The sequence below is a fragment of the Thamnophis elegans genome, chromosome 5, assembly GCF_009769535.1.
Source record: "Thamnophis elegans isolate rThaEle1 chromosome 5, rThaEle1.pri, whole genome shotgun sequence".
NCBI lineage: Eukaryota > Metazoa > Chordata > Lepidosauria > Squamata > Colubridae > Thamnophis > Thamnophis elegans.
The window spans coordinates 64454981-64508858 of record NC_045545.1 but is presented as its reverse complement, the minus strand read 5'-3'; the positions used below and the strand labels follow the sequence as shown (position 1 = coordinate 64508858).

At 37.9% G+C, this 53878-nt stretch overlaps 2 protein-coding genes across 2 annotated transcripts; one reads left to right on the top strand and one right to left on the bottom strand.

The window, feature by feature from the left end:
• Window positions 1-7589: 7589 nt before the first annotated feature.
• On the bottom strand, window positions 7590-34763 carry LMOD1 (leiomodin 1). Its single transcript, XM_032218968.1, has 3 exons — window positions 34347-34763; window positions 10243-11769; window positions 7590-9167 (listed from the first exon to the last, which is right to left on the bottom strand). Exons 1-3 carry the CDS (start codon window positions 34605-34607, stop codon window positions 9141-9143), a joined length of 1815 nt encoding a protein of 604 aa, XP_032074859.1. The 5' UTR covers window positions 34608-34763; the 3' UTR covers window positions 7590-9140.
• Window positions 34764-42512: 7749 nt separating this feature from the next.
• TIMM17A (translocase of inner mitochondrial membrane 17A) lies at window positions 42513-53008 on the top strand. Its single transcript, XM_032217323.1, has 6 exons — window positions 42513-42639; window positions 44358-44457; window positions 46784-46847; window positions 47907-48035; window positions 50605-50715; window positions 51135-53008. The coding sequence occupies exons 1-6, from the start codon at window positions 42614-42616 to the stop codon at window positions 51203-51205; spliced, it is 501 nt and encodes a 166-aa protein (XP_032073214.1). The 5' UTR covers window positions 42513-42613; the 3' UTR covers window positions 51206-53008.
• The last annotated feature ends 870 nt before the right edge of the window (window positions 53009-53878 follow it).

Here is a 53878-nt window from a genome sequence, read left to right as displayed (position 1 = left end):
TTAGTTAATTTATATGCCAGATCATCCCATCTAGTATGTCTTGAATACTGAACAATAATATGGTTGCCATAGAAACATGGGTTTACGTTTGGATCAAGAGTTTTGGTGTTCAGAAAAGGTTTCAGCCCAGTCCAAGGTTTTAATAGTTGTTCATAATAGTTGTTCACTTGGAGAATTTCCAAATATGATTTTCTCTTTCACTTTGGAACAACCTTCCTAAACCTGGCTCCCTCCAAATACATTAGATTTCAACCCCCATAATGTGTATCTGACACTGTAACTACAGAGATGATGAGCTTTAACTAGACTGTTTTTTTTTAAACAAAGCCATCTTTCTTGATGTAGCCTATAGAGCAGTGGTGGGATTCAAATAATTTAACAACCGGTTCTCTGCCCTGATGACCAACTGGGTAGGCAGGGCTTGGTGGTCATGTGATTGGGTGGGTGTGGCCAACTCAACGTCACTCAGGTTGATGGGTGCTTTGCCTTAGCTGTGACAATGTAATAAGGGTTAACCGAAGAGGCAGTTTCTGTAAGTAGCGCAATAAAGATTAGGCTAGAAACACCACCAGAATGTTCCTTCCTTCCTGCCTTCCTTACAGGATTAGCCCTGTAAAGTGGGGTGGGGGAGGAGATTTCTTCCAACAACCGGTTCTCCGAACTGCTGAGAAAGTTAACAACCGGTTCTCCCAAATAGGTGCAGGCCGGCTGAATCCCATCACTGCTATAGAGTGACCAATGCATAGTAGGCAGGAATGTTTGACATATGCAAAGAAACCAATGAAACACTAGATCACCTAGTTAGCAGACTGACTGCAAACAACAGTATGATAAAGAACAAACAATAGTGCACTGAACCTCTGCAACAAATACTGTGTGCCTGAAAGCAAGAACTGGTGGGACCACAAAAGAGACAAAGTAAGAGAAAACGAAGAAGCTAAAAGTCCTCCAGGTCTTTAGAATTCAAGCTGATAGGCACCTGCCACATCAGACTTCTGTTTGTTAGAGGGGCGCAAAAGGGGATCACAGGATACGGCAACCGTCATAAATTTGAGTCAGTTGCCAAGCGTCTGAACGTGGAGACGCTGCAACAATGTCATTGTGAAAAACTGTCATAAGTCACTTTTTTTCAGTGCGGTTGTAACTTTGAACCGTCACTAAATGAACTAGTGCATGCCAGGACTGGGGTCTTCACAAAACAGCGGCCAGGAAAGAGGCAAGGCCGTCACTGCCCCATAGCAATCCAAGGTTCAGTCTTGGTGAGAAATACCGACCCTGAGGAGCTGCCTCAACTTCCAATGGGGCCCCACGGTCACGTGTCCAGGGAGCACGCGACATAGAAGTGCCCTTCGGCTGCCCTCGGGAGCGAGGGGCGGCCTCGGGCCCGGCCAGCGGTTCTTCTCCTCGCCGCTGTCTCGCTCGTTGCCTCCAAATCCGCCACCAGATGTTCTCCTCCATGGTCTTCCTGCTGGCGACGCCGCGCCAAAGGGCAGCTCTTCGTCCCGACCTCCTTGCAGGATGAAGTCCGACTCGCGCTCCCGACTCCGCATCGTCCCTTCAGGGCGCTTTTGCCGCCAACCGGTTGGCTCTGGTCCGCCTCCTCTCTCTCTCTTCCTCCGCACCCGATCCTGCGGGAGCTCCCGCCAGCAAAGCGTGGCACAGCGGCGCAGAGGTCCGAATGCAATGGGGTCGTCGTAGGAACAGACGCCGGGCCCTCCCCGCTGTTTCGGCCGCCGCTCTTTGTCCCCCTGGCGGAGGCGACTTTCGCGGAAACAGAGGCGAGTACTGTTAACAACTCCTTAAGCAACGCGTGGTTAGGAGCGGTGCGGGGGCTCGCGAATGTCATGGTAACGTTAGAGAAAGGGCCTGCTGTTGCATTCTTCTAAGGCAGGGGTGTCCAAACTTGGGAACGTTTAAGACTTGTGGACTGCAACTCCCAGAATTCCCCAGCCAGCCTGGGGAATTCTGGGAGTTGCAGTCCACAAGTCTTAAAGTTTCCAAGTTTGGACACCCCTGTTCTAAGAGGTTTTGCAGCCTTCCACTCCAGTCTGCAAGTGGACTAATTGGCAGTTTCCTATCCAAGTAAGAACAAGGCATAACTCTGCTGTCAGTTCTGAATCAGATAAAATTGGGCTACTACCTGCCCCCATCTTAGCTTTAGCTGAATTTGATGGGCAGTTTTCAGATTCTCAGTCTGAGTCTCCTCTCCTGTCTTATTGGGGAAGAGTTCTGATTTTCGTGATGGAGACAAAGAATTATTATTTTAGTGCTTGGTTAAAACTTGCAGTAATGTTATTCCCTTGAGTGGACATATTCTGATTCTTATAATTTTAGATACTGAGCCATACTTTGGATGGGGCCCTTCTCTATGTGTGGGATGTTGGGACTGCAGCAGTTTGTAAATCAGATAAATACATTTGCTTGCTTGCAATCTGCTTCCTTTCTGCCCACCAGAATGCAACCAGAGCTGACCTTACCATTTTTCAATAGCTTGGAAGGGCCCTCCTGACTATTGAACAAGACACTTCTACTGCCATCAACTCTGGTGACCCAATCTGAGTCTGTTTGGGAATTTTGTTACTCTTGACTAATTGCAGCAGGCAGCAGTGGAATCCAGCCATGTCCTGGAAAATCCAGACCTATACTTACTCTGCCACCGCAAAAGAATCTTTAAAGCAGCTTTTAAAATGCAGGTATTAAAAAAATATTCAGATCCAGAAAATGGCACATACAAGAATCAACCATTCCCACCCTCAGATCTACTCCAGAATGATAAAAAAAGTTCAGTGGAACTTATTTCCAGTTGTGTGTATAGCATTGCTTTCTTGAAACAACTAAGAATATTCTAAAGACATTACAGACCTTAATAATGGCTGGACTATTTAAGTACTTTAAAGCTATTAAATGAATTTATCATCTCTGCATAATCATGAGTTTGTGTGTTCTTTCTGAAGATATATATTACTGCAATTAAATTTACTGCGGTGACTGCTTGCACAGATGAATTTTATCATACAATTGCTCTACTCCACAGATTTTATGAGGTCTTGTGGTCAGAATTTTTCCTTGCTACAAAATGTATTTTTATTAGTTATGCCCCATCAGATACTTTTCAACTGTTAGTGATAGCATAGAATTTCTCCATGACAATCTGTTCCCAACTTGGTCTTCAGGTCTCCCAATGGTACACTCATTGCTCCATTGTCTATCTGCTTTCCTCCTTCCTTTCCCACTATTGGAGCCAGGTCTTTGCATCATTTGTCCAAAGTAGGATAATTTGAGCCTGGTCATTTGTGCCTCCAATGAGTTGGTTTGATTTATTTGATAATCCATTGGGGTTTTTTTTGGCTGTCCATGATACTCCTAGGAGTCTTCTCCAACATTACATGCTACAAAATATGGGATCATATGTGCAGTGTCAGAATACTTTACCCCCTGTATATTATTTTACTTCCAAAGTGTGTTTGGAGGAAAAGATGGAATGCTTGCAAAAGTATTGCAGGTAGTATCACTAGGATCTATCCACTTGAAAGCAACATTTGTCTCTTAATAATATGAGATAAAAATCTTGCCACATGAGGGCATTCTTAAACCAATGTCCCAAATTCTTTTTCATTCATTCTAGTGCTGAGTTATTACCAAAGTTGAAAAACCAGCTAATAGGAAGCAGAGAGCGCTTCAGGTTTAAGGCGTTAGCAATTTCAGTGTTCTGTCTACATGGTCCACTTAAAAACCATTCCTTCACTCTTTCCACATAGGTTTTTTTTAATCATAATTGCAAGACCCATTGCTTTAACCCTCTTTAATTCTGTTTCTAATGCTTAGAAAATAAAGTACCCCAAAACTTTGCCTATTGTCCAATTTCTGCTCTCATCTCAACTAAGAAAAACCTATTTTTACATAAATGTTTGGACCTCAATAAATTGTTTCTTAGAACACCTGTTTGGAATGAAGGCCTGGCATGGGCTTTGTGTCAATTTTGCATTTTTGTTTCATACTTTCAGGAAAAACTACATTGAACACACACAAAAAACCTTACATTGAACAACCCAGCTTCTCGCTATTACTTCTCGGTACATTCTTGGATTGTTCTTTCAGGGAGAAAGGGAATGGGGGTCGATGAAACAGTATCTACTTACTCTGATGTAGAAGTGGTACAATATGAGACTATAAAAAACAGAAGCCTGTTTTTCAGTCAAGAGTATCACGAATCATTATTTCAAGCTAATATGGATAATTTTTCTATCGTTGTTGTTTCAGCCCTGCCTAAACTACTCAGGATTAATGGGCACTGTGCATGTAAATTAAGTTATAGCATTCTCTCCAATTGTACTGAAGAAGCCTAAAGTGTTTTTTGGTTCCAGACATGTCAGCTTTACTCAAGGTACTTGAATGTAAGGAACTGTAAATGTCACGTGACAAAATGCATTGCAATAACAGACATTCCAGAAGATTTTTCTTCTGATGTAAATTATGTTGGAATTCCACCTGTTTTTTTTAGAGGAAGCCTTGCTGTGAAGAAAGCAGGAAACTCCTCTCCCTGCAGATACAGAGGCAAAGAAGAAGCCACAAAGACCACTTTTCCTTCTTTTTCCAGGATTACCAGACCGAGCATCAGTGAACATGATCAGGCTATCATAAACCACCCCTTTTTCCATGCTTATACTGTGGGTCTCACAGACACGAAAAGGGGGTGAGGCTTCAATAACCTGAGCCCTTTCAGCATAGTTGTTGACTTCTCCCTGCTCAATTGACAACCCCAGTATCCATGGTAAGCAACATGACACATTGCAGAAAGTGAGTAAGAAACAATAAGCCAGACTGCAGCCTGTTATAACCATAAACCAAAAATACTTTCTAAGTTGTGGGGAAATGAAACTTCAGAAGATATGATATTGTTTTCACACCATCTGTCATTTGTGTATCACGAAAACATTAGCCTCTCCTGATTATACATGATAATTATCTGTAGAACATTTGCCAAATGTGGTGCAAACTTACAAAATCAGGGACATCTGTGACAAAAGCAAGTCCATAGACATTTCAATAACAAATGTGTATTGGTTGACAATAAACACACATGCACATGCAGTGACAATGGCAGGGGAACCACAAGAATGGAAACCAATAAAGAAAAGATGGGGCTGTGAATGGATAAGGGAGAGCTGTGTCAAATGAGGCGTTGTTTTTCTTCTCCTCTGGGCTGTTCTGGGAAGCTGGAAGGCTTCCCACTCTTGTGGAGTGCAAAGGAATGAAGTTTTGCTTGGGCTACTCCATGCAAAATGCCCAAATATAGACATTTCTCTGGGCTTCAGAGAAATAACTCAGCTGCCTTGGACTCAGTCGGGTCTTCAGTTTTTGCAGTGTTGGCCAGGAACCCAGTGATCTGGCAGTGAGGGAGAAGCTACTTCCCTCTGGCACAATGCCCCGCACACTCTAGACCACACGGAGGATTCATGTTTGTATGCAAACAGGAATGTTCCACTCCAGTGGCTTTTCTTAAAATTCTATGCACAGAACAACTTATAACCATCAGTGCTCATCTTCTGAGGAGGTGCACCAAAATTCCTCTATCCTAATCAGTTTGCCTTTGTGATTTGCTCATGTACTGCAATTTCTGCAGGGATGTAAGGAATTCTCCTACTTCATCTTTTCTGTAACAATATCCTCTACAAATACTTATTATACTGTACATACATAAAGTTTCTACTTTTTAATTCTAATGCTAGCATTAACAGTATTGTGGCTAAATTTTGAACAGCTTTAACATTAAGTTAAAAGGCATCATCAAATCCTGAGTTCCAGATTATTATACTTTTTGCATCTTCTTTTTTTAAAAGACCTAAATAATTTATCACAATAAAAACACATACATATAAAATTCTATACTCTGGTTAGTAGTTAAAGCAACCTTTTCCCCTAAGGTTTTAGAGCCAAAATGACCCAGGAATGGAAACTATAAAATAAGAAATCTGGCTTCAGTGACCAGAACAATCATAACCATATTACCCATTCTGAAATAGCTATAATTGTAAACAGTTGGGAGACAGGTTGGAAAATGATTCCATTGAAGGGTTTTAAGCACACTATGTGGGTATGTGGGGGTGGGGGTGTCCAGCTCACACATCAATCAAGATTGCACTTTCTATACAAACTAACACATCTGAAGGATTTCACAGTCTCTGGGCCCAGAATGTTTCATTACTCACAGTCGAGGACATTTTGTGAGCTTTATTAATGAAAGTGCAGGTAATTCTATACATAATGCAAAATTCAAGAGAAACAGAGTTGAAAATGACAACAATGTCTGCATTTTGACATCACATGCTCAGATGGTTTTTCTCTTGGTTTTCTTTTTCCCTCTTTTATTTTTCAAATGTGATGAAAATATAGACCTTTCTCTTCAGCAAGCATACCTTTCTCCCATCCTCTGCCTTTTAAAAGATAATTGAAGGGTACATAACATTTCTTCAGATTTTTCACAAATGTGAATAAGAACTGCTTGTCTCTGTTCATTTGGTCAGAACAAGAAGGTCTTTGTTAAATTGCCATGATCTCCATAAGTTAGCCTGGTCATTCGGCTTGGAAATGATGGGAAATAGGAACCAAGATATCTGGATATGTAAACCACTTGTTTTTGAAAATACAAAGACATGCAATCTGGGAGAGGGAACTGTATTTTTGTTAATAGCTATGAATTCTTACTGCTTTTTATCAGGCTGCTGAGATTTCTTCTTATTTGGAAAGAAGATGAAAACATGTAATTGCATACACTTGCACACAACCCTGCATTATCTTAATTCAGATACACTTTGGCATTTTGTGTGAGTCATGAAACATGGCTCCAAGAGAGTTAGATTTATCTGTTCATTTATATATTAATCTCTTAAAGTAACTTAAATGCAAAAATATGTTTTAATTTACAGCCCAAGCCAGAAATTAATTTAATTCAATACTTGAATTTAGATACAGGAAATTATTGAGTCTACCAGGAAGCTAAATGGTTTGCTCTTTCATGGGGCATTTTTTGTTTTAAAATAGTCCCTTTAATATTGTTTTCTATTACATTCTTCTTCAGGTCAAGTATTTGGTTCTCCCTGTCCAGTTCATGCTGTGTATGGTATCTACTTCATTCAAAGCTGACCCCACAAGCCTGACATCTTCTAGAAGTGTTGGGCTACACCATCATATTTAGCATGACCAATGAATGGGGATGTGTAGCCAGTACATACAGAAGAGCCAGACAGGGGGAAGACAATGAAGAAAAAGCATACTACTTCTTGAGACTGAAAACAGATTCAACAATCTTCTGAAAGCATTGCTGTCATTCCTCTACTATAACAGAAATGGAAGGAACCTTAGAGGTTTCCTAGTCCAACCCCCTGCCCCATATCATTTCAAACAAGTGGTTGTCTGAACTCTTCTTAAAAACTTCCAGTAATGGAGCACCCACAACTTCTGAAGGCAAGCCATTGCACTGATTAATTGTCCTAATTGTCAGGAAATTTCTCCTTATTTCTAGATTGGTTGATTAGTTTCCATCTATTGCTTCTCATTTTGCCTTCAGTGCTTTGGAGAATATTCTCAGGATCACTTCATACATTCCATTTGTGGTTTATCTGCCATGTCAAAACTACTTACTGGAGACTAACTTCAGTGTTCTGTCAGCATCCCATTCATACCCTGATATTATGGATACTCCCTTCATCAGGACTGATGAGGGTGTATACACCCATGTGATCCAACCATAGCGTGATGCTAAATAGTCACATATTACCAGAAAGTATTTGACAGCTATTATGCTAAAAATATAATTCATGAAACTGGGATTCATTTGGAGGGAAAGAAGACCAAGATTGCAAGGAAAGGAAGCTGATACAGAGTAGCTGGAGCACATAGCATTCTCACAGTCCACATAACATGGCTTATTGATGGACATTTCAAAAACAATGTCTCTTCCTTGAGAGTGTTTCTTTCCACAAATCAGCATAGTTTTAAAAAGTATTACAAAAACTTTCTGGTCCCCAAATGTATTCCCATGTCTATAGTAAACAAATGTCTTGACAGATATTTGATATGATCTTGTAAGTTATGGCCCACTGGATTAGGCTCAAACTGATTATTTGCCCCAAGCCCTAAAGATGCTCCTGATTTTTTCAAATTTGAGTTTCCAAAGTTGAGCTGATTATATATATATGGACTGTTTGTCTTTTTCATTACTTCCCACTGACAGCTAAGCTTGTTCGTTTTCTATTACATGAATTCTAAGATTTAAGTCTTGCAAATTCTAAAATGAATTGGGAATTACTTCAGAAGTAGAAGCAGCAGAGCCCCAGACCCAGCAGTAATGCAGTCCATTCAGCTGCCTTTGTTTACATCATGGCACCATGACAAGTCTTTAGCAATCAAATGTGGCGCACACACCCATTTCTTTCCACCAAAAAAGCCATGGCCTATAAGAACCTGTGTTTGCTTTTTGCTATCACAGAAATGGAATCCTTGAAATCACAGAGACATTGAACAATGAGTTTTGTCTCCATGATTTCTCCCCCACCCTCCTGCTTCAGTATACAAGGAAAACAGAACATGACATTGCCATTTCAATCCAGCAGCAATGGGCATAATTGTGACATAGCTCCATTTAGAGTCTTCTCGTACCGACAGTATGCTGGACACCTTCTCATGCTGCTGCTGCTCCAGTATAGCTCTTTAGATGTTCCTAGCGGCAAGCGATTGCAGTGTTGCTGCCTGGGATATGATGAGATAAGCAGAGATACCCCAAATTCAGACTTCTTCAAGGTTGATCACATTTGCCCCTTTAGTTTCTGAGCTTCCACAAGAAAAAACTAGACAAAAAGCCCAAATGTACCATATCTGCAGATCCTTCTTTTCAGGACAAAAACAAGTTTTGTTATTAAAAAGGACTAAAAATAAATACCACTTCTTCCTGATGATAATGCCTTTTGGCAATCCATCTAATTATTGCATCCAAATTAATCCCACAGAGAACACGGTTCATCTGGGACTAACACAGGGCGGGCTGTGGCTCTGTTGCGTTCTTCTCATGTAAACAGTCACCCGAGAGACAAACTCAGTGATTCAGCCTTGGCAATCTCCACTGTCCAAGATTCCACTCCCTACTATTGAAGTAACTTGGGAACCTCCACCTGCCAAAATAAGACATGAACTTAGTACAAATTCTCAATTTAGAGGCATCTAATGGAGATCCAAATAGCAATTCAAGGTTACAGCAGTTCATCAGACAAACATGTTAATATCCCCTCTTTCACTCTTCCATCATCCCTTTCATCTTCATTATTAAAAAGCACATCCTAATTTAGATTAGTCCTAAAATAGCTTTGTCAAAAAGGCTTTGTCTGTTGAGAATGGTGTTTTTAAAGGCAGATGCTAAAAAAACTTGACATCATGTCTCAATTGCCGTCTGTCTTATCTCCAGAAGATAGTAATGTCTGAAGAGATGATCTTAATCAGTGGGTAAACACAAGTGGTTTTAGCTATCCATCTTCCCACAGAGTTGCTAAATGGAGGCCTTTTGAAACTCCAACAGGAGATGAAGTGTTTTTTCTGGTGGGACCAGTCTATCAAGGCAACCTGGTCTACCCAATTATGGGACGGAGCATACTGCTTCCGCTTTTGCCTTTCAGCCCCAACCCAGGAGCCTTCGCAAGCAGTCGCTTTCACAACAAACTATTTTTAAGTTGAATTTTATGTTTACCAACAAAGAAATAAAGGGAAACTAGTATAGATCCATTTCAAACTATTTAAATCTCACCAGCTAGCCATACTCTTCTGGGATTTGAACTAGCTGCTGAGAGCTAAATAGCTTGAAATAGATCTATGCTAGTCTCCCTTTATTTTTTTGTTGGTAAACATAAAATCCAAAAGGAGATGTTAGTAAATACCTAAGGAATGTAGCCCTTGCAGAAATGATGGAGAAATACTCCAATCATTAGACACAGAAATGTGACGTGACTATCTGCAAGTAAGCCTTAAAATAACTAGCATTATTAAGGCAGTAGCTTTATTGAACCTAGCAATAACTGTCAATGCTGCATCCCAGCATGACCATCCGTCTCTTGATTCACATGCAGCAATAAGCCATTGTTTCTTTTAACTGGCTTGTTGAAATATGGCCAGAGGTATATACAGCACTATGCATAAAATATGGAGTATAAACTACAAGGTTCAGTCAATGTGTACTTTATAGCTGTAATGATGTACCTTTTTCAACTGCTTCTTGTTGATAGAGCGAATGGCATCCAGAAGTTGATCTCTGGAATTCTTCTCCTGAGGCGGAAGTGCTTTGTCTACCATCTTCCTCTGAGTGGCCGGAGAAAGGGACAAGCGTAAGTTTTCATTAATCAAGGGAGGAGCAGGTGGAGGGGCTAGAGCTGGGGGTGGGGGAGGAGGAGCATCTGGGGTTCCAGATTTCTTAGGAGGAGCTTTAGGGGAAGACCATGGGGAGGTTTTGGGGGATGGTTTTGGAGAAATCTTTTGTGAGCCAGCTGGCAAGCATCCTGCCTTTGGCACCTCAAGGAAGTCCTTCTTCTCCATCTTTTCCTGGGCCTGTTTCTGCTCTTGTAAGCGTTTCTGTCTCTGTTTGTCCATATTCCTGCTTAGTAGGTTTGTGACCGTCATGCGTGGCCCAGCTAATTCAAAATGGTAGCCCAGTTTCAGCAGTGTGGTGTTCTCTTTCAGCAACTTTGCTATCTCCATCTCGGTCTTCCCTCCACAAATATGTCTCTGATTGTGAAAGCGCAGCTCCGTCAGAGTGTTGTTCTGCAGCAGCGCACGGAAGATGGCCAGGATCCCTTTGCCTGTGATATAATTGGAATCTAGGTTTATGCTTGTCAGGGTCTTGTTGGACTTTAGCATGATGGCAATGGCAAATGCAACATGATCGTCAGCACGTGTGTTGGTCAGGGCAAAGACCTTGACCACTGTGTTGAATTCCAAGGCCTCAGCAAAGCGTACCAGGATCTCATTGTTGATGCAGTCAGAATTGTTGACGTTAACTTCTACCATCTCTGGGTCATTATTCTTGATCTTTTCCAAGGGTTCATCAAAGATGCTGGTGGCTTCATCCTCCTTGCTCTGGCTTGAAGAACTGTCTGCAGGTTTAGAGGGGCTGCTATCAGGAGGCTCTTGGATCATGTCCTCTTGCTCTAAAATTGGGACATTTGTCTCTGGAATTCCTTTACTATCCTTCAAGAGTTTCTCTTTGTTGTCAATCTTTGAGCCTGGCTTTGTAGTTGAACTTATTTCTCCTGCTTTGGTGGGTTCTTTTTTATCTTCTCTCTTTGAGACTGGCTTTAAAGCTGATCTTTTTTCTTCTATTTTTTCCCATTCCTTTTTATCTTCAGTCTTTCTGTCCCACCCAGTCCCTCTCTTATATTCTGCTGCCTTGTCTTCTCTTCCTTTATCATCTACTGACCTGCTCTTTAGCAGTTTACCCCTTTCTTCCCCTCTCACTTGGCCTGTTACACGTTTATCTGCTGCCATGGATTTTTCTTTCTCTTTGGAAAACCTTTTTTCATCCTTACTGGTTTTCTCTTTGGCTTGTCCCATTTTATTACTGCTGTCTGTTTCATCTTTTCCCTTCTGATTTGCTTTCTGGACCTGTTCTTCTTTTTTCCCTTCCTTTATCAGATCAGGAGTTCTACTTTTTTTCAGATCTCTGCTGTAAGGCTCCTTACGTTTGTCTTCAGGAATCTTTGCCTCTTTCTTCTTCTCTATTGCCTTTGCTTCCTTGTGAATGGGGAGAACAACAAAAAAATAAACTTGGTAAGAAAGAATGATCGTATGCATGTCATCTTGAGCTCGCAGAAAAAAAACAAGATATAAATGCAGGAATAAACATGTAGTAGAATAAAAAGCATCAGCCAGTCAATGAAACCAGAGATAATATTATTGCCACTTCCAAATATTAATTAAATCTAGTTATTTAGTTGCCTAGTTAAAATAAAAACTGCATACAGCAGTGGTGTTGTTAGCACAGAGTGTCACAGAAGAAGTCTAGAATTGATAGTTATTGGGCAAACTGTACCAGTTATTGCAGTTGGGATGCTTTATGCTGAAGTTCGACTCAGTTATTAATTGGGAGAAAGGCAGAAGTTGGTGCAAACTTACATCCATGTTTAGCAACCATTTGAAATTACAACAGCACTTTAAAAAGTGTCTTATGACCAGTCCTCACACTTATAATCATCACAACATCCCCACAGTCACATGATTAAAATTTAGATGCTTCCCAACTGGCATGTATTTGTCAATGGTTGCGGAGACATGTGACTGCCATTTGTGACCTTCCCAGCTGCCTTCCTAAGCAGAGGCAACGAGGGAAGCTGGATTTGCTGAATGATCGCATGATTCACTTAGCCTCAATGATTTGCTTAACAACCATAGCAAAAAATGTCATAAAATTGGGCATGATTTGCCTAACAATTCCTTACTGAGCAGCAGAGATTCCCAATTGTTGTTGTAAGTCAAGGACTACCTGTATAAATATGATGGACACTAGATGCTAAGATACTGAGGCATGATATTTGAAAAAGAGTCAGGGTCATGGAATAAAACCATATTCTTACAAGGGGAAGACTACATGGAGATGACTTTTGAACCTGATATGCTGGTGATGGTAGGTGTTCATAAAGATTATCTTTATAAATTATTCTGCTTATCCAGGTTAGTTTCAGATAAAATGGTTGGGGACAATCTTTTCTTCAGTACATTGATGGATTTAATTTAGCAGCCCTGAAATGCTACTCAAATTCATGCTGTAATTTTCCTGAGAGTGCAGAACCAGTGTTTGATTGCTATGATATATTTTGATTACAGTTTCTGGCATGAACCATATTGTTGGTCTCATTTCACCATTTATGCTTTTATACTGACTTCATTGTACCATTTTAAGGTTACGTTCCCCAATTCGTTTTCATTATCAAATACTTTATCTATGCCATACACTACTCCTTTTAATTAATATTCTGGTTGCTTATTTTTAGGAAATGATTTGTTGTTTAGAATAAGAGACTCATCAATACATCCCAGTTTATTTCATTTTCTGCAGGGATTTTTTAAAAACTGCATTCAGCTTGTATGTGTAAATAGTTGCCACAATCATAACACAGCTCATTTTGACTTGTTATTGTCTGTCTACATGCTATTGCCAAGTTTATTCACATTTTTTTAAACTTCCGACTAAAGCTCCATACTGTAACTTTAGCAGTAGTTTCCATGGATACTGTATAGCAGTTTGCTGCTCTTTTAAAAATTAAATGTCCTGAAAATCTTAGATTTGCTGTGTTTTTTAAATATTTCTTTCAGAATTCCACAAAATAGTTGATCATTTAGCCCTTCATCAAATATGTCATGTTCAGAAATATTTAAATTTCAGCTGCCTATTCTCCCACTTTTTGCTTGCAGTTATGAAGATTAAAATGATTTACAATCAGTAGTTTGGAACTAAATATTCCTGTATTGTTTTTATTATTTCTGCAAAGCTGAATTGCAACTGTTTTTGCAGGGCAGTTCTGAATAAGCTATCAGTATATATTCTATTTGTCATAACAATAAATAAAACAGCTTTCCAACCAGAAACTGCTTCTTTTGCCTAAAAAAAAAGTACAATTCTCTTTATTAAAATGTCATCTATGACACCACCATGCAAAATAATCTTCCCCAGATTGAACATCTTGCTGTGATCTTTTTTCATTGTCTTTACTCACTGTAACCATATAAGTGTTATTCTTCCTGTCTATTGTTTTGCTACTCTTCCTCCCATTATAAAGTAAGAATTAAAAGGCTTTTGTTTTACAATCCTACATCGTCAATCACTATTGTGTTATTGATCACACAACTGATCAATCCACAGTTGATAAAACTATACTCATTAGATTTAGCTAGGCTAAGCCTAATTCACTAGGCTTTCTGCTGCTTTTCTGAAACCTCTAGAACAGTGTTTCTCAATATTGGTTCTTAGCAATTTGAATTTTTTTTGCTAATATTTGGACTTCAACTCCCAGAATCCCCCTTGCTGGCTAGGGAATTCCAGGAGTCCAAGTCCAGACAACTTACAGAAATTGGCAAGGCTGAGAAATGCTGTCCTAGAGGAACTAACCAGTGAATCTGCAAGAATTGCAAGACATAAAGGCAACCACAGACAATCAAGCATCAGTGGATGATCATGGACTCAATATATTGCCGAAATGATATATTTAGAGTTGAAAAATACCCCGCACCGCCTGCAAAAAAATACTCTCCAAAATTACATAATAATTTACGCTGAAAATAGGTGATTTAGAGAATATTGTGTGGGCATTCCAAGATTAGTCTTGGTATATATTTTCTGCAACAGTAACTAAATAAATAAGCATGTAACCAGAAACTGAGTATTTCAACTGAGGAAGCCCCTTGGTTCATTTACTGTTAAAATTTAATTTTGCAACTCTGATTTTAGACTCGATATAACTGAGAAAATGCAGCTGTGTTCTATTTTGATCCTTAGACCAAACTACTTGGGCATAAGGTACCCTCTCAAATGAGCATAATGTTCCACAACCAGAAAGAGCTGGGCCAAAATAAATAATTGCCATCAGACTAGAATGTTGTGACTAATTTGCAGCGTGTTTTAAAATTGGAAGACTAACATGTGGTCACCTGCCAAAGACTTTAGGGGCTCAAGCAACATCGCTATCAAACTCTGGAGCCTTCTGAGCCTACTGTTTTACCTTGTTCATTGGTATTACCGCCTGCACTTTCTGCTTTTTACCATGACATCCAGAATTGTGAGAAGCACAATTAAATACACAACATGCATCCTTTCTCTGAACAGTTTTATAAGTGGATCTCCCCCGCTCCCCCCCCCAAAATGAAATGAATAGACAAAGTAGAAAATGAGGTTAGCCATTTTGATAAATGGGAATTGAGTCTGCCACTAGAATTATGGATTTAATCTGGGCCGTTCACCAGGGCCAGAGGTTTAGTCTTCCAAACTTTTAGACTTCTGCTGTGGCCTCATGAGGATGGGCTCCAGCACATCTCCAAAAGCTCTGAAGACTAGACCAGAGATTTGGTCTTCTGAGGTTCATGAGTATGAGCTCCAGTACAAGTCCGCAAACTTGGAAGACTGAAGCTCTGGGAGCGGTGATCCTGCAACATTATGCTGGAGCATATACAGTAAGTTTGCCTTCATTTACTAGAATTACAGCAGAAACTCTAATATCAGCTGCTTTGGATTACATAATATAGCTTCATTCCATTTGTTTGTTAAATAATGCTGGGAAGGTGGCAAGTGCTTCTCAGAATACTTGTTCATCAGTGTATAATATGACTGAAAATGCAAGTTGAATAACTGGGAATTGAGAAAAATCCCTACAACTCTATAATCTTTTACAAAGACATTTTCCTCACCATTTATTTATTGCATATTGCAGTGGTTCTGACACAGTTAACCTTTCCCCCAATATTGAATAATTCCTTTACATCCAGACTTTTATACAAGTGTCTCATTGCAGTCCCAAACTGGATCCTTGACTCACAAAGAAGCAATTATACATTGCTCTGTGACCCTCAGGATTTGCCCAAATTAACCCCTTGGGCTTAATTATCTCCTGTTTAAGAACTATTGGCATATTGTATTCATATTCCTGTAAAACTACTGTGCTGCTTAATGAATGTTAAACAAAAACTAAAAGGGTGGCAAGGCAGTTGGAAAACAGAGGAATGTTAGAACTTGTCAGTGTTGTGTAGATCCAATGAAATTCCATGAACCAGGCATATAAATTACACAATAAAGAGATATAGATAAGAACCATTGTTTTGTTAAAAGAATCAGCAAATAAAGTACTAAGACTATTTTCTATTTATGAACTTAAATTATGTTTTTCTATTTCTGCTGAAAATTAGACAGAACTCTAATGAGACAGTTGTTTAGGATGGATTAAGCCATCTGGTCAATAAACTTGTCCTTTGGAGTTGAATCACGATGTATTAAACACAACATCTAGTTGTCCATTCCCATGTAAGAATAGCTTAGTTAAAGTATCAGACTTGAATCTCCCAGGCTTATATGGATTTTCATTTTTGGCATTAGCAGGAGTCAATTATTTTCTACCTTCCGGTTCAAGAAAATCTACAGAAAAGGCCACCTGTTCTAAAGAAGTTGAAATAACAGATCACATGATTCAATAGAGTTTGCTTTAAGCTGTTGTTTATATACTAAAATAAGCAAGTTCCATTTTTGGAAAACAAGAATCTCTGTAATTAGTTTGAGATTACTTGGCCTTATTAGCACTGTAAGTATCTAGAGTTGCTTATCATGGTTAGGAGTACAAACAAACAAAATATTCCAGGGTGGATAGTTTATGATCTCATTTATCTGAAACATACTGAGGATCACTTAATAATTTTTACCTCTCTTTGCTGCTGCCTAATGGTTATTTACATATTTGAAGTTCAAATGCAACCTTACTAGAATTACACCGCCATCTTTTTCTCCCTCTCCTCAATTTGCAGTCCAATCCTCCTTGTCGTTCAAGAAAAAAGTGTTATATAGTATTTAGCTCTGGTTTTCTCAATTAACCTAGTATTTTAAATTCACATGATACAGTGGACCATAAAGTTGTGGTAGGTTGATTGATTCTGTCATAATTACATACAGTTTCACTTTGACTAGCCTATTCCATTGTCAGCTAACATTATCATATGGTACAATGTGTGAATCCCAGAGATGGGGTGCCAATTTTTTTACTACTGGTTTCGGCACGCTCACACTCGCGCACAACACTTCTGCGCATGTGCAGAACCGTCTGGGCGGATGGGCAGAGCCTCCCACTGCCACTACTACCAGTTTGGCCGATCCGGGCCGAACCGGCAGCAATCCACCTCTGGTGAATCCACATAATTAAGGTGCAAGGGGTCTTGGCTATTCAAGACCTGTCTTGCCAACAAAATTGCATTGCCCAAAGCAAGGAAAGAAATACAGTAGCTACACTGTATTGATTCAATATTTTTCCCCAGGTACTTTGTCTTTTAGATTACACTGAAGCTGATTCTTCCAACTATTGTACATCAAATTCAGGCAGGATTTATAATAAAGAAATATCAAATGTTGATAAAAAATAAGGTTGTAACTAATGATCTTGCATGACACTAAACAATCAAAATCCAGCCACTGTAATTTTTTTTCATGCTCAAAAAACCTTGGAAGTTTTTGAAGCATATTTTAACTACTTTTCTTAAACTTTGGACCTCTTTTCCCATTATTTTAAATTTCTTGCCTATATAATTGGAATGCCTGCAAATAACTAGACTACTAGAGTAAGGGGAAAGAACATAAAATTCCACTATAAGATGATCTGAGTTAAATATGTTAGAATATCTTTTTTCATTACCATATCATGCCACTGCCGTATCAATGGTTTTGAGAAGAATAAGATTGATATAAAAATCCCCAAGAAATCTCAAATCGTAAATCAAAACTTACCCATTATGATATAAATGAAAGAAAACCCAGATAGATAGTCTAGAATTTCTTTGAATTTAGGGATAAGATAAATGTAATTAAGATTAAAGAATAATATTACATTTTGAGAGGACATTATTTTAAATTAATTTACAGAATACTTATATATATCAAGGCTCTCCTATGAGACTTTCATTGTACAAATTACAATTACCAAATGGAGTTAGTTTTCCATTTTTTAGATCATTTGCTGTTTTCTCTTTCTTTGAACACTGGTTGATATAAGGCAGTTTTAGAATAGAGCTCCTTTTTGGTTTGCGCTTTCCAGTTATTATTTGATCCTTTAAACATCTTAGCAAGTATTGGGATTTGTTTTTAATATCTGCACATAATTCCACAATAGTGGGATAGAGAAAAAAATGGATAGACAGATAAATTTGTGTTGCAAATTTAGGAATATGTTCAAACTCAGCTTTCCAATGAAGCACTAGTAGGCTGATTGGTGCCATTTAATTGGAATGTGTATATTATTAAGGTGTTCTTATTATGGCTGATTTTGTTTACTTTTCAATGTTTCTCACTGTTTTAAGAACATCTATTATAGATTTTTAAAATCTGTTCAGCATCATTAACCACAGGGGATCCTGTCGGAGTTAGTAGTATACAAGTTAAATGAATGAATGAACAAATACAATTATTGTTATAAAAAACTTGATTCCTATGCCATCTAAATACTTAAAGATTGAAGGCTGCCAATTCTTGTTGCTTTTGAATCTGGTCAATTTATAAACAACCCAGAATTATAACACTAAAGCCTTGTTCATGTTTGCAATCCTATATGTGATGCCCTGCTGAGAATGTCTTCCAGGTTCACCCTGCCTTATAACTCTTGGCACAAACTTTCCATTCTTTGCCCCTGCACTTCCTTTAAAAAGAAACAGTCCTTTAGGATTAATCACAAATGTTTTGACAAACTAAAATGGAGCTAGTTTCTCCTTAAACAGATGAAAGCACTAAAGTACTGTTGGTAATTGCTGGCAATTGCTGAACTTTACTCCACTGCAATGTTCCCTTAAAAGGAAAAGGCAACTTTGGAAATGTCTTGTTTTGGAATCTAAACAATCATGCATTAATCCTGCCTTGGTGCTCTTCAAGTGCAGCTACTCTGCTGGATTCGGACCCAGAGAACAAATGATTTAGATAGTATTAGCCTATACCAATAAATTTATTGAAAAGGGCTGCAAAACTCTGCAGACGTTGGAAAAGAATATAAATTATGAATTTGTTTCAAGAACAGTTAACAGTCAAAAGTTAATAAACAGTACTTCTTTTCTAATAAATGAGAATAAAAACTATGATTGGATTGACACATCATGTGAATCATGTTTTGCAGAACAATGATTTATTGAATAAGCATAAATCATGCTTTACAAACCACAGTAGCTGGGTTCATGCAACCAAACCAAACTAGGACATTAGGGTGTAGTGTGACGCTTCAATGTAATCGTTGCCACTTGAAAAGGAAACAGAACAGAGAAGAACAGAACAACAGAGTTGGAAGGGACTTTGGAGGTCTTCTAGTCCAACCCCTTGCTCAGGCAGGAAACCCTATACCATTTCAGACAAATGGTTGTCCAATCTCTTCTTTAAAACTTCCAGTGTTGGAGCATTCACAAATAGTTTAGAGAAATTGTTTAACTCTTTTCTCCAGCCATTTTTTCCAACATTTTTTCTTCCTCCTGAGGATATTAAAAACAAAGCAAAACACTTCAATGATACCAATGGATTTAAAGTGAAACTTTTCTTGAGGAATTTTACAAAAGATAGCAATAGCAATAGCAGTAGACTTATATACCGCTTCATAGGCCTTTCAGGCCTCTCTAAGCGGTTTACAGAGAGTCAGCATATTGCCCCCAACAATCTGGGTCCTCATTTTACCCACCTCGGAAGGATGGAAGGCTGAGTCAACCCTGAGCCGGTGAGATTTGAACCGCTGACCTGCTGATCTAGCAGTAGCCTGCAGTGCTGCATTTAACCACTGCGCCACCTTGGCTCCTAGATGTTCCTAGGGGAGGTGGTTTTAGAACTTCTGCCTCTTCCCAGAGATTCCTAACCATGCAAACCATATATTTCACATAGCACACAATTTTTCTAAAAATTAGGTGTACACTGCATGATAAAGAGAGAGAGAGAGAGAAATACCCATATATGAGATATATACACTTTAGTCCCACAGGATTGAGTAACTTGGCCAGAATCAGTTTATAAGCTCACTAGGAATATTTAAAATATCTCTTGTGCAGCTCCCTTTTGCTTTGAAGAGTTCAGCATAAAAATATGTGCATCGGTTCTCAAACTTGTTGGTCTTAGGATCTCTTTATATTCTTTAAAATGATAGAGGGTCCCAAAGAGCTTTGGATTATGTGTGTTGTATCGATCATTCTTCATTGTATTAGAAATCACAATTGAGAAAATTAAAATATATATCTGGCTCCTCAGACCAAAATCTATGAGTGTATAGCCTTCAAGCAGTAATTCACATAACGAATATCAGTTTCTTCAATGTGATGCTTTTCAGATTAAATATCAGCTGAATGGCCTCTGAAAGGCCTCTAGCAAAACTGGATTTCAGAAAGCACCGAATATTGGGAGTTTATCTACCTGCTTTGTGTAATGCAGTTCTAGGGAAAGTACCTTCTTCAAGTAATTAGTTTTTTCAAAGTCTGTTGTAACTTCAAATGGTTGCTAAGCAATCAGTTATAAGTGGGGGACTAGCTGTAGTTTTAGATTTGATAGACTTGAATAAAGAAAAATTTCTAATTTTATCATTAAATGGTTTAAAAAACATTTGACAAAGTATGTAGACGGTATACACTTGCTGTACTAAACAGATTTTTGGATTTCCCCTGGAATTCATAAAATGGATCATCTTATTATATAGATCACCCACATCTAAAATAAAGGTTAATTATTTTCTCCTATTTTCACACTATTTAAAGGACCTAAAAAATTGGACCTAGAGACGTCCACTTAACCCTTGCTCTTTAATATCTGCATGGAAACCTTGGCCTATGCTATTGGATGACGTGGGGAGTTCTGCGGAGTAGTGCATAACTCAGTTGATTACAAATGCAAATGACATTATTTTGTCTTTTGTCTATTTCTAAACCTCACATTACAGATAGTCCTCGACATACGACCATAATGGAGCCCAAAATTTGTATTGCCAAGTAAGACATTTGTTAGGTGGATTTTGCCCTATTTTATGACCTTTCTTGCAACATTTGTTAAGTGAGTCACTGCAATTGTTAAGTTAGTGACACAGTTGTAAAATGAATCTGGCTTCCCCACTGACTGCTTGTCAGAAAGGTGATCACATGACCCTGGGACACTGCAGTCATCATAAATATGAGTCAGTTGCCAAGCATCTGGATTTTGATCACGTGACCAAAGGGATGCCACAATGGTTGTAAGTGTGAAAAACGGTCAAAGGTCACTTTTTCCAGTGCCATTGTCACTTTGAATAGTCACTAAGCGAACTGTTGTAAGTTGAAAATTATCTTTACTATGGCAATGTTGATGCAAATGAGAGATGCCTTCAGTAAAATAGCAGGATACACTATTAACTGGTCCAAATTGGAACTGATGTCAGTTGATGAAAATTTGCTTACTCATTAATCCATGTAATGAATATCAATTCCATATTTGTACCAAATTCATTACATATATAGATATGTGTATACCAAAACTCAGTTATATGTAATAGAAATAAAATAAAGAATGAGGTTTCTTTAGATATCGATAGATGGGAATTATTAAACTTCACCCTATGGAGAAAGATGAATGTTCTCAAACTGAATGTTATTCCTAGATTAATTCACATTTTGAGAAGAAGTTCAATTAATAAATCTGTAAAATATTTTCAGAAAATAAATTCTTTGTTTAGAAAGTTTTGATCTGGTTCTATCACCTTGGCTTGGATGGTCAGTATTAGGATTGAAGTATAGACATTGGGAGACTATATTAACTTCTATAACAAGAGTATCAATGGACCTCAAATTACAACTTACACAACAACAAATATTTAGAATTTATTGACTCCATATGCAACAAAAAATAATATTTAGAATTTACTGGAGTCCATGATGTCATTTACAAAAGGACTGTAAAAAAAAGAGCCCTGATGGCACAGTGGTTAAAGTGCCGAATTGCAGGCAAACTCTGCCCACAGCCTGATGTTCGATCCTGACAGGGTTCCAGGTTGACTCAGCCTTCCATCCTTCCGAGGTTGGTAAAACAAGGACCCACATTGTTGTGGGCAATATGCAAATAATGCTTACATTGCAAACTTTCCGGAGAGCACTGCAAAGTGCTATGCGGCGGTATATAAACTTAAATGCTATTGCTGTTGCTATATGCTCTCGTAACAGCTCAACTAGTACAAATGCAAAAAGGTTACACATGTAGTGTCAGCTTTCTACATCTTGCTGTCTACTTCTTTCAACTGAAAGGTGTCAACATTTTCTAGCATGTTGAGTGATACTCAATTACATCTTGTAAACCATTCAGATGCTCTGATAAGAAAATACAATATGGAGAATCCTTGATTCAATACCATGTAGAAAAGGCATGCTAGATAATCACTTTTGGGATACCACGTGTGCAACATCTAGCAGCTCTCTTGCTTCTTATCTTCAATAAATACCTATTATGATACACTGTATTAGCATGCAAAGCTGAACATTTAAATACAGTGCAGAATTTGTTGCCTTTACATACAAAAATATGATGTTCAGCAAAACTTGCAACTTTTGTTTCATTCACACATGGACTGTGATAGAATATGGAGATATATATTTGAATTTGAAACCCAGAGATGCTATGGGGGATGTAAGGACATCTAAAACCAATTAAACCAAACATATTGTTTCCTGGGATTGAGAACAGTTACTTTATGGAGTTACAGATAGGAACTATGTACCTTCACCTGCTGCACACAGTTCAGAGCCTTCAAATTCGAAGTACAGCACTTTCCTATCACAGAAGGCCCTGATTTACAAAGGTGTGATAAATAGCATGTCCAGTAGAGTATGCCATTGGTGATAAAGATAGACTTTTGTCATCTTTTGCGGAGGTGTGTGCAATTTATATCATGCTCTCTCTGTCAGCCAAATGTCCCAATTAAATAATTAGCAAGATTATAAAGAAAATATGACAGCTTTGTATTACATCAGCTTTTATAGAAGACAGACAGAATGAATATATATCCCTTTAACATCAGACTAGCAGAATGCCCCAATAATTATAACAGAGACAGAGAAAGAAGGGGTTTGCCAATAAGGGAGCCAGTCAAATAGAAAGACAGGGTTTGGGAAGTTTCTTTGACCTTAGCGAGAAAGCACTGAGTTTACCCTTGTACTAAGGCAACATTATTTTTAACTGTGATGTGATGATTTTGCTTCAACTGGCTAGGTTTTTACATCACACTAAATCATAAACCATGGCTTAGAAATTTGATAATAACTCTGTTCCGAATGAATCAAGTCACCTTTTAAAATCATTATTGTTGAATAACCCAGGATTGATTGGTTTTATATACCATACCATGCCAAAATGAACCAAACCAAACCACTTAAACCAATGTGTAACTGAGTTCATAATATGGCTGGCTGTGTTATAAAAGAAAGGTGGATCTGAAAGCACAGTGTATACCACATAGCAGGATAACACAATTGTTCAGATGAAAATGTGAACACAGAGACTCTGTCCCTGCAAATGTAGGCTAAGACCAGTGGTGGGATTCAAAAAAATTTACTACCAGTTTTGTGGGCCTGGCTTGATGGGCGTGGCAGGGGAAGGATACTGCAAAATCTCCATTCCCTCCCGATCAGCTGGGACTCAGGAGGCAGAAAATAGATGGGGGCGGGGCCAGTCAGAGGTGGTATTTACCGGTTCTCCAAAATACTCAAAATTTCTGCTACCGGTTCTCCAGAACTGGTCAGACCCTGCTGAATACCACCTCTAGGTAAGATCCCAGATTGAGGCTGATATTAATTCTACTTCAGTTATTTAATGATATAAAAATGTCTCACCAGACAATTTTAGAATTGTGACCTAATTAATAAATGTCTCAGCAGATGACAATTCCTGGTTTGATAGCACTCAGAAAGTAAATAAGGATGGTCTTGGTTAATATTTCGATGGGATTTCTCCAGGAAATGTCTGAGATGTAGAATAGACAGAAAAATAAAAACGAATAAAAAAACCCTTGGAACAACAACAAAAAAATGGCAAACCACTTTCCTATCAAAATCAAGAGTCAAACCTGACTTGAAGGCAACTTTAACTTTTTACTAATACCGTAGCAGGTTTCACATCTATGTGTTGTTGCTAGCAGTTCAGACTTATTAGTTGTATGCTTCCTTTGGGAAGCTTCCTTTTATGGCCCTTTTTACCACAGCAAGGCAATTCCCAGGCTGCAGTTGACTCATGTCTTTGGACTTTTTGATCAGACACAGTGTAACATTGGCAACAGCAAGTTAACATTGAGTTCATTGCTTTAACATTGAGATTTTTAAAAGTTATCTAATGTTCTAGATCCAACTCTAAGGCAATTCTGACTCTCCTTTTAATCATAAGGAAAAGTAAATATGGTCAAGTGAGATCTGCAATGAATTGTCCAGATGTGTTGTTCACACCAGTGGTGGGTTCTGGGCGTTACGGCCCAGTATGGCCATACCGGGAGTAGTGGGGAGACGAGGCTACCATATTGATACAGTGGCTCATTTAGCCCACCCATCTGCCCGCGTTCTATGGGCGTTTAATACCATGACTGGCCCATTGCGCACACGTGCACAGCATGTGGTGCCTGTGTTACCTCTGCCGGGCAGCTGGGTGTCACAGGGTGGTGGCATTGCAGGCATGCACAGCATGCGTGCCCGTTTAAGACGCCCGGCCTCATGTGCAGCATGTGCCAGGGTCCGGAACCCACCACTGATTCACACCTTCATCTTCCCCATTTTGTTCTTTCCCAAATGATCTCACCATTCCTTGGCTTCTAATCAAGTATTTTTTTTTAGAGAGGACTACTCCCTCAATTTCTACTTCAATAGCTAGCAAGCAGCAGTGAGCAATATCAACTCTTCTGAACTGCAGCCTGCAGTTAGGAGATTGGATCCATCTGGCACAATATCTATTACTTGTGATTCCTGGACTGCATTGTTGTATCTCCCAGCCCCCTACCACCAAGTTAAAGGATCCTGGATTTTAGTCCTGAGTCCTTAACTGTAGTAACTGTAGTTCTGTGGGGGGGGGGGGGTTTGTTAGAAGTCTTTACAGCCAACTTAGAAGACTTTTTCCCATGTTCTTTTTAAATCTACATATGTGCACTTCTGGAATAATGATATGTTTTGCCTTTGTCACAGAGACCTAAATCCAAGAGCTGTGCAATTTAAAGGCACTTCCATGTTGTTACTGCTTCCAGCCTTCAACCCTTCAAAAGCAATGTGAAGCTGACATTCCATTATCCTCACACCAGTGACGTGCGGTGAGGTTGATACCTGGTGAGGCTCAGCAGGGCAGCGGTTGGCCTCGGCGGGGGGGGATTTGCATCGCGGGAGCAACCAAGCGCCCGGGTCTGCAGCAAAGGCGCTTGGTGGCTCCCGCGATGCAAAGTGCCCCGCTGCCCCCCCGCTGTCCCGGCCTGCGTCCGCTGCTTCTCCAAGCTCCGCCGCTGGAAGTCCCGGATCGCCTCTGGGGGAAGGCTGAGTGAAAAACGGAGCGAAGCTTCTCTGCGGCCTCCCGGCGCTGCCCAGAGGCTCTTGCAGGAGCACGTGTCAGCGGCCGGCGGCCTGGAGCAGCCCCGGCCGCTGACACGTGCTCCGGGAGGCTGCAGAGAAGCTTCGCTCCGCTTCTCACCCAGCCTTCCCCCAGAGGCGATCCGGGACTTCCAGCGGCGGAGCCTGGAGAAGCAGGCCGGGGCAGCGGGCGGCAGCATCGGGGATGGTGGGGCACTTTGCATCGCGGGAGCCACCAAGCGCCAGGTCTGCAGCAAAGAGGCAGCCTCCTCCTTCTCGCCCACTCCTCTCTCCTCTGAAGCACGCCCCGCCCAACATAAGCGTGCTCAAGAAGACACGATTGACTGCTTTCAAATCAGGAGGCGGGAGAATTAGTGCCTCTTTTCCATCTGAACTTCTTTGCCTTTTAACACTTCATTAACTTTTAGAAGACGAAAAATTCCTTATGGAAAAGAGGCCCCGAGTTATTTGATCTCAGTAGACTTTAGGTGGCCAATAAAAAGTGGATAGATTCCTGCCCCTTATTATATAATCCCAAGACTTGAGACCAAGGAATTCTTAGCCTTCAGATACACGTTTTGTATCTGAAGAATACCATTTTCATACTGGAACTAAAAAAATTCTAGATTGTATCCATAGCAGAGTGAGGAGAAGACAGAGTTGATGTCATGAAGACATGTTCCTTAAAAATGATGACTGAATTTACTACATGCTTGATAAGCTGGTAGATAAAGAATACATTTCTACTTTGTGGAAGTCTTGGTCTTACTTTCCCCAGATATTATTTTAAGCTAGTTCATTAAATAATCACATGGAAGACAGAAAGTGATATCCATATCTCACTATACTACTGACTACCCCAAAATATAGTATCACATGGATAAATTTGGACAGCATTCTTAGAAATATAATTGGTAACTCACCTGGGAAAGAGTTTTTAAAAAGCAAGAGAGAAATAGTATTTGCCTCCCTGCCTTCTCTTTGGCCATATGGTGTTCTGGCTGACATCTCAACAAACAGGAATTCAAGTACAGGGCAGAATTAGAATACAGAATTTCATTCTACTGCCTGAATTGCAGCATGGGCATGCAATTGTAGAAGCATGGTGAAATGGTTTTATTGCTGACATTATCAACCAATGTACTGAACTAAAATGTGGTTGGCTAATTTGTGGTTCAGTATAACCCAGATAATTGCATTAATAGTAAACCATGGTTCAATAAAGTATGGATTACCATGTTTTGTATACAAACAATGTTTTTCATTTACATAATAGGTTAAGGCTTTAGTAACTATGGTAAGTCATGATGAGTATCAGCTGAGTGACTATATGTGTTTAGAATCTGTGGGGGGAGCAGTTGGATGAGAAAGTATGAAACTTTTATTCTTTCAGTTGCCACAGATGTCCACCTCTTTTCCAGCAAATAGCCCCTGGGGTTTTGTTATTTGCAGTTATAGCTTTTTTTATAGGCTGGCAATAACTGTCACCTGAAACTGGGGAGAGGGTTTTGACCTTTTGGTTATGAGGGGCTTGACGTTTTGATCTTTTGGTAGGAACAGAAAATAAAGGTTAACTAATGCCTTGTGAGCTGACTTTTTTTTGGCTCCTTGAGTGTGAAAGTATCATAAGGACACTCATTTCTATTTTGGGTTGCCTATAAACAGCTTACTGACCACCTATGGTTGTCTTAACATTCAGTGAAAAAGGTGACAAGTTATCTAGTTAGAATATAACTAAGTTTTGAGATTCAGGGTAGAACCTACTTCTTTTTCTCTGAACAGTACAAAGTTCATCAGATTCATGACCATATATGTTCCAGAGGTTTTATGGTTTGAACCAATTGATAACAAAAAAAAATTAAGGTTAGACAAATTAAGCTGGCCATAAATCCAACAGAGCTTAGTTGAAATAAGAGAGAAAAATATATGCCTACTCCAATCTATAGAATCTGCTTTATCTTCTACTTTAACAGCTAGTTGCTTTTATTGAAAAAGCTGTTGTTATTAAATCAAAATGTGTTGAAACATATTAAGCAGTCAGTAGGTATATTGCTTGGTAAGTGTATCTTGGCCAGGAGATCCAAGGATTCAGACTCTTTTCCAGCTGTAGACTTATTATGGTCTAGATCAGAGGTCTCCAACCTTGGCAACTTTAAGACTTGTAGACTTCAACTCTCAGAATTCATCAGCCAGCAAAGCTGGTTGAGGGAGCAAAGCTGGCTGAGGAATTCTGGGAGTTAAAGTTCACAAGTCTTAAAGTTGCCAAGGTTGGAGACGTCTGGTCTCGATGTTGCCTTTCAGCTCAACCCACTCATTACAGTCTTTACTACAGTTAATCCTTGACTTATAACCACAATTGAGCCCAAAATTTCTGTTGTTAAGTGAGACATTTGTTAAGTGAATTTTTTCTCCATTTTACAACTTTTCTTGCCTCAGTTGTTAAATGAATCACTTCAGTTGGTATGTTAGTAATCTGGTTGTTAATCAATTTCCCCATTGACTTTGCTTGTCAGAAAGTTGCAACAGGTGATTGATCACATGAACTTGGGACACAGTAAAGGTCATTAATATGAACCACCTGCCAAGCATCTGAATGTTGATCACATCATAAGGATGCTGCAAAGGTCGTAACTGTGAAAAATGGTCATGTCACTTTTTTCAGTGCTATTGAAACTTTGAACGGGCACTAAATGAACTGTTGTAAGATGAGGACTGGTTTAATTTAGAAGTTTACTTCGTTTGTGTGCTGTGGTGATGCTGTTTGTAGTAGTCTATTAGCTGTTTTCTGAGATGTTTTGATGTGTGGTAGTGTTATCTTTTTCATAGCTTGTGTTGTTTGTGCTATAGAGGCTTAAAAATCAGGCACTGAATTCCTTATTTTCAGCAACTGATATTCAGAAATATAATGTCTCTAAACCTGGCAACGCCGTTTAGAACTATTATGACTGCTAATTGTTGACAGATCTACTATGCCTCTACTAATTTATCTAACCCCATTTTTAAAGCCTAGTATTTTGTAGGAGAGGCACAGTGTTGACTGTTAGCAGAGGAATCAAATTATTTGGCATAAAAAGAAATTAATATGAACTAGAAACAAGTGGCTGTGCAACAGTTTAGAAGATAGCTACGTGCATATTGAATCTTATCTTTAAACTTCTGCTTTCCCTGCTGTTATGAAGGCATAGCTTTATACAGTATCATTATTTATCTTACATATTTATAGTACTGTTTTTATACATTAATTACCTTCTGTATGCAGAATAATGCACATAGCTCTAAATCGAGTCACAAGACTGCATTCCAGAGGTGGTATTCAGCAGGTTCTGACCAGTTCTGGAGAACCAGTAGTGGAAATTTTGAGTAGTTCAGAGAATCGGTAAATGCCACCTCTGACTGGCTCCGCCCCAATCTAGAGTCCCAGCTGATCAGGAGGAAATTTTGCAGTAAACTTCCCCTGGAGTGGTGAGGGAATGGAGATTTTACAGTATCCTTCCCCTGCCACACCCACCAAGCCACGCCCACTGGTAGTAAAAAAAATGAATCCCACCACTGCTGCATTCCCTTGAGGTATTAAAATAACTAGATACGGTCAAGACTCTAGGTGACCATGACAGAGAAGCTCAAATAATCAAGTGCTAATAAAGCTGTCTCAGAGGTTATTTCTGCCTTGTTATAACTGGTGCGTATTTGTGTAAGCAATAGCGCATAGCTGGGGAGAATCCAAAAATAATGTCATTAAAGTTTCAGTCTTGATCAGATTCATACCACCTAGGACTGATTTTAAAGCACCTTCAGAAGACTAACCTTATCTTCACCAAGCTTACTAACTTCTTGTTTGAAATGGAGCAGAAATTGACAAAATTGTATGAAATATTAAAGTGATCAGGATGCTATGGGCACCTCTATTACCATTATGTCCACACAGAATCTATAACTGAATCTTCTGGTAAATTAATTGGCTGAGATGTCTTAATCACTCTCTGGCAATCTATAGATCAATAACAAAATACCCTACACTCAATTTTATGCTGAAAATTAAATCTCTTCCACATCCCCCCAAAAATCAAATATAATAAAGGATACTAAGCTACAAGTTTTTGCATCTAGCTTCCTGTTCCTGGCAAGTTGGCAAAAGCTGGAGAATGAAGTATGGCAGATATCCCCTCCGAAGATCCATTTGGATTACCCAATTATAGCCAGCATTGCATAGCAATGCTGTTGCTGCCGCCAAGACATTTGCAGCTTAGAAATTCTCTATTTGCACAAGGTCTTGTAACTGCAGCAGTAAGAAGCTAAATTTAAGCACACTATCTGCACAAATATCAGATGATTGAATGGACTTATGTAAGCAAATTGGTAGCATCTTATAAAAATGTGCTCAGCCTTCAGAAAATTATTATAAAAATGGGAGCCAGGATGCTATAGGGGTTAAAGGATGAATTGGTACTGGAAAAATTTAGATTCTAGTCCACACTTAGCACAGTAGCTCAGTGTGGGTGTTTGGGGGCCAATCACCTTTTTCTCAGCCCAATCTGTTTTACAGAGTAGTTGTGATACTGTCATAGGGAAAAATATGAGGGTATGCTCGTACAGTGTATGCTCTGTTGAATTCCTGAAGACAAAGTGACAAACAAATAAAGTTACTTATATAGAATGTCAATTCTCTCAACAGTTTCAATTGCATTGTGCATTCTGGAACGACATAATGAAACATGAGAATGAAAAGGCATCAGTCTTTCCTTATGGAAGAATGTAGAGAACTTCTGAGACCCAGTGATTTGTTTTCCCCATATAGTGAAGAACTATGTGGTGTCATAACAAACTTGGCCCTTGTATTCCTCCTACTGCTGCTTTCAGATGTGTTAATCCATCTGCTACTAACAAGCCTGAGGCAGAGAAAAGGAATGAACAGGATATTTTTTCTCTTTCTCTCTAGAGACAGAAAGAGAAGAGAGTCAGCTCAGCAATATCATTTTACTGTAAGATGATCTAAAAGACCAGATTTACTACACTAGAAAGTTTGACCACTGGCCAACTAGCTTTGTTTCCCACAGTTCAGCATTACAGAACAGAACTTCACAAAGATAATAATCCTCACTCAGAACACTGAACAATGTTTTAACATGTGTACATGTTAATAGAGATCTGTCTTTATCTTAGCTTGAGAAAGCTATATATTTTGTTACACTCTGATCCATTGTATAATGTCAAAAACAAAATATGTGACATGAAGTAATTTATTTGGATTTGTTAATCGAAAGATGTTCAGAGATGTCCATTTTCTCAATTTACCAAAGGCTTCTACAGTGCTTAAGTCATCAAGTGGAAGCTAATTCTTGGCCACAATGTCTAAATTAATATGGAACTACTTGTGTACTTGCACAGTATTTAAAAAGTCCTGCTCCAGAGAAAAGGTTTTATGTTGTGAGAGAAATATAAATCCTCCATAGCTTTCAAATTATCTATGAGAAAAACATTGCATGTTTTTATTTTTTCTAAAATTAATTATTTCTTATTATAGCAATGTTTATAATATGCAATTATGAACTCCATTAATAAACCCATGTAGAGCCTTTGATTCCTAATTTGCAAGATTCACTCCTGTGTCCTTTAATCTACACAGAGAATAACTGTTCACCAACAAGTAAACCAGTCTATTCCAAGTTGGTGCCCCCTAGATGTGTTGGAGGCACCAAATTCTTAATGCCCAATCACCATGCTAGATAAGATTGAAATAAAGAGAAACATGTCATAAATCTGTGCAAGCCTAAAGTTTTCTGGGGCTCTTTCTCATGCAAGAAACAAAGAGCTCGTGACTCACCAAAATAAAGTACCTAACCTCTAGGTACTAAAAGCTTAAAGAACCCATTATTATCACTGCTCCCTGAAATGGCAAAATCAAGCCACTTCCTAGCTATAATACATGGTATACATAACACATAACATACATAGCTTCAGTTCATCTTAGCGAATTACAAGTTCTGAAGGGCAAATGTATGGTGTACTTTCTGCTATTTTTACCAATTTTCAAGTTCAAGATGCTTCCTGCTGATCTGTAAAATGAGACAGAAAAAATGATCAAGAAAGATCATTCTACTGAAATTCCATAATTCTGTTATTATTGCACTAGCCTTCTTTCCAAACAGCCACCAAAACGAAATAGTCTGGCATGCATATTTTTCAAGTCCCCTCCTCCCATAAACACTTGAGTTGGGACAGCTTGTTAGCAAGAACTGAATTTGAAGTTATTTTCCCAGTTCCTGCTAACTAAAGTTGTTACTTTACATTTGCGTAATATATCAAACCATCAGTAAGCCTCTGTCTTTGGTTAAAGAGCTGTAGGAATGGGAAAATATGCAGTGACTGGAAGAAGGCATGATCTCTTTCACCAAGTATGGTAACAGCATATTATCCAAACATGGCACTAAGTCAAAGTAAAATAAAGCTGTAAGGAGATTAGCTTTACAAAATACATTAACATTCTAGCAGATTTTAGAGAAATAAAGGAAAACATTTTTGCATAATGTATTTCTGATAAATGCTGAGATTTTAATATGCTTTTGGAAGAAGTCAACTTGTATCACACTTAAGGAGGAAAAACCCATACCATCTGCAAAGAAGTTATTCTTCCTATCCCTCTGCCAAATTTTACTTGGTGACAGCTGCAAGACTCACCCACTTGCAAGACAAGCTGGCAGAATTCTGCAGATCTTAGACATCTACATCTGAGACAAAATATACAGCCCACTTCTTTTTCATCGTTTGGTGTATGCATCTACTGTTGTGTTCTCATTACATGCCACCCACCCACCCCTTGGGTAACTCAACCAATACATTAACTAATGGCCTAACCAAATCATGGCTGTTAAATTATCCAGTAGTCTTCAACTTATGACCACAATTGAGGCCAGAATTTATGTTACTATGGAAGAAATTTGTTGAGTGAGTTTTACCCCATTTTACAACCTTTCTTGTCACATTCGTTACATGAATCACTGCAGTTGTTAAATTAGAAACATGGTTGTTAAGTGAATCTGTCTTCCCCATTGACTTTGCTTGTCAGAAGATCACAAAAAATAATCACATGACCCTGGGACACTGCAACCATCATAAATGTGAAACAGTTGCTAAGCATCCAATCATATGACCATTGGCATGCTGCAGTGGTCATAAGTGTGAAAAATGATCATGTCATTTTTTCCGGTGCCGTTGTAACTTTGAATGGCCACTAAATAAACCTTTGTAAATCAAAGACTACCTGTATTCTATGCAATGCAGGTAGTCCTGTGTAATACCTGTATTCTGTACTCAAGCAAAAAAAGTAAGCTGCCCTTAGATTCATATATATTTTTAGCTTGTTGCATTTGGCCCTGTGTTCCTAGTCCACCACGTGAAGCCTCTGCTTCATTATGCTTATGAACAGAACCAGCCTTGCTTGTTGCAAGTTAAGGTTCTTTTTTCCCCCCAGTGATCCCTTTAATACTGCTTAAATTCAGCTCCTCCCCATCTACATTTCTACTTAGTGCTGGGCAAGCAAGTGTGGTTGCTGCTGGCAAGACAAAGTTCACTGCTCTAGCCTCACCTCTCAAGGAACAGAATGTAACGCTTGGGTTTGCATAAAAAGCCAAGTCAAAAATGTATGGTTAATAAGCTACTGTATGGTGAATGTTTTGAAAGAATTTAGTCAACTGGGACTTATGTAGTTATCATAGGTAAATAAAATACGGTTTGGCCCATGTATAAACATAGTATAGAGCTTACCTCCCATCGTTCCTTGCCAGGTGACCTGATATATAGACTGGACTTGAACAAAACACTTCTCTAAAATGCATTTGTCTACTGATATAAATCCAAACCATGTAACAGCTTATTTTTAGTTGGTCTGCAAATGCAGGCTATTTAGTAAATCATAATGCTATAACAAAAAAGCATACTGTAGAATCACATGGGTACTTATCTTACTTCCCCCCCCCCCTAGACTTCAAAAGGATTAGAAATGGTATAATCACTCTACGCCGTGGTTTTTTAAACAATGAAATGCTAAACCTCAAACAATTAAAACACATTTTAGCTTTGTATACTATGTAAACACATCCCTTATAGCGTTTTGGTGTTAGCTGCTGTAAAAGGCAAAGAGAGTAAAATAGTGCTTGGATTGTTTAATAAATGTCAGAATAGACATTTAGCATGTCCAACATGCTAAGCTGTAAACTGTGCCTTTACAAATCCTAATCATTGGGTTAACTCATGCCACCAATCCATACTGTGATTTGTTTGATTCTGACCCAGAGTGTCATGTGAACCTACTGGTAGTTTTGTGGTATTCAAACCATACTTTAAGGCTTAGCATTGTGGCACAGGGCTACTCAAACTTGTTCAACAATTTATCATTAAAGTAAATTATGACTTTCACAAATCCAGCAAATGTGGGGTGACTTCTCCATCTTATCTCTTGCAGTAACTAAGCTCTCAGATATAATCGGCACAGCCACAGAAGCATTAAGACTGGGACTCCCAATATTGCAAAGCTACAACCAGAAACAGTTTCGGGGTTTCAACCCTATCTAACAGGGAACAACTTTCACTTCCCTACATGAGACAATTATCTCCAAGTTCAGGAAACTAAAAAACTGCTCTGTGAGAGCATTTATTCATGTTAAAAATGTTACATCATTTTGGCTGTATACAATAAATGAACTTAATCATTGTGACTGACTCAATTAACATGATGAAACAAACATGATACAGTAAGAAGTGTAAACCCATTCATTGTTTTATTCAGTAAAGCTTTAGGAAAATATTTATGACAATGAAAAGCAATAAATGTATACCTTAATGCAGTTTAATAAACTTGATTACACTGATCAGGTTTATGAAAAAAGTATGTGTGTTGCATCTTACTATGAAAAAGCAATCTTTTTCTTTTGACTTATTGTCTGGGTTTACACATTGCAAACCTCCCCCTAAAATCTGGTGTTTTAACTGTATAATTCTAGTTGTAGTTTACAGCTAGCATTATTCCACCTCCCCTTATACCAATGCACCTTTCCCCAAAAGCAACTTACATCCGTTGACTGTTCCTTTGGAATAAATTTCTTGGTCTCCTTTTCACGGTGGCTGAGTGATTCCTCTCGATTGTATTTGCCACTCAATTGCTTGTCAGTTTTATCTCTCTGCTCGAGGCCTACTGGAATGCTCCCATCTGTATCAGATGAATCCAGTTCTTTTTCTAGCTCCTCCATCTCTTCTGGAGATAAAGTAGATAATAAGTTGTCAATATCTGGATCTTCACTGACTTGCCGTCGGTATTTCGCTACTCTAGACATCTTGGCAGGTTGCAAGAATACACTCTATATATGTGTATCTATATGTACTTTTATATATTAAAAAGCAAGCTTAAAAAAAATCAGAGTTGGGATTTCTGCAAAACCAGGTTCTTTTTTCTGGTACTGTAGAGGTGTTGAAATGCTACATGTGAGAAACCAAACCCCCTTTACAGCTTGGATTATAATGACTATGCAGATGTAGAAAAACTGGCCAATGAAAAGTGACAACAGTTCAGCCAAGCAGAGAAAAGCCAATCATACAAGAGAGGAGGTTGAGCTGATATCCATCAGAGGAGTTTGAAACTTGACGACATTCCAGGGAATCTTGAAGTGCCGCATGACCAAATTTAGTCTTGAACTTTTAGGTTTTTAAAGGCAATGAAAGAGAAACTTGCACATTTTGTAAAAAAGAAAAGCAAAACAAAATTCCCTAAGCTGCTGGCTCGCTGCATGGATGCAGAAATGAAAACAAAATCTCTTAAGTGTGTATATCAACTGCGCACACATCTACAAACAAAAGCATCTCCTTGTTGCCATGCAGTGTCTTATTTCACTTCTCTCAATAATATGTAAAATCAAAATAGGCCTGAAGCTTTCTTAATTTAATGAAAGATTCAGTTTGCTGAAAGCAGCATATCTTCTATTTTTCCACTGAAAATACAGGAGTTTTCAATTTGATATTTCTTTTGAATGTTACACAAAACAAATGATAGAAAATTATAGTTATTAGTGTGATAAAGCACACTTTCAATACATAGGTCATTAAAAAAAGTTCCCAACTCTCACCAACATGCAGTTTAAAGCTAGATAGAAAGCCCATCAGATTTTCTTTCAAATCTATTTGCATAATTGCTAGTAAGTGGAGAGCTAAGTATAATAGGATGGATCTTCCATTCTAATCTGGGAGATTTTCAATAAAAACAGTTCAGTCCTTCTCTGAAGTGTCATCTGAAGATGTTACTTTACTAGCAAAATATAAGGACAATAGGGATGGTAGTTTCTGAGTAGTTCTGAAACTATTAGTGGAAAGTTTTTATTCCTCGGCTTTTATTTCAAAAACCCATTAAATGCCACAATAGCATTATTTATTTATTTAGTAGATTTATAGGCTGCCCAATCCCGGAGGACTCCGGGCGGCTTACAAAGCGAAAGAAAAGTAATTAATAAAAAACAAAGGAAAACAATTTAAAACATCACCCATACACCCAATACACCCAAGACCAAATTGGGGCTGGACCTCGGCAGTGAAAATTGTCAGGTTTTAAATTGTTATTGAAAATTGTCAGGTTTTAAATTAATTTTATTTTTACAAAATGATATTCCACTAAGGTATTGAGCAAGTACTCCATTCACAAGCATTCCAGGTTGGGGAATTCTGACCCAAATATTTCATATCTTTTATTATGCAAATAATATGGAGGGTTCATACCACTTGTTCTGCTTTTTCTGCAATTCACTTTCTCCATCTTCTTTCATCTGCTTTGTAACAGCTAGGATTCATATTGGAAGGTATTATCTAGAAATGAAAAACTGACGCTTGCTTCATTGTTTGACATTTACATTAAGTTTTATCCAGGTTCAAACATCAAAATGAGCTAGCCAATAGCATGTTGGAGAGTATCACCTTTGGGGTGGTTGGTTTGCATCATAATTTATTACAGTATTAATGATATTTGAAAGAAGTAATAGACTGATGTCAAAATAGAAAAAATGTAATTCCAAAAATGCTACTTATATAATCAAAACTGGATTATGTCATTAAGAAAAATGACTGAATGAACATTTCAAATTAATTATCACCGTGTGAATGCATGCTTACGTTAGTTAAAAATGTGTTTTCAAATTGTACATTACCAGGCCCTGTGAATTTTAGTGCAATCTAATAATTGCCAAAGCAAAGTCAAAATTCATTCTTTACCTGTTTTTCTCCCATCCTCCACGGATCTTTCCTAAACAAAATTTGTACAATGCACTCCATCTGCTGACAGTCGCTATTATTACACGTGTAAAATGTTATATGATGTAAATACAATGCAATACTTCAACTTTGTGCTACTGTAAATAAAAGCCTTGCTGGCCTTCAGTTCTCTACTTTTGTTGAACTAGATAGATGTTTCAGATGTGATGTTGTTACTTTGCTTTTAGTTTCAGTATTTGGGGCTTCTTCAACACAATTGCTAAGAAGGAAATATGGTAATACAGTTTGTATCTTTTCCTGACAAAAACATCAGGAATCTGATAGCAATATTTCCAACTATTTTTTTTTAATTAAAAAGCATATGTCTTAAGCTGCAGCTCATTACATCAAATGTATGAAGTGGCTTGATTGATGTAGGATTAAATTGGAGGGGAAAATTGTTAAATAATAAAGAAGATGCAAAGCTGTCTCACATACAGCCTGTATAACTAAGTACAGGTGGTCCTTGACTTACAACAGTTCATTTAGTGATCAAAGGTACAACAGCACTAAAAAAAGTAAGTTATGACCAGTTTTCACATTGCACATTTCACGCTGCAGCATTCCCATGGCCATGTGATCGAAATTTGGACGCTTCACAACTGATTTGTATTTATAACGGTTGTAGTCTCTTGAGGTCATGTGATCCTCTTTTGTAACCTTCTGACAAGCAAAGCCAGTGGGGAAGCCAGGTTCATTTAACAACCATGTTACTAATTTAACTGCAGTGATTCATTTAACAACTGTGGCAAGAAAGGTTGTAAAATGGGGCAAAATTCATTTAACAAATGGCTCACTTAGCAATAGTAATTTTGGGCTGAATTGTGGTCGTAAGTTGAGAACTACCAGTACTTTCCTTCATCCCTACGTCACCCCCCATTTAAATCTTAATGAAATTTATTAATAAGAGGTACTACCAGAAGAGATGCTAACGTTTTTTTGCCACCATACACTAATTTGGCTCTCCTTCTACAATGTATAATCTTGAATCATTTGATATGCATCATCAATCTCCAAAATAAAGCCTTTGACAGAGGTAGAAAAATCTGCACGCATCTCCACACTCAGGAATGCTCTTTTCATAGTTCTCTGCAATTCAGTCCTTATTTTGGCATGCAAAGGGCAGTCCTATTCAGTCATAAAAGATCCAATTACCGGATGCTAGGATCTCTCTCCAACAGGGAGACCACTCTTCAAATGTCATTACTGTACTGTACATTTCTCACCTCTTGCTTCCTAGATGAAGTTTCAGTGACAGTGAGGGCTTTTCATTATTCTTGTGACGGGATACTATCTCAGCAAAGGAAAGATGGCCATATTTGGGTTTAGTTGTCTCGGGCTGGTCCAATTCACATGTGCAAATAGGCAGGGATCAGAGGCAGCAGTGGGATATGGGGAAGAGTGTGCCAAGGGGTAGAAAGAGGCAGGAGGAAGAATTTGAGGCTTAATAATTTTTCCATCTTAAGCTCTTTGTTAGACACTGCACTGTTAAAGTGCAGATAATACCACAGTTGTCTCAGGGAAATTTCTTCCAATAATTCTTTTAGTGCAACATCTTTATCTGTGTACTGGAGGTTATGTAGTCATTAAGTAGTGTCCTTCTGTAAGTCATGTCCATCTCTTTGTGACTCAAAGGACCATAGTACGCCAGGCTCCCCTATTTTCCACTGCCTCCCAGAATTTGCCCAATTATACATGAGATATACAAGTTCAATCAATCACACATGTCCTTTTATATCGTGGATTTTGACAAAGCACAATCATCTTCTTTTTTTCCCTTTGTTTAGCAGCAACCCTAGGCCATTCAGATGTACAGTACTGTGGAGTAATTCTGGCTCACACATGAGCCAGAATCAGGAAATGGTAGGGAGATGTCATTTAAGCTCCTGATAAAAATAGTCGACCTTGATTTTTTTGTCACTTTGTTTTCTCCTCAGCATCTCCATCATCAAAATTTAAAGTGTCCATCTGTTAAATAATTCTATACTAAAAAGAGAAAGATTTTGTACAGAAATCTGGAAAAGGAATTGAGCTGCTTCTTCAAAGAAAATAGAAAAGAAGATACATCAATGCAGAACCTTTGGGACACAATGCAGGCCTATACCAGAGGCTTGATAATTGACTACATAAGGAAGAGAAACATAAAGAAAAGACAAATAATTAAAGGGCTAGGCAATGACTATAAGGGTCCTGAAAAAGAATTAAAGAAATCCCCACAAAAGAAGGATATTAAAGTAAAAATGGAGATGATTAAACACAGAATGGAGCTAATGGAAAAGGAAGAATTAGCTCAAAAAGTAGGGGTGCTAAACAGAACTATTTTGAAAATGCAAATAAACCAGGTAGATGGTTGGCATATAAACAGAGAAAAGAGAGAGAATCAACAGTTAACAGATGACCAAGGGCAAACCTGTTATGGGAATGAAGAGAAGAAAAAGATTGCACAAGATTACTATGGTAAACTATATGATCAAGAGAATATAGAAGAGGCAGGAGTGAAACAATTTTTACAGGAAGCCAACCTACCCCAGATACCCAAAGAAACTGTAACAATGCTAGAAGGCAAAATAACTATGATGGAGCTAACTGAAACATTTAAAAAACAAAAGACTGGGAAGGCCCCAGGCCCAGATAGGCTACCAGTGGAATTTTATAAGACCCTGCAGGAATCATTATCTCTTCCACTGTTAGAAGTTATGAATGAGGTGATGTCATAGAAGAGAATACCCAAATCATGGTCAGAAGCATATATTACACTTTTATCAAAAGAGGAGGCTGACTTACTACAAATTAAGAATTATAGACCGATTTCCTTGTTAAACTCAGACTACAAGTTGTTTGTGTCAATACTGGCAGAACGACTCAAAAATACTTAAACTATTTTATTCATTCTGATCAAAATGGGTTTCTACCAAAGAGACAAATTAAAGATAATGTAAGAATAATCTTAGATACTTTGGAATATTATGAGGCGCATCCCGAAAAACAATTGGCTTTGATGTTCTTGGATGCACAGAAAGCATTTGATAATGTTAATTGGCGTTTTATGTTGTCACAACTGGAACAGATGGGCTTTGGTGAGAAATTTACTCAAGCCATACAAACTATATATCATAAACAAACAGCTAAGATAATGATTAATGGAGACCTGACAGAGTCCATTGAAATAAAGAAAGGGACGAGACAAGGCTGCCCACTATCACCTTTACTTTTTGTCTTAACATTAGAAGTTTTAAATAGAAACATCAGAGAAGAAAAATAAATTAAAGGAATGAGAATCAAAAAGGAAGAATATAAGCTACAAGCATTCGCAGATGATTTGGTTTTTATCCTAGAGGATCTATTAGAAACAGCACCTAAGCTGATAGAAAAAAATAAGAGGAATATGGAAAAGTAGCAGGACTGAAAATAAATAAAGATAAAATGAAGAGCTTGACAAAGAATATACCAACAAGACAAAAGGAAGAACTGGTGGGAACTTTGGAGATGCTAGTTACAAATAAGGTCAAATACTTGGGGATATACTTAACAGCAAGATATAGTGCTCTTAAAGAGAACAATTACTACAAGCTTAAACAACAGATTGCGATGGATCTGAAGAAATGGGAAAAATTACAACTATCGATGAAGGGAGAATATCTACAATTAAAATGAGCATTCTACCTAGAATTTTATATCTGTTCCAGACAATTCCAATTGGACTAGGGAAGGAATACTCTGATGACTTAGATAAAATAGTATTTGAAGTACATATGGCAGGGGAAAAAAAGCAAGAATAAAACTTAAACTGTTACAAGATGCAAGAATAAGAGGCAGACTGGGCCTTCCCAACTGGGAATTATATTACCAGGCAGTAAGTTTGATGTGGATTAAAGAATGGATAACATTAAGGAACACTAGATAATTGACTGTTGAAGAACATGATGTATTGCTGGGATGGCATGCCTTTTTATGGTACAAGGGAATTAAATCACAGGGGTATTTTAGAAGACATTGCCTACGGGAGGCTTTGCTACTAAATTGGGAGAAGATTAAAATACAATACTATCTAAAAAATCAACCATTGAAGTTTTTTCATATTCAATAATATTCAAAAAGGAACAAAGTTAGATATAGTGAAATATTGAATGCAGAGGGTGAATGTAAATCTATGCAAGAGTTGGAACAGGAAGGAATAAAGATGAACTGATTTTCTTATGTGCAAATACAATCTAGATATGAGAAAGATAGTAAAGAGGAAGGTTTTTATGATAAAATGACTCAGCTAGATAAACCTTTGATGGGTACTGATGAAAAAGTAATTTAAAATCTTTATGGACATTTATTAGAGGTTAAGTTAGAAGAAGAACCAGTTAAAGGATCTATGATAGCCTGGGGAAAAATTTGGGGCATGGGATTGAATTAGAGAAGTGGCAGAAATTGTGGTCCCGAAATTATAAAATGACAATGTCAACAGCTTATAAAGAAAATTTGTATAAGATGTTTTACAGGTGGCATCTACCCCCAATGAGAATAGCAAGAATGTTCAAGAATAAATCAGAAAAGTTTTGGAAATGTCATTCCAAAACTTTTGGAATTCATATTACCATATGCGGTGGACTTACTCAGAAGCTAAAAGATATTGGACTAAGATCCACACGTGGTTGGAGAAAATGACACAAAAACATATAGACTTAAAACCAGAGATTTTTGGGGGGAGGAATTATACCAGAAATATATATATAAGAGATTTGAAATATTTGATTGTAAATGTTCTAATAGCAACTAGAATTCTATTTGCAAAAAATTGGAAAAACAAGAAAATACGAACACAGGAGGAAACTATTCAAAAAATAATGGAATGTGCAGAAATGAGTAAATTGACATTTGAAATTAGAGACCAAGAAGATGAACAATTTTACAAGGTTTGGTACTTGTTTTATCAATGGTTAGATAAAAAATCATGGTAATGGAAATTTTTTTATATTTTAAGAATAATGGAATGATATATGTAATACTTAAAAGGGTTTAGCATTGTTAAACAGATTAGAACGATGTAATGGAATGATGTTGTATGATCTCAATATATAGAATATTCTGTTTAAAATGTAGAAATAATAATTGGAGTTGAACTATTGACGCAAATGATGTTGTATGTATGAATTCAATACTTAGAATAACTCGTTTAAAATTAAGGAATCATAATTACACTTGAATAATTCATATATATATGATAATGTACTTATGTTTATCTAATGAATAATTTGTGACTTGATACATAATTATGTGGTGACCATGGAGGAAGCACAAAATTTTGTAACCAAACGACACGCTATATGAAACGGAAGAAGGTTGTATGTGTTTTATGTCTTTGTTTTTGTTTAAAAATAAAAAACCTTTATTAAAAAAATAGCATCCATCAAATCGAGTATACCGAATCAATCAACACAGATCATTTAGAATAGAGTAAGAGTTGGAAGGGACCTCCTTAGAAGTCTTCTAGTCCAACTCCCTGCTTAGACAGGAAACCCTACACCTCTTCAGACAAATGGATATCCAACATCTTCTTAAAAACGTCCAGTGTTAGAGCATTCACAACTTCTGGAGGCAAGTTGTTCCATTGATTTAATTGTTCTAACTGTCAGGGAATTTCTCCTTAGTTCTAAGTTGCTTCTCTCCTTGATTAGTTTCCACCCATTGCTTCTTGTCCTTCCCTCAGGATAATTTAACAGTGCTTTCTTGCAGTACCCCTGATGCTAGAAAACCCCACTTTTGAGGAATGCCACCCTCCCCCTCGTGCTCATTTATAGCACAGAGATCCCACGCCGGAATCCAACTAATTTTCCTCCTAAGCTTTCCCTTCGGCCTGGCGTCCCCGAGGCGGTCGGAGGGCAACACGTGGGCGCCGCTCAGCTCCGGAACCGGGCCTCGTTAAGTTGAGCCGGCCCCTTCAAGGACTGTCAGCCAATGGCTGCGGCTGTCGTCGGCGGGGCCCGAAAACCGCCTGATTCACAAGCCGGCAAACGTCTGACTCTGCGCGTCACGCCGCTGTGTGGAAACCGGGACGAAGATGGAGGAATACGCGCGAGAGCCTTGGTAAGTAATGGCCGTGGCCGTGGCCTCTCCCTGCCTGGTTTGTTTTTTCTGCCGAGCGGCAGCCGGCTCCGTCCTTAATGGGGGCGCCTTGGGAGCCGCGCCGTTGTCCTTTCTCCTGCCGGTCACCTTGGGGATGTGGATTGGGCGAATCAGTTCATAGAGGGCAAGGACTCGGAGTATCCTCGGGGCGGGACGTCTTGCAGCCGGCGCGACTCCTTTCAAAGTGGATTCCCGGCAAGGGAATCCGAAAGAGGCAGCTTCTTTTAAAGGGTGGCCGGAACCCGGCGGCCTTTGACCGAGAAGCGACTCCTTAGCCAAGAGAAAGGCACGTGGAATGAAATGGCTGCGCGCGGCTTTGTTAGAGTGGACCTGCCCTGAGCGACTCCTTGCCGGTTTGGCAAACAGGTCATCTGTAAATCTGAGTCCGATTTCTACTCCATCCTCTGCGGGACGTAGGAGAGTCTGCGGTCTTCAGGTGCTGCAGAATTGCTGTATAGTTCCCAGCAGCTAACAACCAACCCCGGTCAGTGCAGCGCTGTTGATCAGTTCCCAGCAGATAGCCAAGCGGTCTTGTAAATGGTAATTCAGCACTATATGTACTGTAGAGCAGGGGTCTCAAATCTTGGCAACTTTAAGCCTGGAGGACTTCAACTCCCAGAATTCCTCAGCTACCTTGACAACTTTAAGCCTGGTGGACTTCAATTCCCAGAATTCCTCAGCCAGCTTGCTGGCTGGGGAATTCTGGGAGTTGAAGTCCTCCAGGCTTAAAGTTGCCAAGGTTGGAGACCCCTGCTGTAAGAGGGCATCCCCATTTCTTCTGTTAAAGATTACACATTATTCCCAGAATATTTAATTGGACACATATAGTTTTCTATTCTCATACATTAATAAACGAAAAATATTAAGATAAAGGTTCCCCTCGCACATATGTGCTAGTCGTTCCCAACTCTAGGGGGCAGTGCTCATCTCCATTTCTAAGCCGAAGAGCCAGCGCTGTCCGAAGACATCTCTGTGGTCATGTGGCCAGCATGACTAAATGCCGAAGGCGCACGGAATGCTATTACCTTCCCACCTATTTTTCTATTTGCATTTTTACATGCTTTCCAGCTGCTAGGTTGGCGGAAGCTGGGACAAGTATCAGGAGCTCACTCCGTTATGCAAAAATATGGGCCTTTATTAAGGCATGTTGCAAGGCTCTCCCCTCAACACTGCTACAGCGCAGCTACCATTAGCGCATCATCTTTGCGTTGTTGTGTAGTGGCTAAGTACTGTCCGATTCTTCGTGACTCCATGGACCATAGGACTCCAGACTCCCCTATTTTCTGTTGTCTCCTGGATATTTGTGTAGTACAGAAGTTCAATCAATCACATATGTCTTTTAATACTGTAGAATAGATGTTATTTGGTAAAGCACAATAATCTTATTTTCTTCGTTTTTTTTACCAGCAATCCTAGATCTTTCAGATGATTTCTGTGTTGATTTCTTTCTTCTGACAAGATCTTTTATGCAACATACAAGACTGTAGTTAGAGGGTCCACAATAAAAAATAATCTTGAAACATATACTTTATTTGTCTGTTGGTTTTTGTTTTGATTTTTGGGGTGTGTGCATTTGTTAGAAAGCTAATGGACATAATACATTGAAGCTGTAGTATCTGAGGAATTGTTTGCTGTGATCAAGTTACAAGATTTACATATATGTATATATATATATTTAGCCCCTGGAGAATAGTGGATGATTGTGGTGGTGCTTTCACAATGGGAGCCATTGGTGGAGGCATCTTTCAAGCCATCAAAGGATTCCGAAATTCCCCAGTGGTGAGTTAAAATAATTTCTAGGGACAAGTTTATGATTATTTTTTCTATAGTACTTAAATACAGAGTTTTGGAAATAATGAATTCAGTGAAAATAACTTTTTATATTTTACATTTATAAAATTATATATGTTATATTTATTTATATGTACAACATGAAGCACATTTTTAAAAATGCCTATTTCTCTGAAATAATAAAATATAATTGTGGAAGGATCCACAAGTATCATGTAATCCAACTCTCTGCAGTATGCAGGAAAATCAATTAACCCACACTTGAGAAATAGCTATTCAGCTTTTTCTTTAAAACCTCCAGGGGATGGAGAATGTTATCTTTATTTTTACTTATTTTATTTATTTTACTTATTTATTAAACAAACAAGCACATATAGCCATTCATCTACCAGAAACAACTTTGGGCAGCAAGCAAGAATCAAAACCACAATTTAATTAAAACAAAATAACCAATTAAAACAGGCCCCATAAAACTTATATCCATCAACCATACTTCCACCCTACTGTTCAGGTTGTACTGATCAGCTTGCAAATGCTTTTTGCACCGAGAGTGAAATGTTTTGGGGGCCATGATCTTGCGTGACTTCAGGCACCCATTCTCTCTAAAAGCAGGCGGGTGCCTGAAGTTGCCCAAGATCACAGCCCCCAGAACCTCTGCATGAAAAGCATTTGCAAGCCGATGGGATGCTGAAAATGATACGCGTTGCTTTCAGAATCCTGTTGGCTTGCAAAATGCTTTTCGCACTGAGAGTGAAAGGTTTTGGGACTAGAAGAAATTACTAAACAACAAATAGATTTAAAACTGGAATTATTTTTATTAGGTATACTAAGAGGAAATTACTGTAAAAAAAACCAATATATCACGTTACACATAATAACAGCAGCCAGAATCACATTTGCACAAAACTGAAAAAACGATAGCATCCCATCTGATGGAATGGTGATAAAAAAAGTGTTAGAATGTGCGGAGATGTATAGGCTAACAATGAAAGTAAAAGAAAAGAAATGGAATACTATTTAATTTGGGACACATGGTATAATTGAGTGGAGAATAGAAATAAAGAATAAAAAGGTTAAAGTAAATTAAGAGGTGACAAAAATGTTATATATATATATATATATATATATATATATATATATATATATATATATATATATATATGTAATTATAATAATAGCATATTGTATAAAGAACAGGTGAAACTAAAAAAATTAGAATATCGTGCAAAAGTTCATTTATTTCAGTAATGCAACTTAAAAGGTGAAACTAATATATGAGATAAGACTCATTACATGCAAGATAGTTCAAGCTGTGGTTTGTCATAATTGTGATGATTATGGCATATAGCTCATGAAAACCCCAAATCCACCATTTCAGAAAATTAGAATATTACATGCAATCAATAAAACAAGGATTGTACATAGAACAATATCGGACCTCTGAAAAGTATAAGCATGCATATGTACTCAGTACTTGGTTTGGGCCCCTTTTGCAGCAATTACTGCCTCAATGCGGTGTGGCATGGAAGCTATCAGCCTGTGGCACTGCTGAGGTGTTAAGGAAGACCAGGATGCTTCAATAGCGGCCTTCAACTCTTTTGCATTGTTCAGTCTCATGTCTCTCATCTTTCTCTTGGCAATGCCCCATATATTCTCTATGGAGTTCAGGTCTGGCGAGGTTGCTGGCCAATCAAGCACAGTAATCCCACAGTCATTAAACCAGGTTTTGGTGCTTTTGGCAGTGTGGGCAGCTGGAAAATGAAGTCAGCATCCCCATAAAGCTCGGCTGCGGAAGGTAGCATGAAGTGCTCCAAAATCTCCTGGTAGACAGCTGCGTTGACCTTGGTTTTAATGAAGCACAGTGGTCCAAAGTCCTGTTGCTCAATGGTCCAAAGTCCTCTTTTCTGATGAGAACAACTTTTGCATCTCATTTTGAAACCAAGGACCCGCAGTATGGAGAAAGAATGGAGAGGCCAATCAAGCACAGTAATCCCATGGTCATTGAACCAGGTTTTAGTGCTTTTGGCAAAAGTTGCCCTCATCAGAAAAGAGGACTTTGGACCACTGAGCAACAGGACTTTGGACCACTGTGCTTCATTAAGACCATAGTCAACGCAGCCGTCTACCAGGAGATTTTGGAGCATTTCATGCTTCCTTCCGCAGACGAGCTTTATGGGGATGCTGACTTCATTTTCCAGCTGCCCACACTGCCAAAAGCATATCAGTCTCAGGAACATAAATTAAACTCTATAGATTGTAAATTGAATAGAAACCTTTGGTATTACTCTTAATAGTATATTTTTATCTTTTCCAGGGTGTAAATTACCGGTTGCGGGGTAGTTTGACAGCTATTAAAACCAGAGCACCACAGTTGGGAGGTAATTATTATTGTTTATTATTATTTCCTTCTCTGTTTTAAAAAGAAAAGTGATAACATTTCTTGATGGACATGGTCTTTACTTTTCTTTAGTATAGTATATAACTGAAGAAGGGGCTACTATAGCTGTGTCATTATCTGCCCTGTGCTTTTGACGATAAAAAGAAGGGAACAAAAGCCTATTTTCTTTTAAATTAGGAAAAGGTAACATTTGGCATTTCTCAATATATGTTTTACTTGAGCGTTTCCTTCCTAGGTGTGGAGAACAAAGACCACCTCTTTCAAGTGCCATGCCTACCTAAGCAGGGATAAAAGAACATTTGATAGTTATCTTTCAAGATTTGAGAAACTTTTTTTGCCCAGCTAGAGAATAGATTTCTTCTTTCCTGTCTAAGCAAGGAAATAAAGTTATTTAGAAGCATAAATCAATACTTTCAACAAACATTCTTATATATACATTTGTGAGAAAATATGTCTATGTTCAATTCCAATGAGAGAACAAAACAGGTATCTTAAAAGAGGGTAAATTGTTATCATTTAATGTATGAACTGCTTACTTGGCTTAGAGGTTAAGGCCTGGGCCAGGAGTCATGAGTGGTGAGACTTGAGTTCTAAACATGTCATGGGTACAAAAGCCACATGGGTGGTTTTTGAGCCAATTACTCTGAGCTTTAGTGGGGTGGGGGCGGAGTGGCAAACTACTTCCAGAAACTACATGGTCTTGTCCATATAATCCCCAGGAGTCCAGAATGGCTTGAAAGAAGAAGAAAAAAAGTATCTTATTTATTAAGTGAACTGCTTTTAGAAATTAAGGAGATGCTGTTTTTAATCAAATGTTCTTACCTTTTGGAATATCCCTAAGGAACTTTGGTGGGCATTAATTATACTTCCTTTTGGTGTTAAATTCTTGAATATTTGATACGTTTGGTCATAACCATAGATGTTGTTTCATTTTTAATTTAAAACAAAATTTTCTCTAGCTTCTTTTGCTAGGATCCAAATTTAAAAATGACCACTAAAACTTTGGTTATAAATTTTGAATTATTTTTCATTCAAATAGGTAGCTTTGCTATCTGGGGTGGTCTCTTCTCCATGATCGACTGTAGCCTGGTGAAAGCAAGAGGAAAAGAAGATCCTTGGAATTCTATTTCCAGTGGTGCTTTAACAGGGGCCATTTTAGCTTCAAGAAGTAAGGACTACCTATGAACATTTTTTAAAGCTTTCTTTTTAAATTTTATTTTTATTTTTAAACAAACAAACATAAACAGACATAAGACATAAAAACCGTCCTCCAATTACATACAGTGTGTCGACTGGCTACAAAACGTTTGTGCTCCCTCACCATAGTCTTCACTTACAATTTATGTAAAATCTCATATTATCAATCTAATATACGTATATGCATACAATTATTATCATTATTGAACATTTATTTGACTACAACCATTATTCCTTTTATGTGAAATATTCTACGTTTAGAATAAATTTACATTGGGGCATTTCTTCCCATCATCCCAAAACCATCCAGTAATATTACATCTTTATATTGTGTTCTGTATAAAATTGTTTATCTTTGGTTACAAAACTTTTATGTATCCTCTCCATAGTCCTCACTTACAATTTATATAAAATTTCATATTATTAATCTAATATATATTATTACATTATTATCATTGTTAATCATTTATATGACTATAACTATTATTACTTCATTTTATGCATAATATTCTAACTAAATTTAAATTAATTTTTATTGTAGCATTTCATTACATCATCCTGTATCCTTCCAATATTAATACAATCTTATATCTCTTGCCATTTGTAGTATTTGTGTTCTAATTGTTTTCTTGGTAGATCTTATATGGACTTCTCTTAGCAACTTGTTTTCAACTGCATATATTGTAAAGACTCGAAACCCCACGTCTGTTCCTTCCATCAACTTTCCTTTGGTTATAACTGATGCTTCTGCCAGAATTTCTATCATTACTTTTGCCAAATTTTCTCCCTTTTCTTCTTCTATATTCTGGAATCTGAGATAAAATTCTGATCTGTTGCTCTCCCATTCCAATATTCCACTCTTGTCTTTTTCAACCACGCTCATTCTGCTGTCAGTATCTCAATTTTCTTATCTCTTTGTTTATCTTTTTCTTCAATTTTTTGGAATCTGTCCTCGTATTTCATCATCGTTTGGTAAATATTCTCATTTTTTCCATCTATTTTTCCTGTTCTTTGTTCAATATTCTCCATTCTCTTTTCAATGATCTCTATTGTATTTTTTTGAATTTCTTGCATAATTATCTGCAAAGTCACTTTCTTTTCTTTTTCGTGTTGCAACATCAGTCTTTTCCTCCAGATAGTAAACACTTGCACTATATAAAATCCAAGGCTTTTTTTATTAAGTTCCAAGCAAGTTCACTGAAATCTTCTCTCTTTCAAGTCAAGCTTTCATTTCACTCCAGTCCAGCTACTGATAGTACCCCGGAGGAGTACCTGTATAAACAATCCATGCTCATCCCGCTATCATTTTCAATAAACAAGCTCAGAGACCTTGAAATGTAGAACAAACACTCAAAGGGAAAAAAGGAAAAACAATGTTTTTAAGCTTCTAAGTGGCAGTGTTACTTCTTTTCCTCTACTTTTACTACCCTCTTTATATTCCAAACAAGGAGAAAAAGAAAAATTCTTTAAAAAAAAATGCAATAGAGTGTTGAAAAAATAAAAAGAAAGAAAGTCTTAATCAATGAGTATTGGAAAAAGAGAAATAGAAGAAATAAAGAAAAAACCAGTCCAGTTTAAAAAGTAAAAAATGTTTGTAAAAAGATTAAAGAAAAATAACACACTAAGTTTGACTCAGGCTTAATCTCGCCGCTTAACCTCTTCTGTCTTCAATTTTAACTTTACTTTTGATCTTTTTGGGTGTTCTCTAATAATAAAATTTATCTCACCAATTCGACACACTTTTTCTCCCGCTTTCCTTCCATTCTGGAGCTCTCCCAACTTTCAGCAGATTTAATGACTGCTTCTCTCTCTCCGGAAAAAAGGGCTTCTCCTGGATCTAGCAGGGACTTTACGATGTCCCTGGGATCAACAGGATGTGCCCTTCTCTATCATCGTCTCTGCGGGGTGGTTTAGGTCCAAAAGGACCGTCCAGTGACAGAAGATATCCATGGTGATCTTGGAGCTTCAAGATCACATGTTGTATTGTCGCGCCTCTCAACATTTTTTAAAACTTTCTGATAGATGATTAAAATGTATAACGAGCCTTTATCAATGCCTATTCTATTATTCTTAATTTTCTACAATGTTAGAATTTCTTGAAAGGATGGAGGGAAGTTGTACCTAAAGTTTTGGAGTGATATCTGTGATCTTTGGGCTGCAGGTTGTACACGCCTGCTATGAAGAATCTACATTTTAATTTTCAGTGTTATTTAGCTTTATATTTCCATTTTTGTCAAGGCCTTTGGAAAGAATGACTGATATCCCTTTCGTCCTTTCTAGTCCCCTCTGGGTTTATTTTATTGCTATTTTTATTCTTTTGTCTCATAATGTTTTTGTGTTTTGTATCGTTCTTTGTTTTTAAACGTTTAACAATTGCAAAGGGCTGAGAGCTGGATGGTAATAAATTGAATTGTTGTTGTTGTTGTTGTTATTATTATTTTGATTGACATTTCCAACATAGCATGTAACCTGATGTATTATTATAGAATGGTTTTTAAAGATTATTCTAAATCTTTTTTAAAAAAAATCCCTTTTATTAGATGGACCAATTGCCATGGTTGGATCTGCAGCTATGGGAGGAATTCTTCTAGCGTTAATTGAAGGAGCAGGTATCCTGCTAACAAGATTTGCATCTGCTCAATTTCCTAATGGTAAGATAATTGCAGAGTTTCATATGCTGTAAAATCTGATATCTAATTCTCTTACTGAAAAACAATTTTACTTCTTTTAGAAGTTCAATTAAATATTATGGGAGTTATTTTTGCTACAATAAATTGAAAGCATTCAAAATAAAACATTTGAGGATACTTGAAACTTATCTGCAAACTTGTAATACTTTCACATAACAGATATCAAAAACTTGTGTAATAGTAGTTTCATAGAGTTGTCAGTTCTGGTTCTAAAGATGTGACAGTAGGTTCTTAACTGTTGGTGCCTTCCCAATTGCATGTTAGTATGGAACAATCATACTACAAGAACTCCAATTTTCTCCCATGACCCTAATTGAAACATATTCAGTGCAGCAATATACTGCAGAGCGATAAACAATTGCTGTTGTTTTTTATTACAGGTCCTCAACTTTCCGAAGACCCATCTCAGTTACAAGCCTCTCCGTTTGGAGACTATAGGCAGTACCAATGATTTCTTCTGTTTCTGTTGAACTTTAAAGTTTTACCTTTAAAAGGAGAAGCAAAATGCAGCCTCACTTGAAGACTTTTCATTGGATGTGTACATGTAGATGTTACTGTATTTTTCACAATATTTAAAGGATTATGAATAGAAATTATCACTGTAAAATAAATATGAAATGCCTGCAAACTCCATAGATATTCCTTATCTTAAGGATCAAGCAACATATGGATCTGTGGCCTTTTTCAGTGTAATGCAAATTATATCACTGGGGATATAACCACCATGTAATATGAAAACTTACAGAATGCACTAGCAGAATATGTGCTGGTAACAGACATCTGCAGTGAGCTGCGTTGTTTCCTTCCAGATAATCAGAAAGAAGCGCAAAGTAAAGAAGAAATATTTAATTTCCTTTTAATTTTCTTGTAATGTTAATATAAAATCTCCGTAGTGAGAATGAAATATTAAGGGAGATCATAAAAGTTCTTTACTGAATATTTAAAAGGATATATTATGTTGGCAAAAAATTCAAGGACTATTTTTGGCAAGAAATCTGTTGTTTTTTTCTTGAGCTTTTTTAATCTTTGGAAAATAAGTCTTATAACAGTGGATGAAATGTTTGTGATCAGATGGTGTAATTTGCATGTCTAAAGTTCCTTACCCTATCTGCACAACAACACGATTGTCCTTCATAACAGTCTTATCTGAAGCTTGTGTGTTTTCAACTTTTGTCTGTTTTAAATGAATTTACTATTTTTTTCCTAAGTAATTATACAGAGAATATAAATATGTTACCTGTTTTAGACTAAACATGAGAATGAAGTATTGCTTTAACAAGACAAAATGCTGCATGAAATTGTTAACTAGTTTTGGGAAAAGGAATAAAGTTAGAGAGTGGAGCATTTCACATGTCAAGGGAAAAGCATGTTTTGGAATGCCTGGGGGTGTTCATATAGCATCTGTTAACAATTTGTTAAAGCAGCCATGTCTTCCTACGATTGCATGGCTGTCCTCCATAATGGTAGCATGATATTGAGAAAAGACTTACTTGGTCTGGAGTTGCTACATGCATATCCAAATGCACACTAAAATTAATTTATTCCTAGTAATCTAAAGCAGGGGTCCCAAACTTGTTAGGCCTGTTAGGAACTGTGTCGCATAAGTGGTGCAAAAGTGAGCAAAATTTTGTCTGCACATGTGTGGAATCTAGGTTGCACGTGAAACTATCCCTTCCCCACCCACCCACCCTCGATCCGTGGAACAATTCCCTTCCATGAAACCAGTCCCTAGTGCCAGAAAGGTTGGGGACTGCTCAGCTAAAGTACTGATAATAAGCAACCTTATTATATATCTTATTTATGTGATACTAGCTGCAAAAAATCTGGCAACACAGAACAGTCTTTCTGAAGCTAAAATTAAATTACTGCCCTCCAATGGCATCTGTTTAAAATGCATCTTCTGTATGAATTCATACATGTATCAACTTTGTGCTTTTTGCATTGTCTTGTGAACCATGGCTGGGCTGCACCATTTCAGATAAGCATTTAATTATACAAAGATAAATTATCTTAATAGAGAAGTCAGAGCTTAAATTCGTTCTTCATGTGGAAAAATTTGAAGTCTTGAGAGTTCCTATCTGTACTCTAAAGTAGTACAGCCCTAGGATTTTTGTCATTTTAAGTAAGAATTGAATTTACTATTCTTGCATGGACAATTACATATCAATAGCACAATGGGATTCCATAATACCGAAGATTTTTGGATAAACTATTCTAAGAAGTTAGCTCTAATAAATTCACAATTATCAAATTATTTGGGTTTTTATGTGTATTCTATCCTTGCAAATTTCTATTTAAATTAGGCTGCAATTGAGATACACAATAGGAAAGATTGAACAACCCTGAAGGGTTTTTAAGGTATGGTACAATTTTGATATAATGTGGACAGCTTTTTTTACCAGCAGTACTTTAACGTAGGTTGTATTAGGATATATTTATGGCTTATGAATACAAGTGGTCCTTGTTTAATGACTGCCTCGTACAATTACAATGGTGATGAAAAAGTAGCTGTGACCAATCCTCACTTTTAAAACCTTTGCAGGTCTGGAAAGGAAAGGAAAAAGCTAAAGTAAGATCATAAGCAAAATTGCAATTTAATTTAGCAGCCACTTTGCTTAATGGAGTTGCTGATTCTAATTGTGTTCACTAAACAAGGACTACCTCTATCTTGTTTGGATATGTGGGTGCATAATTACATCCATGTAAACAAAATACATGAATGAAGAAATGTTGAAATGTTTATTCCATTTGTATGCCGCCCTATTCCCGAGAGACTCAGGGCAGCTAACAAGCAGGAGGGAAGGGGAATACATACAAGAACAAAAACAGGCAAGTTAAAACAGAGCAACAGTCGCAACAGTTTAAGTGGGGCCGGGAACTCATCAGCCCCAGGCCTGCCAGAACAGCCAGGTCTTAATGGCTTTGCGGAAAGCCGGAAGGGTGGTGAGGGTCCGGATCTCCATGGGGAGCTCGTTCCAGAGGGCCGGAGCAGCCACAGAGAAGGCCCTCCCCCGAGGGGTCGACAGTCGACATTGGCTAGCAGATGGTATTCGGAGGAGGCCTAATCTGTGGGATCTAATTGGTTGTAGGGAGGTGATTGGCAGGAGGCGGTCTCTCAAGTACC

Coding starts and splice junctions, on each gene's coding strand:
- LMOD1 (XM_032218968.1), bottom strand. CDS start 34,607: ATGTCTAGAGTAGCGAAATACCGACGGCAAGTCAGTGAAGATCCAGAT. Junction 11,770..34,346: donor CAAAGGAACAGTCAACGGAT/GTAAGTTGCTTT, acceptor CCCATTCACAAG/GAAGCAAAGGCAATAGAGAA. Junction 9,168..10,242: donor ACAAGAAGCAGTTGAAAAAG/GTACATCATTAC, acceptor TTATTTTGGCAG/GTGGAGGTTCCCAAGTTACT.
- TIMM17A (XM_032217323.1), top strand. CDS start 42,614: ATGGAGGAATACGCGCGAGAGCCTTG. Junction 46,848..47,906: donor CAGAGCACCACAGTTGGGAG/GTAATTATTATT, acceptor TCATTCAAATAG/GTAGCTTTGCTATCTGGGGT. Junction 48,036..50,604: donor GGCCATTTTAGCTTCAAGAA/GTAAGGACTACC, acceptor CCCTTTTATTAG/ATGGACCAATTGCCATGGTT.